General features: G+C 37.2%; 1 protein-coding gene across 1 annotated transcript; it reads right to left on the reverse strand.

The window, feature by feature from the left end:
• Window positions 1-11343: 11343 nt before the first annotated feature.
• EMB140 (EMBRYO DEFECTIVE 140) lies at window positions 11344-36950 on the reverse strand. Its single transcript, XM_028234529.2, has 16 exons — window positions 36569-36950; window positions 36323-36456; window positions 30933-30990; window positions 27728-27943; window positions 26807-27082; window positions 25903-26037; window positions 25699-25824; window positions 24690-24734; window positions 23788-23895; window positions 22557-22699; window positions 22349-22472; window positions 21399-21473; window positions 15530-15901; window positions 15311-15403; window positions 13475-13634; window positions 11344-11807 (listed from the first exon to the last, which is right to left on the reverse strand). The coding sequence occupies exons 1-16, from the start codon at window positions 36794-36796 to the stop codon at window positions 11515-11517; spliced, it is 2586 nt and encodes an 861-aa protein (XP_028090330.2). The 5' UTR covers window positions 36797-36950; the 3' UTR covers window positions 11344-11514.
• Window positions 36951-72089: the final 35139 nt, after the last annotated feature.

Below are 72089 nucleotides of genomic sequence, written 5' to 3' on the forward strand. Positions count from 1 at the left end.
TTAATTAGTTCGATTTTAATCCTGAATTTATAATTTTGTTTCAATTTAGTTCAATTAATTACAACTTTTAATATTTTTTTTATAAAAAATATGTATATAAGTGGCATGCGTTATATTTTTTAGTGTAAAATTATAAATTTAGTAATCTCAATAAGTTAACCTCAACCAATTCAGTAATTATTTTCAATCAAAAATACTAACGGTATTATTAATTAGATCAAATTGACATAGAATTTAAAATTAATGATTAAAATTGTGTCAATTGAAAATATAAAGGCCAAAATGACATAAGAGATAAAATATAAGAACTACCGGTATAATCTTTTATACTATTTATAGTGAAAATGAGCTCAAATGCCAGGAGTACCCCCCCAAAAAAAAAATGGCATAGAAAAATACACATAAAATGTACTATATAACAGAGATTCATCAGAGTGCGTGGATTTCCTTTCAAGATACATTGGATCCCCACCTAATTAGATTATATTGGATCATTTTAATATTTTTTATTTATTTATTTATATATTTTTGTTCATGAATCTTCTTTTATTTGATTCATGAATCTTATCTTGTTCATCAATGGAGGTTAATTAGAATTCATGAACTTGGTAGTGAGTTATTATTTGGAGTCTCCCCATTTTCTCTTTATTATTTAGTGTCTCTCCATTTTCTCTTGTTTAATAGTCATTATTTTTTGTGTAATTTGTAAGGTCTTAGTGGCCTATAAATAGTTCCTCTCATCTATTTTTTTCTACACCAACACACCAACTATTTTCTATACAAGAGAGATTACTAGTAAAGAAGAGTATTTTTCTTGGTGGAGCTTTGGGTTCGCCATCTTATGCAGAGTTGACCTGAACCATACGACAAGTGGTCGGACTGTTGTATCCTGGAGAAGACAAGTCATAGTTTTGTGACTGCTGCATCAGTATTTGGGTTCTTCCTACCGCAGTGGGCTTGATCTCTTTAAAGAAAACGAGATATCCGTGCCTAAGCCTGATCTATTTGTATCTCATTTTTTTTACATTATTTATCAATAAAATATAATTTTTTTTAGTATTTTCTCCAACTAACCTGACGGAATGAGATGCACTACCATTCATTGTAGGACGAAAAGTAAGAACTTTGGCTTTGTCAAGAGTTCAACTAGACTCAATAAGTTACGAGCACACAATTTACTTATGTATTTTAATTCTGTGCACTTCAATTTTTTGGAAAATGAATCACAAAACTTGTTTGGATTAATTTTTTTATTTAAAAAAATTATTATGTACAGAGAAAAAATATTTAGAAAAGTATTTAAAATGTGTGAAACAAATTAGTTTTGGGTGACTCACGCAACACCAAATATATATTTACATTATATGTTCAAATTCTCGGTATTTTTTAAAGTATATATATATATATATATATATATTTAGTGCATTGCATTTTTTATAAAATAAAATGTAATAAATAAAAATAGAATCCATTAAACTTCGTCTATGCTTTTAGGTCCTTGATTCAAAAAAATAAATAAATAAATTGTTGAGAACTCCAGCTAATGAAAGTAAGGGTACTCATAATAAGAATTACAAAGTAAATTTTCTTTTGTCAGAGAGAGAGAGAGACATGAGATTATAGGAGTTGCATAACAAAAGCTGCTCTAGTACGTTTGTTTGGCAAATACTCATCATTCATTCATTCATCAATGTTTTCTTCTATCTGCAAATAAATACACACTGAAAAAACATTGTATCACTTGTTAAGAGTGACCACCACCATATGTGTATGGAATCCATGGATATCATGCTTGCTAACTTCATACTCATGCATCCACTCCCTCTCTCTCTCTCTCTCTCTCTCTCTCTCTCATAAGAAGTGGGAACAAGTTTATAGCAACTTTGAATTCTTTGGTTACTTGGACTTGAATTTGCAGTTTGTATCATTATCTTTCCTTACACTGTCAAGGGTTTTGAAAGCTGCCACACTATCATTTTAGCTCGTCTCACAATCATGGCATTGTATCATTGTGTTGTTCTACTTTCACTGTTTTTTTCTCTCTTCAGACTTTCACATTCTCAAATTTATTTGACAATAATTTTTCTATTCAGGACTAACTAATTTAGTAGTTAAAACTCGACCTAATTATTTTGAAGTTGTGGATTTGATTTTGAGAATCCAATTTGCATATCCTTAAAAATCCCCATTCAATAGGAACTAAATTAAGCCTATATTATTTTTTAATGCATTCAGTTCACCTTTTCTCATAAAATAATCGCATGTAATGCACATAAGGCATTCAAGACTAGTACAATTTATTTGGTAGCTTAGAAGTCAGGGTAGTTCATGGGCCACTAGAAGGTGACATGTTGGAATTGGTTCTCTAGCAACAAGAAATTATCTAATAGGTTTGATTTATAACACACATGATATGTCTTTTTAATAGTAAGAAATATATAAGATCATGTTGTCTCGTATTTATAAAAAGTTATTTATCTTTTTATTATTGGATGGGTACAACCACATAATAGATTGGACTTACAAATAACTTCTAGCGATCAACAACTCAATTTGATTACATGTAAAATTAAAAGAGGGATCAATTGAATTATCATCAGCTTGAGTTTATAATGTGTGGCTTCAAACTTGTTTAGTCTTTAATCACTTACTTTCTCCAGATAAGTTGTTTCAAAAAGGGTATTATAATCATTCAATTTGTTTCACCCGACAAAAGTATCTCATATATGCAGAATAAAAAGACTACTAGACAATTTTTCGGGATTGTGAATTAATGAAAAATTTAATTTTATTCCAAAATAAAATAACATTATATCACTTCATTATGTGAAAATTAAACATGGCACGAGTAGATTTGAACCTTACAATTAAGCTTATCACTAAGTTAATAATGAAGATTAGATGTCATCACTTGGCTATTCTTAAAAAATGACAATTATATACTACTATTGTAGATATAATCGTGTGATTTTTGAGACTATTGAAACATTATGTCGTAAACAGTTATATGCACACTCATAAGTTTGGAAATTTTTGTTTTTGGAGTCATCCTCCATGGAAAAATAAAAATTTACTCCCCTCTTTTTTTTTTCTTTTTCTTTTTTTTTTTTTTTTTAAGGTGAATAAGTCATAATTTTTTTGCTCCCTCACTTTTGATAAAATTTTAAAACAACAAAAAGCAAAGACATTGGGAACATTCCCATCACTACTCAATTTTTGTCCGGACTACAGACTCAAAATGCCCACCAACCCAACATTCTTCCCAACAACAACAACAAGGCATGAGATTCAAAGCAATTTTTGAGGACATAAAACACACATATGTACTACATAAAAAGACTACGTTTCCTTTTACAATTCGTTACTCTCTCTCTCTCTCTTACTACCCCACCAATGGCCACCACCACCTTCCAATGAATGACTTGACAACGTGATCCATAAATTATACATAAAAGCATAAAAAAGTAATTTGCTTTCAATTCCTTCCCACTCACAACTTTATTATTTTGTCCCATGTATTGGATACTCGTTGCTTATCTATTTTTGACATTCAATACCTAAAACAAAATATTCTGAAAATAAAAATATGTGAAGATGATTGATTTCAAGTGTGACATACATTATACAAGTATATTTTATTTTTTAAATATTGTTTTTGGGTGGATAGTATTTCCCCGGGAAAACTATTCAAATTCTTGATGCTTTTTTAGATATATTTTTGAGTACATAGAGCCTGTTTTGTATAGGTTTTTTGAAGTTGATGATTAGAAGGCATGAGTTAAAAATATCCATCCCAACTTTTAAATAGTGGTAAATTACACTCACCTTTTTGAGGTTTGAAATAATAGTCAGCGTCACATTTTTTACACAATTATTGTGATTATCTTTTTAATAAACGTAAAGAGACTGAAAAATGTAGATTATGAATAGAATTGAAATAAACAAAGATAAACATATATTTTAGTAAAAAAGATTTTTACACAATTATGGTGATTATCTTTTTAATAAAGGTAAAGAGACTGAAAAATGCAGATTATAAATAGAATTGAAATAAACAAATAACAACATTTTTTTCATTTATATGACTGACGAAATTACTGATGAAAAATGGTCTAACTGTTATATATGAATTAAAAATTCAAAAATGACCAATATAATTATATCAAAAGTATACAACTAACTATATTTTCTTTAAACCTCAAGTAAGATGAGTGTAATTTACACTATAAAATAATTAGTTTTTGTCAACCTATCAAAACTATTTTTAGCTCGTAAGCTCGGCTCTACCAAATACACTTATGTAAGTTTTAAAAATTTTAAATTAAAAAAAAAAAAAAAAAAAAAACCTTATAAACTGTGTCAATAAATTACACCAAATAAGACTATGATATTCTATTGGAGATTACAACACAATTAAAAATTTATTTTTCTCTTTCCCTTTGTTTTGGGCTAAGATAATCAGTTCCCAAGCAATTGTCATATTGACAACATTAAGAATTATTGAAGTAGTGGTTTATGAGTTTTCTTATAATAATCCTCTTTTACAATCAAAGTGGCTTCAATGTTCTCATTGTTTGTACGTAAGTGATCATTCATGAGAACACACAACCTTATCATTTAACATAAATATAAGAATATTTTTTATCAAATCTATATATGTTTTTAATATTCTCGTGAAGCTGAAAAACTGATCATATGTTAATACATATGACATGCTTCTCGTGAAGACATTATTTGTGTGTGTGTCCCTCTCTCTCACTCACACTAACATTACAAGACACTGAGAGAGAGAGAGAGAGATAGATGGGACCTCACAACTGCTAGCTTTGTTCTTTGCTTTTCTTGAAACCAGTTTTTTACATTCTCTTTGCTCTTTATTCTCTCACTGGTACATCTCCTCTAATGGGCCATGGTGAAAGAGAAATATGGACTACATAATAGAGAAAAAAATTTGTAACTTACCACGGTATTATTGATACACAATATTTTTATTCAAAATAAATAGCTTTATAAATATACTGACATGAGAATGAGAATGAGATAGTTAAAAAAGATATAGGGTTCATTTGGGAAGCGGATTGACTTTTTAACTTTTTAATTTTTTAACTATTTTAGTCAGGAGCTAAAAAGTTTCGTTTAGGAATAGCTTTTTAATTTTTTTGACTTTTTGTGACAGAAAGAATATAACGATTTTGAATTAGATATGATATTTTATCTTAAGTTAAAAAATCTATTTTGTCTTTTTGTGATTAAAATAATCTCAAATCCAACCCAATCCATTTTCCCAAACACTAGCATATATACCGTAAAAAACTTGATATGACTTGAAATGCAGTAATAAAAAAATAATAATAATAATTTATTTTATGAAGCATGTGCTCTCATTGTTCTTCTCCTCTTTTGTTGTAATATCTTTGTTCTTCAATGAAATTTCTTTCTTTTGCTGATAAAAATAAAAAATATGGTAGAACAAAAAAAAAAACCTACCTCACTTGTTTAGGGCATGGTGCTCGCCAATCTACTTGGTTTCATTTTTCAAGTCTTTCTCTCCCTTTTTTTTTAAAAAAAAAAATTGAAAATCAAAATTGGGCCTTTAACTTTTGCTGATTAAGTTGGGCTTGCATGAACTTCATAGACTTCACACCCAAAAAAGGGGTTAAATTATACTAAGATTTTTTTTTTATAATATACATATATATATATAATAAATTTTACAAATTTAATATAATTATATTAATTTTCTTATAAATAAGATTAAGGTGATCGAAATTAATACAAATAGTATGAAGATAAAAAAATATAAATAAAATAAAATAGTATAAAAGAGATGACAATATCATTTGTTCATATATAAGATTAACAAATTATTTATAAAAATAGAATTAAATGTTATTTAAATTAAAACGTTATGAGAATCTAATATTATGTTAAACATGAATGCATTATCTTCAAACTTTAAGGGAGCTTATTTTTTTTATATATATATAAAAAAAATACGCTTTTCCCATTTTCGAATGATCTTGTCATTGCTGAAATGGCAGGAGTTGTCTTGTGGTTTTTCGTTTTTATTTATTATTTTCTTGACATAGCTATGTTAAGAGATAGGAAAATGAGTGAGAGTATTAATTAGTACCATCATTAACGATGTGGTAGTAGGTCTCACCCATGCCACCATGTTGTTGTGTCTGTTGTTGTTGTTTTTTTTTTTTTTTTTTTTTTTTTTGAAAAAATGAATGTCACATCATTAGTGGTTACTTTAGAGTACCACTTTTAGTGGTCTCTAGCATTGTTTGTCAAAGATAACCTATTTATCACAGTATTTATTTTATGATCTTATTTCATTTTTTACTGTATTTATACTATAAAAATTATGTGTATGTGTGAGATTACTATATTTAAAATATGAAAAATTATGTAAATAGTCTCTGTAGTTTACACGATGTGTCAATTTAGTCCTTATAGTTTCAATTTGCTCGATTTTGTCCCTTAATTTAACGGATTGTGTCATTTTAGTCCAATAAATAACGGTTGTTAAGTTAATTTAATGTAACGAAAAGTCAAACAATGTGTCAATTTGGTCCCTGAATTTTTCACAATGTGTCAATTTAGTCCTTGTCAAAATCGAGAAAATTGAAATTACAGGAACCAAATTGACACATCGTGTAAAGTACAATGACTAAATTGACACATTATTTGACCTTCTGTTAAATTAACTAAACAACCGTTATTTATTGGACTAAAATGACACAATCCGTTAAATTAAGAGACAAAATCGAGCAAATTAAAATTATATGAACCAAATTGACACATCATGTAAATTACAACAATTATTTACATAATTTACCCTTTAAAATAAAAGATATTATTTATTATCAGATTTATTTTATTATTTTATACCACTTTCATTCCCGTAATAAAAAAAATTTGTGTATACATACACAAAACTCATCATATTTAAAAATAATAAAACTTATCATGTCGCATAAGTTTGCAAAATAATCTTCATTTGCAAAATAATAAAATTTACCATATTATATAAAATACCCTGATAATACATAACAATAATAATGAGAGAGATATTGTGTTTGGTTAGAGAATTTAGAAAGAGATTTAGAAAAGGAATAGAAAGAGATGTGTAAAATTAAATAAAATTGATGTATATTTTATTTATATTTCACCTATCTTTTTATTTTTTCTTTCTTAATTTCTTTTTAAATTTTCTAACCAAACACAACTAATACACAACTAATGTGGGATTAATAGGAGGAATGTGGCATTAAATAGGAGGGGGAAATGTAAATAGGTGTTTGTTTGTATTAAAGTTGGGTTGAAGAAAGAAATAAAGGAAGAAATGTTACTTGTGTGATCCAAGGAAATGAGAGATGTTATAGAGTTTTGTTAGAAAAGTGATGTTTTGAGAGACGCTAATGCTGTGTTTGGTTGGAGTTTTTGAGGTGGGATTTGGAAAAGGAATGAGAAATGTAATCCTATTTATGTTTGGTTATAATAAAAAATATATGGGAAAAGAAAGGGGGTGAGAAATAAATAAAGAAATAGGATACCTTTTAGGACATCAATTCTATTTTATAACCAACACAATCAAACATAGTTGGGATTTGGAATTCTATTAATTCTTTCTCCTTTTCCTTTCATTTCCATTTCCCTTTCTATTTCTCTTCCTAAATTCCCCAACCAAACGCAGCGTAAAAGAAAGAGAGAGAAAGAGAGGGAGGCGCATGCTAATAATATGCTTTGCTTTGCCTCGCATGACAGCCTTCTTTCTTGTTTTTGTTTTTGTTTTTATTTTTTTTCACATAACCTATTTTTGCGTGGCTTTTGCCCCTTGTTTGGTGAGGGTCCCACCCACTCCCCCTTCACAGCTTCTTTTATATAGTTTCTCCAATAATTGATTCCAAGCCCACAATTAGTAAATGGTATTTTGTATCAACTATGGATGAAAAACATGTTAAGAGAATCATCTTCCTCTCTTAGCCTTGTCATTATATTATTAGTTGTGATTTTTGGATTAACTGTTAAATGATGGTTGGCTAAAAAAAGTGTAAACATGATCATCATCCTCTCCTAGTCTTAGTCATTATCACTAACTATTTTTGGATCAACTATTAGATGATGGTTGATTGAAAAAAAGTGTTGGAGATGCTCATCTTCCTCTCTTGTTGCTCATATATATCTTGTGAGGTTGTTTGATATAATTTATTTGATTTGTTTATAAAAATTTTTTTTTTTTTTTTTTTTGAATCTTTACAAAAAGTTTGTTAGAACTTCTATTTATAGTTTATTAAAGAGAAATAGTTTAAATAAGATAAAAAAAATTAAAAAAAATTGATTTTCTAAGAGATAGAGGAGAAATATTTTTTAATTATTAATTTTTAACTTATAATAAACTGCATCAAACAAACACTTTCTGGTCATGTTTGTTTATCAACGTGGATGGTCGGATTGGATCATTATGGTTGTGGGTCCCACCCACAGCGTGTTTGATGATGATTTGGGAGGGAGAGATTGATAGTGGGAGGGACTTAATAATCCCCCTTAATAGGAGAATTAGCTTGGTTGGGTTTCAGATGAAATTAGAAAAATATTGTGCGAATTGAGTCTCTTATCAAGTGCACCTGTTTTTTTTTTTGCTTTAGTTTTTTTTTTAATAGAAAAAATATTTATTTATTTATTTTATATAAAAATAATTTAACAATCCAATTACTAATTATGTTCTACACTATCATCGAAACAAATATACTTTTACTTAATTTCCTCACTAATAATCTCTTTACTAATCCTCCTTTTACTAATAATTGCACCTAACTTAATCTGCCAAACGTAATACAGCTGAGACACCTGTGTATACTACGATTTCATAGGTCAAGAAACCCCACTTTTGACAACGGTGCTGTGCTGTGTGACATATGGCTGAATTTTTTCTTTTCTATTTTCAAATTATTTTCAATTTTATGAGGTCATGCTTATACATGTTTACATAATATATATAGCAATAAACGTCAAATGGTTGTACCGTGTAAGAAAACCCAATGCAGTTGGAGCTGCATTTTCTGCGCTCTCTCTCTCTCTCTGCACTTCGTTTTCGTTTTGACATGGGTGTTTGAAAGTTATTATTTTAGGGGTATTTTGTAAAATTAGTAAAAAGTTAATTTTTTAAATTTATTTTATTTTTTTGTGAGTAAATTATGTGAGAGGTGATGTGACTCAAAATGAATAAAAAGCTGAAAGTTGACTTTTTATCAACTTTTCAAAAAACTCCTTAGTAAGTTATTTTAATTTTTGATTATTTTAATAGATTAAAATTTTTATATTTACGAAGATGATTGAATTTTTGAGAAAAAATAAAATATTTATGAATTTGATATAACATTTTATCTTATTAACTATTTTATCTTATTTTATATTTTAGCCTAAAACAGGCTAAAATAGCCCTCGCCAAACACCACCTATATATAACATCTCTTCACTTCACTTGCATGAGTATGTTGTAAATTTTTCTCAGTAATATAATTATGTGTTGAAGATTGAATTGATACAATGTGTCTATTTCAACAGTGCTGGGGACCCCAGTGCGGGGTTGACCCCAGCACCCCCACCTCCACGTAAGGGTCTGTGAGAACAAGACTTAAAAAAAAAAAAAAAAATAATTTGAACCAATCAAAAAAAAGTGGGAATGGTGGAGTCACCCCAGCTGGGGTTGAAGGCATTTTTGTTACTGCATTTAGCAGTGTTTTCTCCCAACCCCTCACTCCTTATTGATGGAGGCCTAAGTCCTGGCCAAGGCCTATGAAGGCTTGACACGACCAGGGGTGTAGGAAATTGGCCTGACAAGGCCTAAGCCCGGGCTTTGGCCCAAATCGCCCCTAGTGACATGGGCTGGGCCTGTGCTGTGATTTCAGGAATTGGCCTGCCTGAAATTCGAGCCTCTTGTACCTTCAACTTCTGTTGATATTTCCATCATCAACTCGTCACATACCAGGAAAAAATTACCCATAATTTTACCTAGAATTCAAATATATAAACAACATTCATTTTGTATTTAACAAGGCACTCATTTTAAATCTATATCATAAAATTCACTTTTAAATTCTGGATAACTTTTCAATGGTACCTAGAAAATCACATAAAAGGTCACAACTTCTAATTGCTCAGTTACTCAACAAAGCCTGTGTATATTCCAACCATTCTGGATAAATTGATATGCAACTTCCAGCTCTCAACGAAAAAGAGGGTGCAGAATGATGTTCAGTGATGCTTTCACAAGTCGGTTCATATTTCACATAAAATGCCGACAAATATATGACGAAAGGCAGCATGACTACTGATCAATATAGTTAACCTAACAAAATCTTGACATCTGTGGATAATAACATTCACTTTTCCTACATGGACGGCCACATCATCTCCACATCAATATCTCTTATTGATATCTCATGTTGTGTCAATATCATTAGGTAACATTTAGGTCAATAACAGCTAAGAGTATAAACGATTCGATTCAATCCGTATTAAGAGCATATTAGTATTGAACCGATCGTTTCAATTTTTATGATTGAGAAACTAATACAAACCATATGCTGCGGTTCAATTTTATCAATTTTGTCAATTTGATGTAGAAGAAAAATTTACATTAAGTTTTAAAAAAATTTATAGTATATTATAGAATTTTACATTGAAAATAAATAAAAAGTGCTCTATAAATATTTTTCTCCCTAATTTTTATCAAAAAAGTATATTTTCTTAGTTACTTCTCATATAATGTTCAAGAAATTATAATATAAAAATATTTAAATATAATATTCGATTAATTCGGTTTACATTTTATAAAAAGTTTCAAAATCGAAACAAACTGTATGTTATAAAAAACAGACCGAAAATTAAAATTTTGGTCAATTGCGATCGGTTGGCTTGGTTTTATCAATTTTTCTTGCATCCCTACATCTCTCCAAATATACCCACATGTAAAACGCCCAAGACTAAAAATCAAGATTGCCTCACTCGGCTCGGCCAAAATCTCCCCAAGCAAGCGATTGCCTAATCTCCAAAATGGTTATCACCATGGACCTTTCCAAAATTATCAAAGTGACATCGATCAAACCTTGGGATCAGCTAGTCTCCTAGACCTTTCAACTGCTATCTTCTCTATATCTGAAAGACTGCCTTTGGTTTCTCCGCTGCCTCTGATAGTCCCTTTGCCTACCATCCTCCCAGATCACCTTGTCCTAGCCACCCCCGACTCAATCATCCCCGATATCTACAACTAATCTGAAAGGATGGATTCAGAGACTTCTAAATCTAATCGTTGAAGTAATCAGTGACAACAAATTGGATTAAATGATATGGGAAAATTAAATAAAATTTTCAACACGATAAAAGTATTCTGCTATCATTTGCAATTACTGTATATGCATGTAAGACATCTGCAAACTTACAGTTGGGAAACTCTATACAAGCCTTGTGTGGGAGGCATATATAGTATAGTCTTTCTTAACAGTATTAACTTTTGAGGAACATCTTTCTGAACTCATCATTGGATTTTGGCGTCTGGTCTTCCCCTTCCGGAGCTTCTTCGGTTTTTTGTTTATTCTTGTCAGTCCAACCAAGGGGTCTGACATTTCTTGGCACTGCAAATGTGTTCTTCCCCTTGAGCTGGACATTTTCAACTGCATGCCGACGATAAGCCGACTGTGGCTGAGCCGCCAAGGTCGCATTAGATACATCAGATGAATCCTTAGAATCAGATTCGCCAACTGTATTTGTTTGTCCATTTGTATGCCCCGACATTTCACCTTCCAAAGCGAAGAAGAATTAAAAGTGTGGTTGAAAGGGCAAGATGAACCACCATAACAAAGAAAAGCAGAAAACACCCAAAATGAAATAACATTCTACAGTTGAACAAGAAAAGAAGACTCCGTTATGAATGACAGGACCAATGAACACAATTATGAATTTAACTTCCAATGGTATTAGTCACTAGTCAGCATCTGTAAATATGATATACCATATGCTTCACAGGTAATCGATAGGTATACCTGATATGATCCCAACTAAAGTACATCTCATGATCAAACCAAAATACGTGGAGAAAAAAACTTTGGTTGTTTCTTGGTATTTGTAAGAAAAATAAATGTTACGGATATTTCTAATGAAAATCTTTTCAGATGTTAGTCCTCTCTAATTTTAAGAGAGATGTATTCTAGCATTTTTTGTTTTTTGGTACAAGAAAATCTCACATCCTCCCGTAGATCCAAGGCAACGCCCATAGAGGCCCCCCTCCTAACCAACTGCGTTGCGCCCAGGGGGTTGTACTATTATACTCTTTTTCCAAAAAATTTGGAAGGCACACAGAAACTTGCTACTGGAGGCAAAAATCTAAAAACCCAAAATCAATCAATCAACCATTAAATGTAAATGAAGGTACCACATAACTCAGCAGTTTGTATATGTTCCCAATTATTTCTTTTCCGTTCTTAATTCTTTTCTTTTTCTACAGTTAACTTTTTTCTCTTTTTATTTATTTTATTTTCCTCATTCACCATTTTTTATATTATCTACAGTTACCTTTGACTGTCATTTCATATTTTGCTTACATTTCTTTGTTTCTGAATTTGCTGAGATATTTAAATGTTGATATGGTATACGATAAAATTTTAGGATTTGATTTAGGATAACACTCATGATTCAACAATGCCTATAATTCAATTGTTAAATTTGAGAATAAAACATTCATCATTGGCTTATATGACCAAAGGGAGAACCTTTGCAAGAAAAACTACAAAAAAATGGAGACGAAAGACAATGTGATAGCAAATACAGACATGAGTAAGCTTTCTGGAACTTTAAACTTGATAATAAATTGCAATGATTAGCATATCTAACGGACTTCTTTAATACAAAACATAATTTGTTAGGTGCAACAGTATAGAGTAATATTAGGACTATCTTTCACCAATAGGCACTTCAGAAAATTAATTAAACAATTTCAAATCTAAGTCAGATTTCTTAATAAAGAAGCCAAATAAACTAACTTCTTGTCTAGGAAACCTTCATTATATGGTGCCTACCCCATAGAATGGCATGTATTACACACAATATTATATTCTAAATCCACTAATTGAAGGATTGAGAGACTGAACACGATTGGAATTATGAGATTGCCTTGCTACTTGACATGAGCAGGTTGGGAAATGGTTTTGGCTACATATAATCATAGCTCTTTCTCATTTTGATTGTTTTGAATATTCCCATTTTACATTTTTTTTTACCCCCTAAATTTTTAAAACATATACAGCAAATAGTTTTCAATCTTCCATATACACATACCTCAACCCTGCTAAAAAATTTCTTCGTAAGCCAATTGTTTGGCAAGCAATGTGCATAGGCACATGGCAACACTGAGTGGAGGAGAGAACATTTATTAAAAGAAAATAAAAGGAAGAAAAAAAGACAAGCATACCATGTTCCATTGGGGTGTTACGTCCAACAGATTCTCTCATTCTCCGCTGCTTCGGATCTGACCGTGCAATACTCAATTTCTTATTGAGAAACATTTGCTTGTTCTTTGCCAGAGCTGCAGTAAGGTGTACATCATCGGAGAAATCAACATAAGCCAATCCCTACAGAATTGAGAAAATAAGATTAGAACTAATTTGAATGCATTAAACTACAACTCCTTCAAAATTAATACACATAAAGATGCATGGAATTCAGAACTTTGCCACAAAACACGAGTATGGTGACCTTTTTTTGCCTTTTTCATCACAAGGATTACTACTATTTGTACAGTTCATTACCTGATCTGACCACAGTACCAGTGGTATTATAAAATTGACAAAATCATCAATATTACAGCTCACTCAGACATACAAAACATGAATCATGCAGAGACTAAACCCTCTATGATAACAATTAATGCCATATCTCAAAGGAAAATATTAAATGAAAAATAAAACCTTTTGCTGGATAACCAATATCACTGGATTTCATTAACCAGCATCCAACTCAAAATTGGATGTCATTTCACACCCATGGCCAAACAAGGAATTAAAAACTTCAAATCAACTATGCCAACTAACAAAATGAACCTGGTTTAATTCATTTGTGGAGCAGGATTTCCAGGATAACATAAAGAACCAGGCTGCACATCTAAGATAATGCTTGCATTTAATGCTTTGTGGAACGATAGCAGTACTACGAGATGGGTATGAGACGGGACTTACAGAATAGTAGCAAATAAAGGCATTAAACCAAGACGAGGGTGTAGAACAAAGGTGATAAGGAGTGCCTACAAATGCTTCATGTGTGCTTTACAGAAAGTTTAGACAAATAACAATGGAGAGGAAGGCGGATGAGCATAAACAAAAGAAAAGAAATGCATCTTTGAAAAAACAGTTATGAAGTAAAATTAAAATTTCCAGTTTTTTAATTAATTGACTTCAAAAGGAGCGACTTGAAACCTCCATGCCGTTAAACTAACCCCCAACAACTCCCAAGTAAAGGACACTGAAAAGACTAGAGAACATTACCAGTTACCTGCCAAAATAAAAGGAACATTTGAAGTGCCAAAACAGTTACACTAGTAACTCCTACTAGGTCAGAGTTCCTGATGTGTAGTGTGTTCACCAACCAGTCAGAACACAGGATAATAGAGCTTTTTTTTTAGTTAGCCTTTCAGAAGAGAAGTGCCAAGCACAGGGGGGCTTTAAGCTGAGAACCAGCTATGTAACCAATCTAGCGCCGAGGCCAATGCAACCTTGTAGATGGACTCATCTCCACTGTAACCTCTCCCTGCAATTCTATCCCCAAAGCCCTAGTCCATTCTAGGGCCTAGGCCATTGCAGCAAATAATTTGGGAAGTTAAATCTTATTTTGAGTCCAAAAATCAGATCCACCAAAATTAAGATATGCAAGATAACAAAACATGGATGAAGTATGCTCCTTTTAGAACCTCACAACTATAACTACAACATAAACTGAATTGCATTTGTCAGCAGACATCATTTTGCTGCATTTTGACCATGGAAGAACCTCACCAAAATTGCATGTTCATTATGTCCCACACAACAAATATTTGTCAAGACTCCTGTCTCCAATCTAAATCTCAGTTATAACGTTTGAATATGAAACTACCAACTTGAAACACCAAAACAAATTGCTACTGATAGCGAACTTGGAGATTGCCAGTTCTCTCATTTAACATTTGAGAATACACAACACATGGATAGGGCAGAGGAGGATAAAATTAAGGCCTTTGGATGTATATGGAGAGCGAGAGAGAGAGAGAAACTTGTACCCTTGATTTTCCAGTGTACTTGTCCTTTAATATGCGAATAGCAACTACTCCACCCACATCACTGAAAAAAGCTCGCAGATCCTCATAAGTTGCCTGTACAAGTTATCATTAGATGAATTAATTATGATATAAACGACAATTGATTCTCATGATCATTTGTGCATGTGGGTGCATAAGAGTGAGGCTCAAAAGAAGATGAATTGGCAGCAAACAACTTGCCTGAAGGCCAAGGTTTGATACAAAGGCAGTGCACTGGTCATTGTATTTGGGCTTTTCAGGGATAAAATCTTTTTTTCCTTTTCCATGTGCATTACTAGTTTTGCCTTCATGGACTTGGACATTTTCATCTTTATTTTTTTGAAGAGAGTTTTTCTCCTCAGCTTTATCCACTCCACGTACTTTCGTTATGTTTGGATCTATATCTTTTTTCCGTTTTGTTGTTCGCTGTTCATCAGCTATGTTGGGTCGCTGCTTTCTCTTTTCACGTGCAATTTTCTTTGATAAGGTCTCTCTCTGATTTGCCATTGTGCCAATACTTTTGCTCTCCTGCTGCAACCTGAACATTTGCAGCTCTTCCAAACGGGGGGTAACCTGTTAAGGAACGAAAAATATTAGCATCAATATAACTAGTTAACAGCTGTCATCCAAACTTACACTAAAACATCATACAGAATTACTTAAGTTGAAATCTGTAAAGGTACTCCATGGTTTACCAATTTCTTTATAGGCAAGGAAGCAAAAAATCAGAACCAGTAAGAATGAGAAATGGCTTCAAAATAAAGCCTACGTATGACACTATTAATGTGGACCATCTTTCAATCCTCAAATTTCTGAAAAACAAGATTCAATATCAACAGCAACTGAAATCTCAAACTATGCTGTCAAGTTAACATGATTTGTGAGTCAAACCCATAAACCAAGTTCAAATCATCAATATTGGATGTTAAAAAATGACATGAGAGTAAGGAAATGCAATGTTGCTCTACCAAGTCTTCAAAGAAACACAGGTTCATTTTTTTACCCCATTTTCTCAAGTCATCAAGCTGCATGTCCTCTGTTTCTCACGTTGTCACAGGCCGTAAGGGTAAATTCATTTAGTCTAAGTTGACATACACTAAAAATGTAGTTTACGCAATACACAGAATAAGCAGCAACAACAAAATACTTCCAACCGTAACTAGCACAGGTCAGGTTTGATCAGTAATACAATTGAAATAGTATAGAAAGGCAAGGTTAGAACACATCAAATAACTTTTCCAAAGGCATGGCCAAAATATCAAGGTAAGCATAAAGGAACAGACACGTGATAAAGGATAGAAAATATACACACTCTAGTCACGACCATCAAAGTGCATTCAACACACCAATGGCTCAATTCTTAAAGCATGTATTATTGAGTCAAAAGCTGCTTAATCGAAACCATGCAAAATGATACACATGTTTATAAATGAAATATTCATCATTATTTTAAACAAAACAATAGAAAAAAAATTGCAGAGGAATTTTTTCTGATTCAAGAAGATTCAATCACACAGCAATGAGGATAATGGATAAAATTCAAGGTACCCTGAGGACATTCAGGACAGGAGAAAACCAGAAACAATGTGTTTAAATAATCTTAAGAAAAATAGTATCCGAATAATATAACTCAGCATGGTCCACAGATAAGTGCAAGGCCCAATCCAAACACAATCCAAGCTCTTCAGCAATCAGGTTGAATGCAATTTGACAAAAGTTTAATATATTTTTAACAGTAATCAATACACATCAACTTATTTCAGGAAAGTTGAAGTGTATAACCCTCCCCTCATTTTGCTAATGCGAAATCTTCAAAACATGAGACCCATAAACCTGATGCTGATATTAAGGAGAAAATTTGTTTGAGTTCTCTGACGAGGAGGCAAACGCACATGATGCGACAGCCACTACAATGAAAATGCAAAATTAAAGGAGTATGCTATTCTCAGTCACTCCAAAATTATTAACCACAACTTATATTGAGCCATGAAACATAATTCCCCAATGAATATGTAACAACTGGAAGTCTGTCAGACAACCACATGATGATCCAGCCAGATGGGCACCCGCTCAGAAGAATCCTCTATGGCTCAACGATCCAAGGAGGACAAGAAGGGCTGTTAATCACACACCGATCACACTGTATTGGTTTGTAAAAATATATGTATTATTGATTGATATTTGATGATTGATATTTATTATTACAAATCAGAGTGGCTCATTATATAGGAGAGGGTTTGGGTAGTAGGTGAGGAGTAGGTGAGGGTAAATTGGTGGTAGGTGTAGTAGGTGTGGTAGTAGGTGGTGGTAGGTGTAGGTAAATTCTAACAGCCCCCGCAAACTCAAGGAGGATAGAAACTAACCAACTTGAGTTTGGAGAGAGGAACAAAACAGGAAAATACATAAAAATAAAAGAGGATAGGAGACACTGTATGGTCGTGTCAGACCATTGGTGAAGACACTGGATGGTGGTGTCATAACGTTGTAGAGGACACTGTATGGGGGTGTCATAACGGTGTAGAGGACACTGGATGGTGGTGTCGGACCGTTGTAGAAGACAGTTTATGGGGTCATGTCGGACCGTTGTAGAAGACAGTTTACGGAGTCTTGTCGGACCCTTGTAGAAACTAACCGGAATCTATGTCGGGACAGTTTACAGAGTCTTGCCGGACCCATAAGGGAGCTAACCGGAATCAATGTCGGGACAGTTTACAGAGTCTTGTCGGACCCATAAAGGAGCTAACCGGAATCAATGTCGGGACAGTTTACAGAGTCTTGTCGGACCCATAAAGGAGCTAACCGGAATCAATGTCGGGACAGTTTATGGGGTCTTGTCGGACCGTTGGTGATGCTAACCGGAATCAAATGTCGGGACAGTTTATAGGGTCATGTCGGACCGTTGTAAAAGTTGCACCCTCAAAAGGTGTGCCCAATTTTTCAAAAGGCGTGCCATCAAAAGGCGTGCCCAATTCATCAAAAGGTGTGCCGGACATGATGGCGAGGCACGTGGGCGCCTTGGCTTGCGTGCCCGTTTGTCGGCTGGTGGCAAGAGGCGCGCGATGCGCGTGGCTGCCTCGGCTATAAGACGGAGGCTTAGGCTGAGGTAGAGGCGGAGACAAAAAACTTGCGAGAGAGAGTTTCTGAGAGAGATTTCTGAGAGAGGTATTTTGTAACACTCTGTTGTCTGAGAAAATGGCCTCTTCGTCCCGCCCTCTGCTTACTCTCTTTCCCGACCTGAACGAGTCAACAAGAGAGATAACTGGTGCGGTGGCCAGTGAACCTCAACCAAACACCGCTGGTTTTGCTCCGTTGAACTTTCCGATACGGTCTGTGGAGCAAAAAATGGCAGGGCAAACAGATATTGAAGCCAATCAATATACACTGAAGGCATGTGTGGAAAGCATGACGGCGGTCACAAACTTGTCGAACCGGCTGCAGAGTAGGACAAATGAGGTGCAGCATTTAAACGCCCAACTGGCTCTGCTCCAACGCATGTATAAGGATGCGCGAGCAGAGATAAGTGTGCTGAAAGCAGAAAATAAGGAGCTGAAGCGGAAGGCCACCGTGATGTTCCGATTTGGAGGTCCACCAGATGCGGGAGTGGAGGAGTATGGGGGAGTGATCATGCCCAGTGGAGTGGGAAACACGGAGGCAACACCGGCAAGGACTGCCCAGGACGGAGGCAAAAAGAAGAGACCTGCAGTAGAGTAGAGGAGAAAAAATTCCGCCTGTGGATGAGGTTGTTGTTGTTTTTGTTTTTTTTTTTTTTGTTTTTTTTTTTTTTTTTTTTTGTTTTTTTTGTGTAAAATGGTGATCGGAGTTGATCCTGATATGAATAAAATGAGTCGATTGTGCAAGTTCGTCGTCTGCCTGTTTGTTTTTTTGTTTTTTTTTTTTTTTTTTAATAATAATAATAATAATAATAAGAGGGGACAAGCTCACATGGGTGGAACCAGCAGAGGGGTTTGATGTTATGATTGATTATTTTAATATATATATATATAATAAAAGAAAAGAAAAGATGGGTATAAAGAAAGTGGGGGATATGGGCGGTGGATGTGTGATAATGGTTTTGGATGGAGAATGGAAAAGAGGATAGAATAATAAGGAGAAAAGGGAATGGGAAGATTAAAATAAAAAGAAAGGAAAGAGAGGGATACTGTGAGAGAGAGAGAAATTGAAACTAAGAAGACAGTCATTTTAGCAGAAACCCAAACTGGAGAAGAAAGAAAAACCAGAGCGATCTCTCTGACCAGCCTCTGAAATGGGAGCTTTCGGATCAGAAGCTCAGTGCTCTGAGAGAATGGCAAACCCCAAGGTGTTCTTCGATATGGCCGTCGGAGGTCAACCGGCCGGGAGGATCGTAATGGAGCTCTACGCCGACACCACTCCCCGCACGGCGGAGAACTTCCGTGCACTTTGCACCGGCGAGAAAGGAGTTGGAAAGAGCGGCAAGCCTTTGCACTACAAGGGCTCGTCGTTTCATCGCGTGATTCCTGGATTCATGTGCCAAGGAGGCGATTTCACCGCCGGAAATGGCACAGGAGGCGAATCCATCTACGGATCAAAGTTCGCCGACGAGAACTTCGTCAAGAAGCATACCGGAACCTGTGAGGCTTCTTCACTCCTCCGGTCGCCGGAGCTGACTTCCGGGCAGCTTTGGTCGCCAGCTGCTTCCTGGGTGCCTTGCCGCCGGTGGATTTTCGGGCAGTTTGCTTGGTACGTGCTATTGTAGAGAGAGAAAGTGATAAAGAATAGGGTTTCTGGTGTTTGGTTTGGTGATGTTGTTGAAAAACTCCCGCGGGCAGTGAAGGCAAGGTTGCCGGCCGGCTGCCCGCCGGAAAGAAAAGAGTATAGGCCTAAATCTTATAGCTCTGATACCATGTAAAAATATATGTATTATTGATTGATATTTGATGATTGATATTTATTATTACAAATCAGAGTGGCTCATTATATAGGAGAGGGTTTGGGTAGTAGGTGAGGAGTAGGTGAGGGTAAATTGGTGGTAGGTGTAGTAGGTGTGGTAGTAGGTGGTGGTAGGTGTAGGTAAATTCTAACATGGTTTATTCACCAGGCTTAGGTTCCTGTCCCCTTGGAACTTGACGACACAGAAATACGAGCCCATAGAACAGTTTTTGATCAAGTAAGGTCATGAACATATACTGGTTGATGGGAAATCCAAGTTACCAGTCTATTATTGGTTCACTTAGTTTATTACCAGATGTGCCTATTTCAATTTGGCCCACTAACTGATTCCCCAAATTATGGTTAAACCACCTCACCATTTCCTGATAAACACAACTGTCTTTGTCCTACAAATCCACCACAGAGGATTAATCTTGCTACCTCAGGTTTTTCTTCTAAACATAATTATTTCTCGTGGCAATTTAATCTAATTAGGGGCCCTGAAAATCTAATGGATATTAGTCACTGGATGGAAGCTATGACCAAGGAAGCTATGATTAAGACCTGTTCCTTTTGTCAAAGGTAAAGTTCCTAAAAGATGCAACAGGTTTATAAAATTAAGACTCCATATTTTATCATCTGTGATAAGTTTGATGAGTGACATGTGAACATAAAATTGTCGTGGATTTGCTTGTACCTAAACTTAATCTGCTGATTTGATGGTTGTGATATACTAAAAGGAAGTAATAACAGTTGAAAGCATACAGGGCGGTGGTGTTTGCGGAGTTATAACCTATAGATGGGAAGTGAAAGTCAAGGTCATAACATAAAATCGATACTCTTTTTTTTTTGGTAAATAGAATATCGGGGGGGAGGGGGAAGAAAAAGAAAAAAAAGAAAGTCAATATTCTTTTTAATGTAGATATCACACACTAGATTAACGCAATAATGGTAACTTTCAAGGGCATAGGATGCTTGTAAGATAGATTATAGATATTGACAATCTACTGTCACTCATGGCCAATATTGCTCTCTACATCTAATCTAAACATCAGAAACCCAGTTTAACCATTGCATTGCAATAATTTCATGAAACAAAAACAGCACAGCTGCTAAATTGATATTTGAAGAATAAAAAAGGAGCTGCAACAGGAAATAGTACCTTTTGTATAGCATGATCAAGATCTTCGAGTGTGCCGAATTCCCTCTCAAAGCGTAGCCACGAATGGCATATGTCCTGAATGATTCTGTTGTTTAGGAAAGGAAGATATCATCTAATCCAAAATGCCATATATGTAATTAAGTAAACCTTTGTTCAAAAGCCAAAATCACTAGTTATTGTATTGAACAATGCCTATACAGCATCATGTGGAGGGATTGATGAATAAATTATGCAAAATATACATATAGAAATTGACAGCCCACAATCTTCAAATTAAAACATCAGACAAAAATGATGACAAAGGAAAACAACTACTCCAACTCCCCCTATCCCTCTTCCAGGTGCAATGATGTGATCACTAATGTTCATTTTCCAGCCACTACTAACTATGACTGTTATCATTGTAATTACAGTTGCAGAAGGTGATAATTTATACCAATTACACAATAATTAAAGTAGAACCTTTCTTGGTAATTTGGTGTGTTGGATGTATACCGTTGCATCCATATACTTGGTAACGTCATGTTGTGGATGTCATCATGTGCATGATTTGATGATGATTAGTTGGAAGATAACAAATATATTTTTGTTTAAAATAAAATACCTGAAACACATTACACATACTTCTATTTTTTTTATAACGATGCTTTTATTTATTTATTTACAATTTAACAAAATATTTTCCAATAAATTGATTTTACGTATTTGATAGATAGCAACACTGCAGGATGCTTGTAATACCCAATTATTTATTTATTTACAATTTAACAAAATATTTTCCAATAAATTGATTAACTTATGTATATGATAGATAACAACACTGCAGGATGCTTGTAATACCCAATTGTTAAGCTAGGGACTATATGATCAAGCTATTCATACAGAAGAAAACTACAAAAAGAAAAAGATAGCAGGATTAAAAAAGGTTTAGAAAGCAACAAGAAACATACCTCTGAACCCGTCCCAGGAAATCTTTTACTGTAGCATCTCCTATAGAGGGATCTAGCTTCATTTATGTAACCCGTTTCAATCTCCATTACTATATAACCTTGCCAGGCCTCCAACATAGATCCACTTTATAATAAACAGACCATAACAATAAAGCACTGAGGTTAAGAAATGGTACTTTTTGCAAAATGCAAAGAGGGATGATCAAACCTAATTTTAAGCAAGCTCTCCCAAACTCCACGAGCTGCAACTAGATCTTTTCCCAGATTTGACTCTAATCGCGCCCAGTAAGAATGCATTCGCAACAAACCATCTGTGCCCTTAAGGTGTGGTGATAAGTAATCAGATGCACGCTGAAATATAAACAATTAACATGTAAGAAAATGTATTGGGAAAAAAAACAGCATACTTGCCCCAACAAGTACAAATCAAAGAAGATCATTCTGTATATTTTGCAACGTAAGCTTCGCGGCATATTAAGGACAACCAGAAAACTGCCACCACATAAAATGCATAACAGGTGAAACGAATCGAATTTCCCTAGACCACAACTATACGGTACAATTTAAAATTATCAAACAATTCAAAACTCAGATCAGCAAACTAATTGTTATACAATTGGCACCAGGATTCCTCAATATCCTCTTCTAAGTGCAGCAGTCAAGATGAACAGCTAAGATAATTGTAGTACAAAATGCCACTACTCCACGGTTGTTTTTTGATGTAATAAGAGTAGTGATAGCTATGTTTAGGTTGCTTTAGTTGGCATTAGCCCATTTGGGTTTTTAGTAGTCATATTTATGATATTTGAGGATGTATTTTGTGAGCTTGAGAGCTCTTGTATCTCTAATTGAGATTTTTCTCTCCAATGAAGTTTCTTCCTAAATTTGGTCTCATCAGTTTTTTTCCCGCTGTTAACTAAAAAACATAAAAGTTGATTTTAGTCAAACCACAAAAAATACTTTTTCCAAGTTTACCTGTTATAAGCACCAACTCAGGCCTGCATGAATCCATGTCCAAGGTGCTTTCAGGACAAGATGAAGACCGAAAAGAATGTGGGTTAAGGCTGTGATCAAAGATATGCTTCACAAAGAGCCTACCAGAGAAGACGAATGTAGCCAATCCCAAGTACATGGAATGAGAGTTTGTCAAGGTGTGTTGACTTGGCATGCTAATTACTAAGGTGTAGTAGACAGCCATATATGCTATCCTAAAGAAGATCATGATAATGCATGACAAAGTTCATTGCGAAGCAAGAAACACAATAATAATAATAATAATAATTTAAAACATTATAATAAAAAAAATCAAAAGAAAAAAACAATTTCTAATAGATCATTAGGAAAACATGCCCACTTGACGAACTCTAATTCTACCAACAATGAAAAGATTACTAGTCTAGGAACCAGCTATAACATGAAGTTGCATATTAAGAACAAACCTGAAATGTCTCCCTTATAAGAGCATAATCCAAAGCATCCCCTACTTCACCAGCTCGCGCAATTCTCCGCCTTAAGCCATCAACCCTAGTGAGAAATATATCCAAGTACTGAAATAAAATAAAATAAAAAGTTCCACTGTCACATTAGCATTGTCACTAGCTTCCAAAAAAAGATTCAAAAGTATTTTGCAAACAACATTGAGGCTAAGACAACTCTACTCATTTTATATTACAAGGAACTTCAGATGAAATCAACATTACATAATAGAAACATACAAGGTGCCTCCCTCTGTGTGCAAATGGATGCCTGTATGGTGTGCATCAAACAAGAAAATAGAACACTTGAACAGCTACACAGTTAAACAGATAACCCAAAATAAGACTGGTCTTGTGCCAAGTGTGCTACGTGCTGTGTTCTTTTCTTTCTATAAATGAGATACAACAGAAAAGGCCAGAATAAAAAAATTGAATATTTTTCCTGGTTTATACACCATTTTTCCTTTTATTAATAAAGTAACTAACAACCATACAAAGGTTCATTTGAACATTAAATTTTTTCTCCATTGCTAAAGAAACAATGAAATGGTAGAATATATTTAATCCACTTGAACTTATTACTCTTCTCTTTAAAGATTTTGATATCCCTCAGCAGCTCCCATCAGTCACGCCCAAGTTACTAGAGGCCAAGAAAGTCTGAAACATGTCCACGTGAAGGCCAAATCTAACATGACTTAAATGGCACATCCACGTATTAACTCTTACCATAATACTATCTCACAAACAAAATGTTGCTACCTTAAAAATGTGATGTGATAAGAAAACAAACGAACCTACATAAGCTGGAAACCTGTGATTAACAATGTTATAAACTATGTAATGAAGTAACAGAATTATATTCATACCTCATCAAAGCTTGAAAATGTGCACAGCAGAGACTTCTCAAATGCCTAAAAAGATTGAAAATTAAATTGCATCAATTTACAGTGGCCAGACAATATGGAAAAGAAAATCTAAACAATATCATGGGGGGAAAAAACTGGACATGAAACCATATAATCACATTTTTATGAAGCTAACATAAAGTAACACTGAGTGAGAAACGAAGAGAAGGGGGGTAAAGTTGAATTTTCTGTAGTTTTCTTCTTTTTTTCTTTTTCTTTTTTTTCTTTTTTTGAATTCTGGGGAAGAGGGGTTGGCCCAGGTGGGTGAGTCCATGACACTCACGGAAATATAGTACGACTTCATAAACCAAATGTAGAATGACAGCAAAAATACAAGCAAGAATTGTTGTGTTGGATTTAGTGTACAAATAGTTGAGGTTTTGAGGGAACCCCGAGTTGACAAAATGCACCTAACCCAACAATTTGTTATTTGTTTCTCCCCTCAGCCACCAGTGTTAAAATTTCAAAGCGACATTAAAGGCAGCTCTTACAACATAATATAGTGTTTTTGAATGATTTTGAGCAACATTTTTTTATTGAAAAAACAGATAAAATATTTTTATACTAAAGACAAAATCCAAGGGCTTGGAAGGATGAGTCGTCCTTCAAGAAGGACAAATGGTTTCGCAAAGCACAACCCAATATACAAGGAGGGAAAAACATTTTGAAGATCCCAAGAGGAAACAAACCCAAAGTCCCAACATGGAAGAAGCGCCATATGATAAAACTATAGTCATGCATTACACTGCATTTGTCCCCACACCAGCAAATAATTGAATTTGTTTGTCAGCCAAATAACTAAATTGTCATTGTTAGAGCAAAGTCAAATATCCAAATAACCAAGATACAGAGTTCAGTCAAGTTTCAGACAAGTTTCGGTCACATATAATTGTTTATCCTTTCTGGGAGAATCAAATTGAATCTCATTCAGCAAACAGGCATTGTGGAGAAAGGGTAACACGTCACATACAGCAGCTATCTCCTTCTCAGGAGCACGGCCACGTTCAAGGCAGAGCAAGTACCGAACCCACAATTCACCAATCCAAGGACAGTTCTTCGTGGCCCTCGAATAAGCTTCCCTTACGATACTAGAAGCCTGGAATGAAGAGATTGATAATCACCAAAATTGAACTGCTAGAACCAAGCACAAAAGAGAAACAAGTCAAATGTCAACCTTTAAGGTTTTGTCCAGGTAGCGGGTATAATCAAGCCAGAGATCATTTGATATAGGGAATTCTGTTACAGCACGTTCATAAAGAATTTGAACCCGAGCAGGGTCTCCAAAAGACTGTTCAAATTTCAGATAGGCCTGCAACAACATGACACCAACATTATTTCTAGTATATTGTTGATAAAACAAACATAACATCAATCAAATAGATGGTCCATATGCTATTACCAAAAGCAAGGTTTAGACAGAAAGTATATTCTGACAACAGGAGCATAGTCAACGAATTTTTGCAAGCATATACATACATAGCCTCTAGAAACAAAGACCATAGACTAAACAAAGAAGGATTATGGCTCTAGATGGAGCTTAACAGAACAGAAAGTTTCACATAACAGACCCTGGGAAGTTGCAATAAGGCTTTGTTGAGTTACAAAGACACATTTAGCCTTTATTAGGAATTTCAGATCCCAAGGTGTCCACATCGTATGGCAAAGGGCTTCGGTAGGTTATTAGGAATATTTGGGATGATTTTTTTGGGGAATATGCATTTATCTATGAGCATGATGGTGAAATGTTGGAGTAAATAGTGGCATGGGGAGGAGACGTTACAGATAGCTTTCCCGACTTCATTTAATCTCGCAATCGGCAAGTATGCATCTGTGGCAAAGTGCCTTCAAAGCAAGAGTTATCACATGTATTAAAATTTGCAGGATTGGAAGAATGATGGCTTTTGCTACTCCTCATTTGATGTTTGGTGAAAGTATCAGCTGGCAGATTATAAGTGTTAGGCCATCACTGTATTCTCTTTTTTCAAGCAATTTTCCATTATTTCTTTTAAATATCATTAAAAACTATTGCCGCATTTTACCCATCTCGCACCAATGCAATGGCATAAACAGATACAAACCATGTATTCTTGAAGCCTTTCCATGTCAGGTATATCCTTCTTAGAAATTTGTTCTTCAAAATGAACGCGAGCATTTAACATCTCCAATGCCTTTTGGTACGCAGAGGCAACATGAGCTGAAATTCCATCCAAGTCACTAGAGCTGGCGTCGAGAACATTCCCTTGTTCCGCCTCCCAAGCCTTGTAGGCAAGTAGTGTCGGCCTTAAGTCACTATGTGGAACAGACAATTGACGGTGGAATATGCTTCGAATGCGCTGAACCTGCTTTTCTCTTCCCTGCAAAACCCAAGGTACTATTTAATATACATCATACAAGAAACAAAATAGGGATACAGCCAATTATAGGAAATCCCATTGGGTTAACTCTGCCATGACCCTACTTGGAATCTATCTCTTAGAAGAAATGTCCAATTATAGGAAACCCTATTTCCGTCAATATTTCATGCATCAACACCTTTCTTTTGATAGATTGGTGTAGGTTATCATCATTGAACCTTTTGTATATGAGCAACATTCCCTTTTGATGCTTTTTTTTTAATTTTCCTTCCTTACAAAAAGAAGAATATAGTTAAAAAGTAACCATAAAAAATGAAGAAAAGCACTGACCACTTTGGATATAATCCCTCAATCACATGTGTATATATATGTATTATTATCAACAATTTCGGGTAAAGAAAAACACAAATAGTAACATTATAATATCAATTATACTTTTAGTGCAGTTCAAAAGAACTTGCATCGCATGATCCACCTGAAGTGGAAATTCCACTCGCATCCTATAGAACCTATACATTAAACAATTGAATTGTTTGCAAATGGAATACAACTTATGCTACCATACTATATACGAATTTGGTAAATGAATTGTATACAGGAAAATTGCCATAGAAAAGACAACATATTACTGAACTACGTTCTGACCTCAACATCAGTCTCATCAATAGCGAAAAAGATAGCTTGCTCAAACTCCCTGTATGCTTCCCATATCTTATGACCTTCAGCAACATGCAAACCAGCACCAGGAAGAGCACGCTCAAATAAGTTCCTTGCCTTCAAAATACCCACAGCTGAACATTCACGAACTGACGGATCATGTTCTTGTACAAAATTTAGATAGTCACACCACAAAGAGACAGACTGCAAAAAAACAAAAGACACCAGTCATTTCCTTCCAATCTAACACATCAGCAAGAGATACATTGCCTCTTTATTGGCCGTAATACTGTAGAGTTCTGAGAAACATCAATATGAAGTTTGGTCGAAAGCACTAAAAAAAATTATTACAAAAGCTACAGGAGTGAAGCTTCACACACAGTTTCAATTTTTGCCAAAAATTAGTCCATTTTCAATTAAATCAGGTTGAATATGGTTGAAAAGCATGGTACCTATAAAGATATAGAAATCATTTCTCTTTTTTGGAAGTTAAAAATCCATTGACAAGCATCTCAGGGTTGGGAAGGGAAAGAAGGGGGATAGTATGCACAAAGTATAAAAGAGAGATGATGACTATATCTACAACTTACATAGTTGTCAAATCGGGATTCGTATCGTGAATCAAAATGGCCTCATACCGAATCGCAAATCGAATTGAATTGTGAATTGTAAAGATTCGGTCACTTTTCTAAATTACTTAAAAACATATATCTACACATTTAAATGTTAAATATATCTTATGAATATGAAATATTTCAACTTAAATCAATAAAAATGTCATTTTGAATGATAATCACGTAGTTTAATTGGTAAGCAGTTCACAAAAGTTCCTATGTAAGATCACCATCTTACCTTTTTTTCTTTTTTAGATATTTCTTATCAACCATTCTTAATAAAGATAATAACCAAATAGACAAACTATCAATTTCCAAAATAACAATAATTAACAACGATATTGATATTTGAACAATAAGTATACATACTTGTCTAAGTAACAATGAGCAAATGATAATTATTTAGAATCTTTTATTTTAAAACTTAAAACATTTTAAAAAGTATAATTGACCTTACACATGTAATATTCAATTATATTCAATTTAATAAAATAACAATAGATAATTCATAGTGTAAACTTTAATCTTAGACATCTTTAGAAGATATATTATGATTTTTTAAAGGAAAAAAAATGAGAAGAAAGGTTAAAAATATGTTGGGTCTAACTAAATCTGATTGGATCTTATTAAAAATTATATAATCACTAAAATAACAACAAATCATACATATATGTTGATTATTTTGGTATTAAACGCTATTTGAAGTTGTATTATGTCATTTTCACCAAAAAGATGGAGAAAAAAAGAATTGAAAATATGTCGACACAATAATTTAAAAAATAACATGAATCGTAAAAAGTGAATCGAATCGTGAATCGATTGTGAATCGTGCAATTCACTAAAAATTCACTTCCAAAATAACTTCACCCATAGGTTCATATCAATTTTGCAAAAATTGCAAATCAAATCATGAATCAAATCGCAAATCGTAAGATTCTAATAACAGAGACAACTTGTATTCCCCTAAATAATAAGTGAGATAAAAATTGGAACTATATACACTCCTAAAACCCATTAACAAATAATTAAGCATCACTGGTTCAAGTTACGAACTAGACACTCTTTACCATCCTAAGTTTCCAACCCTTACCAACAAAACATCCATGTAGGCAAAGGAGCACCACATCCAACTAAGCTTAGCCCTTTTTCTTCTGTCACCCATGACAAACTTTGTCATTACATCGCAATAACAAAAAGAACCAGGAATAATGGTACAAAGTTTTACCAAAGCTCAAAAGCCACCAATCAATGCATTAAGAGCACCTTACAAAAAGAGCTTATGTCATATCTACCACTAGGTTCACTACTTAACTCCTTCAAGGTATATGTTACTAACAACAATGATAGCTCAAAGAATCTCCCCATTACTTCAATATCCCAATCAATCAATGCCTAAAAAAACTAGAAATCCCGAAACATTTTCAAGGAACAAAGAGCTTGCAAGGCAACATCCTTGTTTATTGCCAATGGAAAGAGCTCAAACCTCTTTCAAGGCATGCTCCACAAATGAAATATCATCCAAAAGCTCATCATATTCACATGCCCCCCAACACAAAGGGCTATTTTGGGAGGATGGTTATAATCAGCTTTTTGGTTAAAAGCTGATTAAAAATTGATTATAATCAGCTTCTTGTGAGAGAGGGAAGTGGATTATAATCTGGGAAGTGGATTATAACCCACTTTCCAAAAGACCCCAAAATCTAATGTAATAAAAATTCAACCAACCCCTTCATATAGCCTTCCCTCAAACTCAACAATTACCTTTTCCATTTCACTTCAAGTGATATCCATTCCCAACAAGTTACATCCATACTTAACCCCTCCCCTCACTACCCTACATCACAAGTTTATCTATTCATTCCCCATCTCACGATCCACCTACCAAAAACGCATAATGGAAAAGCCCAAAATTCACTATACACACCAGATCCCAATCCACTTAACTATTACCTTTATTGTACCCAAGTTAACGAGTGTTAGGGACTCAATTGAATCCAAAAGCTTTTCTACTCCAATTAGGCATAGAACAGCAAGTTATAGAATTTATCAACTTCAGAATAACAGGTGACAGATGTATGATAAACTTGTGCACGAAGAATAGATTAAAAGATCTTGTCAGATATTTGCACTAATGCAAAGATACAACCCACTCCAACTTTCTAGATCAAAGTTGGTTAAGAACTCACAGACCTCGTTATCCATACAATGAAGTTTCTAAGTCAAGAAAGGGGCTTCTATTATGAGACAATTATAAAAAGCCATCTTCTTTCTTAGATAGCTCTAGTTTGTTCCTTCTTTCGTTGTGGTTCCTCTTTCTTACAATGATGGAAGATCTTCACCTTACTCTTCTTATTTGTTCTTTTTTAAGAAATTCTAATCTTTTTTCCCCATCACGTAATATCATTTCATGGAGAATAAACATACAATGGAGAAACTGCATTTTTAAATGCATACTTTCATTCTTGTAACGTCTCTTACCCTATACTTTTCTTTTTTTATGTATTTTCTTTAACCTTCTCTTTTTTACTTTTCACATTGAAGGAACCAAAAATTTGTTTATAATAAGAACTAGAACCAACCAGATAATTGTAGACACCACGCTCATAAAGCTTCTCAATAGCAGGAAAAGACTCCGGTCTGCAAAACAGAAGAAAATAAATAATGTGTGATTACCTTATAAACAATAAATAGAGTAATGATTACCTCCTAAACAATAAAGAGAGTAAGCCAATCACCACCTAAATCATGAACAAAATAACAAGCCATGAAAAGCCTGAGATCTAGACAATTAGATGAATTACAAAAAAAATAATTATCACAAAAGCTAGACTCAACTTCATTAAAAAAATCATTCGAAGAAACTAGAGACTCCATGGTAATGACCTGCATAAAAGAGATCAACATTTTGAGCAGGAGAAATTTAGATGGGAAGATAGGCAGGTAAACAAACAAACAAATAGCTAAGTAGCATGACACTTGCACATCCTGAATGTGAGGACACTGCAGATTCAAGTAAAGGGGGGCAGGAAAACTAACAATATAGAAATATTTTTCAGATATATAAACTTTAATAGTTTCTTGACTTTCTAATTAACATTTGCATAAAGTAGAAGATGAAACTAGAGATATCAAAATATGAAACAATATAAAGTATGTTGGTAGTCTCTTAAAATATATATTTCTCTCCTTTTACAGTGAAAAGCATCTATGCTTGCATTGCGGCAGCAATTTGCGCATACCAAATTTTCATGTTTTAAAAAGCACTAATTAATTGTAAGCCAAGTGTCTAAAAATATGAAAGTTATTCATGGACTTGTCTAAGAAATGTCAAAGAGATGTCCATGGGCTTCCAAGAAGTGCAATCCAACACAGACACAACAAATTCATATAAGTGTTTGTGCTAATCTAGGTACATATAGACATGCAAATTTAAAAGAAAAATGGTGAATTACACTAACAGTCCCTATAGCTTGGGACTTGTGTCCCTATAGCTTGGGACTTGTGTCACTTCGGTCCCTAACCTTTCAATTGTGATATATTTGACCCTAAATTTTGAATTCGTTCCAAATAAGGACAATTGAAGACACTATTTCCTTTGCAAATAGAAAATACTCCACTTCAAGGGCAAAGTTGTCAATTGGATAAAATATAAACTAGTTTGAGAAAAATAAATGTCAAAAAGTTATTTTTAAATTTTTTAAATTTATTTCTACTCACCAAAGATAAAATTATATAAAAATGATAAATCTTTTACATTTTTATATTTTTATTTGTTTACCAAATTAATTTTTTAGTACGTGTTTGGATGACGATCACGTAATGGATGATTGTTTTTGTTGATGTTTTTGGATGGTTATCATGTAATAGATGGTTGTTTTTGTTATTAACAAGTATTTTTGGATGGTTATCATGTAATAGATAGTTATTAGGCTTTTAATGTGTAATCGATATATTTAATATATGAAATATTTTTAGTTTTGGATTTTTTGATTTAATGGATTGGTTTAATAAAAACATCAAAGTTGTCACCATGTTTGACTTTTGAAAAAAATAGAAACTAATTTAACGAAAATAGATATCAAAAAAAATTATTTCTCCCTACCAAAAGAAAAAATTATATAAAATGATGTGTTTTTTATTTTTTTCACCAATTTAATTTTTAGATTAGAAAAAATTTCTGAAAACTAAACCAAACAGAATTTTATAACCAAGAAAGTGGCAACATTATTCATTAAAAAAAAAAGACCGTTACATTTCAAACAACATACAAGTTAACCAACACAAAATAAGTTATATGACGACTTTGCCCTTGAAATGGGCCATTTGCAAAGAAAACATCTTTGATTGTCCTTGTTTGGAACAGGATTCAAAATTCAAAGTCAAATGTATCACAATTGAACAGTCAATGATAAAAGCGACACAAACCCCAAACTACGGAGACTGTTAGTGTAATTCGCCCAAAGAAAAAAGGAAAATTAAAAAATTAAAAAAATAAAAGAAAGACGGAAAGATATATGAAAGAGAAGTAAATAAAGTCCTAGCAACTCTTGGCCATCTAGCCAAATCCTAGAATCCATCTAAAGCAAACAAATCAATCTTGAATTCCCTAGACCTTGCAGGAATCGTGCAACCAGGTGACGAATCTTCGTAAGAAACGCGATTCCGCGTTTCTTAGAAAGAAACGTGTAAGAATCGCGTCTCTGTAGAGAGAGAAACGCGACTCTGTCAAAGATGGGATCGTTGGTGGAAATAAAACAACTTAGAAACCCAGACAGAGAGAAGCCCTAACCCATTGAAGACAGAGAAAGAGAAAACAGACAGAAACCATAACCCATTGAAGACAGAGAAAGAGAAAAGAAAAGGAGAAAAACCTGTTGAAATCCTAATCGAGACTAGATCAAGGTATGCTCTTCCAATCTATGTGTGTTCGACTATCTCTCTCCCTCTGTTCATCGTCGAAGTCAAACCTATTTATCTTCTTTGACTCTCTCCCTCTGTTCGATGCTCTTCGTCGTCGTCTCCTTCATCCTTCGTATCTCTCTCTCTCTCTGTGTTCATCTTCGTCTTTGTCTCGTCTCTCTCTCTATTCGTCTCTCTTGTTCCTCCCCTCTATTCGACTCCTCTCTCTTCCCTCTTCGTTGTTGTCTCTCTCTTCCTCTTTTATTCTTTATTTTTATTTTTTTTACCTTTTTTTGTTTTTAGTAATAAAAAAAATCATTTTACATCTTTTATTTATTTTTTTATACTTTTAATATTCTCAATATCCTAAACATTAACATATAGAATAAAAAAATTATAAAATAAAATCATATATAATAAAAAAAATTATAAAATAAAATATCTAATTTTTCTTTTTGTTTATTTTATCATAATTTATTATTCCTTATTTATTATAATTTTTTATTTATAATATAGATCAATTAAAAATAAAAAAATAAATTAACTATCTATAATACATTATTTAAAAAATATAATAAATAAATAAAATATTTAATGTGTATTAAAATAAAAATATTTATAAAAAAACTTCTAATGTGTATTAAAATATATATATATATATATATATTACCGCTCCCCGAGGCGCTCCCAACCTAAGAAACTTCTATCGACTCACGCTTCCTCGCTCCCGCCTCCGCCCCCGCTTCGTGCAACTAAGCCCTAGACTCAACCAAACAAAAAGATTCCACATGCATCTTTGGCCTCAGTTGCATGAATCCCTATTTACTATTACTCATACAAAAAAAATATTTAAAAAAAGAAAAAAATGAATTACTATTCTCCACATATGAAGCACATCTATAGAGCCAATTTTTGCCAAATAGAGCAAGCAAAATGAGCATTCCAGATTTAAATTTTTAACATGTTTCATGGTAATACAAACGGGAAGGGGGCATGATAATCTAATAGCAATCTATTCTTTCATCATCTTTTACCATTCAGCTTTGTGGTTCTACAAATGTGGATCTACAATTTGCCCTACAATAGTTTTACTTCTTTTAGTGTCATTGTTGTTTATGTTTGGATACAAAGGATGGCACACTAGCCTAGATCCTACCCAAAACAAGAAGAAGCTCATAGCCTAGGTGTGAGCGTCATGCTGTGTTGGGTTAGGTTCATGTCGTGTTATTTCAGGTTCGTGTTAAAATTACCTCAACATTAACTCAACCCGTTTATTATTTCATATTATCGTGTGGTGTCATTTTTAGTCCATGTCCAACTCATGTCATGTTAACATGTCATGTCAAAAAAATTCGACATTAGATAAAAATATAAAGTGCTTGAAAAAAATGAAAATTTTTCTTCGCAAGTTCAATTTAATGAAACTAATCTTTATAGAATGAAATTACTTATAAGAATATTTTATTTCAACTCAATTTTATTTTCTTAATTTACAAAAACTATATCCTATTATTATATTTATGTCATTACATTAACTCAAATAGTAAACCAAAAATATAATATCTTCAAATAAAAACAAAAATAAGACTTATATTAGTTTTAAAATCCTATTTTACATACTTTTTAATAAGTTGGATGGACTTACATAAGAGATTCAAAAATGTCATAGAACGCCTTAGTAGAAATAATATTAAAATTTGTAACTAGTTTTTTATTATATGGGTTATCCATATAAACTTTGTGTTGCGCATGTTCGACGCTCACTAACCCAACATGTTTAATATTGGTGTTATTAGGTCATGTCATATAAATGTTTGTGTTGGGAAATGGTCATCCCTAACCCGCTAACTTCGTGTACGGTTTGAGTCATATTATTGTGTCATGTAGAAAATTCTAGTAGAAAAAAATAAAAACCACAAAAAAAAAAAAAAAAAAAATGTGATCCTAGTTTTTGGCCTAAAAACGAATGGGACAACAAAGGAAATTACAAATCTAACTTGGAGGCTTTATTATTTTTCTCAGTATTTTGTCAATCTAGGACTCCCACCAAGTATATATACACAAGTTCCTTTTCTCTCGACCAAGTAATTGCATGATGACTCATGAGGAGAGATTTGTTTGTCATAGATAAAGACCAAATGCTTGACAGCCTAAGCCTTCCTCTAGCATAAAGTATCCTATATTCTCCCAATCTATGTATATATGCTTGTAGTTGTCCTTGTTATCTCCTTCCTAATTGAAATATTCAACAAAGAGAGTGATTGATAGTAGAATATCAGAGCACTGTGTACATGGATGGTATTTTATTCCAAACAAATTTTAATTTTCTGTTTTTTATGCATAACTACTCCACGCTACAACTCTTTTTTGGCACAATATACAATCCTTGTCTACACCACGGAGAAAAATATTGATGCCCATAGGCATCTTGCTATCACTCTTCCTACTATTGACAGTGTTGTACAATAAATGGCAAGAGTATGACAATTGATATGTGTATATATATATTGTCTAGAAGGCCGTCAATATGGCTTGCTCCATTAATACATTTTTGTATATAAAATGAGTTGGTGAAGTAGCACAAGATAGACATCGAGAAACTAAGTGGCATGTCGAGTATTTTGCAACAGCAAGTGCTTGTGAGGAATTGTCTTCGGCAGAAAATTCTAAAACAATTATGAAATACTCTATGGTTTTATACGATTTGGGTAGGGATTTGAAGATGGAAAGGGAAAAGACAGGAAAATGTGAATAAAATAGAACTACATTTCACATACATTTTCCCTTTACCTTTCCAAATTCCTACCCAAATCAATGAACCAAACACAACCTTAAGAAAATGTAGAAGACTTGTATTTAACATATAGGGTACTCAGGGATACAAAAATACATAAATCACACACGAAAATTCATGAGAACCATTCTTACAAATCCCTGATATCTGATAAACATAATAGCAACTAAAAAGTTATGACAGGCACATATGATATTGCATATATACACACATAAACATCCAAAATGCAATGATTACAACAAAGAAAATTAAATAAATGGGCATAAAACACAGTACCCAGAACTCAGAGAGGTTTCATCTTTAGCCCACTCCTGCCACATTGCAGGGCTGAGTGGAAACAATTCACTCATGGCCTCCCTTGCCTTTCGTAGCTTCTCAATGTCCCCCTTTTTCCTCAGAACTCTTATGTACTGTCAACCAAAAAAAAAACATATAAACCAAACAACGCCTTAGGTCCCAATAATCAATATAGAAAATCAATACAAAAAGAAAAGAAAAGAAAAATGGGGAGTAAGTGAGTACCTGAACATGAGAGTCGTAGTTGACAGGGTTGTTGGAAAGCTCGGTTTCTAGTGTTTCGATTTGGAGGGTCTGTTGGGATTCGTCACCGGAGTCGGAGTCATCGGAATCGGAATCAGTGTCGGAAGTGGGCTTAGGGTTTTGAGATTTGGATAGAGAAGGAAGGGGTTCGGCTTCGTCCATAGGATCGTCGGAGGGTTGTGGTTCCGATGAATTTAGGGTTTCATCCATGTCTGTGAAGCGCTTTTCTTCAAAACTGTGATTCTCTCTGTCGCTCTCTCTCTCTCTCTCTCTCTGTCGTGAACGCCTGCTTTCCTTTTGCTGGGTGAAGTTTATGGACTGTGGCTAAAAAAAATGGGAATTTGGTGATAGCCACTCGCTATTTAATTTGTTTTTTTAAAAGGATAAGAATTATATACGTATTTTTAAAATTTCTTAATATTTTAAAATTTATTTCTTTTACTATATTACCCTTATATTTATCAGCTTTTTTATTAAGTCATCTTCACTATATATTTCAGAGTGAAATTTTACTCTGTATGAAAGTAAAATTTTACTCTGTATTAAAGTAAAATTTTACATTCTGAAACTAAAAGTAAAATTTTACTTTGTATGAAAGTAAAATTTTACTCTGAATAAGAGTAAAATGTTACACTCTGAAACTAAAAGTAAATTTTTACTCTGTATAAAAGTAAAATTTTACTCTGAAAAACTAATAAAATGTTAGACTCTACACAAAAGTAAAATTTTACTCTGTATAAAAGTAAAATTTTACTCTGAAAAATGAGTAAAATGTTAGACTCTACACAAAAGTAAAATTTTACTCTGTATAAAAGAAAAATTTTACTCTGAAAAATGAGTAAAATATTAGACTCTACACAAAAGTAAAATTTTACTCTGTATAAAAGAAAAATTTTACTCTGATTCTGTCAAATGAAAAAAGCATAGCAATAGAACTAGAGTAAAATTTTACTCTAGTTCTGTCAAATGAAATTAGATACAAAACAACAAAAATAAATAAAAAACAAACAAACAAACAAAAACTAAACAAATTAATCAACAAATCAACATATCTAATTGAGAAGAAAAACTTCTAAAACTCGATCAACAATCACAAATCTCAATGAAAAGAATACATGTGTTCAACAACACTCAAACACACAAATATATATATATATATATACATATATTCAAAACTCAAATCTATGTTTAAAAAAATATGTATAACCTAACAACTCCACCCGCACTCTTCTCCACGTGGTCATTGCGAACTCGATGGATCTTCAAATTGCAATAGAAGTTTCAAATTGAGTCTAATTTCGATTCAAGATAGCAAACACAAGTCTGATTTCAATTCAGTTAACGAAATCGATCTGCAAATCGTTTGAACTTAGAGTTTGCAACCTTTAAGCCAGATGCAAACTAAATCGCAATTCCAATTAGAACTTGAAATCCAAAGTTCCCATCGAAGTTGACTCAAAAAACAACGAGTCACAAGAGAGAACCCAATGTCAGATCGCGAAGGACTCTAGTTCGTAATCGCGAGTTCCAGAAGCTTGAATTCGGGTTGATTGTCGAATCGGATCAATTTTGCGATGAAGTCCTTGGTTTCTTAACAAACGCAAATTAGATTAAAGTTTCAAATTAAGCTTCAATTCAAATACGCAGGTCAGATTGTGATTGCTTGAACCAGGTCACTGTTCTAGGTCAAAGATTGAATGAATCTTAGGCTTGGATGAACTCGATTTTGGCTAGCCAGAGTCATAGAGACCAAGAAGGTGGAGAGAAAGTGGGTGGAGAAGATGGGAAGATTTAGTTGAGGGTATAATAGTCTGAAAAAATATTTAAATAATAAATTTTGTCATTTATGCAAGATTTTATAATTATGAAGGGGTTTAGAAAATTTAATTTTTTTCTTAGTTCTTTTAACAATGAAAGAAAGGTAAAGGGGGTTTATAGCCAAATTTCTTCAAAAAAATTAGGATCACATTTGTTTGATTTTCATAAACTTCTTCAATAAATATTTTTATAAAATTAAAAATTAATTTGGTAGTAAAAAGATTAAAAATTAAAAATACTTATTATTTTTATATAAATTTATCTTTTAGGATACCAAAAATAATTTTAAAAAAAATTTAAATATTTTTTATATTTATTTTTATTATATTAGTTTCTTTTAAAAAAAAGTCTGACAATTTTTTTTGAAAAATAAACCAAACAATCCCTAGAACTTCCATCCATAATTTATTTTTGATATAATTATAAATAAAAAAAAACCTCGAGTCTTGTCACAAAATAAATTTTAAATTTTTTATTTTGTTATTTTAAATTCCAATCTTTTGATTTGTTTTAAATTTAAGCCATTTTCCTATTTTTGTTAAATAAAACCAATAAAAAAAAATTTAATCATTAAACTCAATACAACACATATAAAACGTCTAAAATATTACTTTTTCATTGAATATAATGACTAAACACTATTTTTTATCAATTTTATTTATCAAAAATAATCAAATAGTTTAGATTGAAAACAAATTAAAAGTGTCAGGTTTAAATTGACATAATTAAAAAATAATAATTTAATTTGTCATAAAGATCAAACCCTATAGTTTTTTTCCCGTAATTTTCCTTTTTTCATAAAAAATTAAATTGAAAATTTACTAAATCCTTCATTAAAATTAAATTAGATGAAAACTTAAAAGGATAATGTATGATAAATGATTTTGAAAAACATTTATAAAAAAATTAATAAAAAATTAAAATAATTCATATCAAATTAAATTTTTTATTCAAATTTAAAAATAAAATAAATAAAAATAATAATGAACGATTGAAGATGTTTTTATATTGGGCGTTCAACCCATAAATCTAACTTTGAATTCCGTTTAAATCCCACAATCTAAACTATCAGTTTGTATGGACATTATTAAGTTTATAAGGATAGTCCAAACATATCTGTTGAAATTCAATCATCTTTCACTTCATTCGCTCTTTTCCCTCTACAACTACTCCAATATCTTCTCTCTTTTCATATTCGTTCTCCTTTTAGCATGACTTACTGTCACGACCCAAACCCGTCCCTATGGATTTAGCACCATAACCGGCCAGTAATTCGTGATTACCGAATACCTACTTAACAGTAATAACAGTAATACAGAGTACAAGGACTGACGGAAGTCAAAACAGTAATAAAAGATGTCCAATGAGCTGTGACAGTCTGTATGCAAAAAGACTTTTCATACATATTCACATTCAGAACCAAAACAGTATATACATATATATATATATATATACAAGCATTCAGGTTAGGGACCAAATCCCAACCATAACAGTACAGTACAAGTCTATACAGTCTATACAAAACAGAGACGGGAATGGGGAATCTAAAACACCCCGAAGCAGCGTTGGCTTTGACACACTTGGAACCTCGCAGTGAGGCACGTTGGTTGGCTTGACAAAAAGGGAGTTTAACCCAACGTTCCTAGCTCCGATCCGGTGCTTGGACACCTACATATATATATATATATATATATATATAAACAGTAAGCTAAAACCCAGTGAATAACATATGCGTAAAGAGGTTAGAAATGAATGTCCTTCCAGTATTTAAAACAGTCAATTGAACAGTATATCAGTTATTCGATCATAGCAGTCATAAGTGATACATCCAATAGCAAACAGTACAGTTGGTCTTAACAGACCGAACAGTCAATTGATGGCCATCATATCAGTAAACAGTAGTGGTTCCAAACATGAGAACCGACAGAGATCTCTGTGACAGTAGTAATACAGTACAATAATAGTAAATTGCTATGGATGCCACGAATACAGTTCGCAAATAGGACAAGTATTCATTCAGTAAGAAATATCATTTCAGAAAGCAGTACAATTGATCATTCAGAAAATATTCATAATTGAATATATCTTTATAACATTGTTACTCACAGAGTTCTGGGCTACAGATAGGCTAGTGAGCGTCCTCGAATGCCAATCCTACACAGTTACAGGATGAACACACACTAAGTTACATGTTTGGGAAACAATAACTTAGTCCCTATCTTGACTCGGTGTGGTTCTATAGCATTATCCTCATTAAGATGCCTTAAACTAGGCCTAAGAATGCCTAGGATGGAATGAGGATGCAAAAATACACTTTGAAACACTTTCAAAATTTTCAGAAAACAGGGGTCTCGCTCGAGCGTGGCTTTCTACGCTCGAGCGGACATGCAGACAAAGGAGCTCCTCTCGAGCGTGACTTTCCTCGCTCGAGCGGACTGCAAAAGTACTGGATGCATAAAATTCACGCTCGATGGGGCGCTCGACCCCCGCTCGAGCGTGAGACACAAGTCCTCGCTCAAGCGTGCATTCCCTCGCTCGAACGGACTGTAAACACATGCAAAGTACTGGATACACTCATTTCACGCTCGAGCGTTACTTTATTCGCTCAAGCAGACTGCATGAACTCAGAGTGTACGCTCGAGCGTGGATTCAAAATCTAGAATTTCCAGATTTGTCTCCAAGCATGAAACTCAACATTTAAAGTATCAAATTCGATCATTTTGGGCTAATTTTCTGGAAAACACTTTAAAACTCATAATATGACATGTTTCAAAGATCAATTTGCAAAATCAAAACCCAAAGGTAGTTCAATTGAACCCATTTCCAAACAAAACTTCAATAACATGATGTACATGCAACATACATGATTTAATCAACTTCAAAGCTTCTAATACAAGAACAAATGAGCCAATCCTTTCAAAAACATGATGAATTCATGGACCAAAGCTAGAATATGGACATGCATGTGAGGATTCTATGAAAACAACCTCAAAACTCAACAACGTATACATGCATGCATGATTTAAGCTTCAATTCAACATGTTAGAACCAATTCTAGACTTAGATCACTAAAGACTCATTAACCATGCAAGGTATACCTGGAATTCATAATCAAGAAGATGAATATCCTACCTTATGTCCTCAAGTTCAAGTCTAGAAGCTCAATTATGCAATCTACTCTTCAAAATCTTCAAGTCTCCAAGCTAAATTAAGTGAACTCAATTTTTCTTCCAAGACACTCTTTCTCTCTCGATTTTGGGTCTAAAGAATGAACAAAATGATGCAACACATAAGCTCTAACAAGACTTAACAAAGTGGCCCACTTCTATGGCATTTTGGTAAATAAGCCAACTAATGTAATTTACTATTATTTAATCTAATTTAATCATTCCAAATCAATTTCAAATTAAATCTACCATAAAATCACATAAATTCTAATTAGCATAAAACACTAATCAATTTTGGATTCGGCCGCCGATAAGGCCTTCAATTTGTAGTTTAAAACATAAAACATGAACAGAGCATTTAGCAGTCAAACAGATAGATTTGCATTTAAACTAATACACTCAATTAATCGGTTCAGAATTTCAGTCAATCAGTCACTTAACATGCTTAATCATAGATTAGCACTAATCAGTGGTGAAGGTTGTCACAGTCTCCCTTCTTTACAAAGAGTTTGGTCCTCCAAACTCGAATTACCTTTATTTTGGAAAAATACTAGATTCAGTGGGAACAATTCAGGATATCTCTTCATCATATCGCCTTCCCTTTCCCAAGTGGCATATACGCCACCATGGTTTTGCCAATCAACTTTCACTAACGGAATCTCTTTGTTCCTCAACTTCTTGATCTGTCTGTTTACAATTTGAATAGGACGTTCTTCATAAGTGTAGTCATCACTTAGCACTACACGGGTAGGCTCAATCACATGGAAGGGATCCCGGAGGTAATCCCTCAACATTGAAATATGGAACACGTTATGCATATGCTCTATTTCAGGAGGAAGCGCTACTTGATACGTCATCGGATTAATCTTTTCAATAATCTCGTACGGTCCGACATATCTCGGCGCTAACTTGCCTTTAACCCCAAAACGGGTCTGCCCTTTTATCGATGTCACTTTAACAAAAACATGATCACCTACTTCATACTCTCTGTCTCGCCTTCGAACATCCGCATAACTTTTCTATCGGCTTTGTGCGGTTTTCAATCTCTGCTGAATCAGTTTCACATTTTCTGCGGTTTCTTGTACAATCTCGGGCCCAAGCAAAGGCCCATCTCCAAACTTTTGCCCAGCAAATAGGAGATCGGCATTTTCTGCCATACAAAGCCTCGAAAGGCGCCATACCAATGCTTGAATGAAAACTATTGTTGTAGGCGAATTCAGCCAACGGTAAGTGGCTTTCCCAATTTCCCTGAAAATCAAGGACACGCATTCTTAGTAAATCCTCCAGAGTCTGGATGGTTCTTTCTGACTGGCCATCTATCTGAAGATGGTACGCACTACTCAGTCTCAGTTCAGTACCCAATGCTATCTGTAGACTTTGCCAGAATCTCGACGTAAACTTCGAGTCCCTATCAGAAACAATGGACACAGGCACTCCATGCAATCTAACAATCTCATCAATATAGATTATAACCAATTTGTCCGCATTATAAATTGTTTTAACAGGTAAGAAGTGAGCAGATTTAGTCAGTCTATCTATAATAACCCAAATTGAGTCCATACCTTTACTGGAGCGAGGTAAACCAACAATGAAATCCATAGTGATATGTTCTCATTTCCACTCCAATATCGATAAGGGTTGCAGTAAACCTGTAGGTCGTTAATGTTCAGCTTTAACTTGTTGGCAATGAAGGCATTTCGATACAAAGTCAGCAACCTCTTTCTTCATTCCTGGCCACCAGAAATTCAGTTTCAAGTCTTGGTACATATTCGTATTTCCTGGATGGATAGACAGTTTCGAATTGTGGCCCTCTAGCAGAATTTTTCTTTTCAGTTCAGAATCACTCGGTACACATAATCTTCCCTGGAATTTCAACACATTGTTCTCAAATTTGAAACCCGGCCTCGGTTTAGATTCTCGTTCATCGATGAGCTTCTTCAAGAAGTCATCCTATTACTGTTTCTCTTTAATCTCTTTAATAATTGCCGGTTGAGCAGAAATAGCAGCCACTATTCCACCTTGTTCACGCAAAATAATCTCAACTTCAAATTTTTCAAGGCCACATAGCAATTCTTTTTGCCTGGTGAGTAAACAGGCTAAATTTTCAACTGATTTCCGACTCAATGCATCGGTAACGGTGTTAGCTTTCCCCGGATGGTACAAAATTTGCAAATTATAATCCTTTATCAGTTCTAACCATTTTCGCTGCCTCATGTTCAGTTCTTTCTGTGTGAAGAAATACTTCAAACTCTTGTAGTCTCAGTTGTCGGGAAGCATACGCAATAACTTTACCATTCTGCATTAAAACACATCCCAAACCCTTATAAGAAAACATTACTAAATATAGTATAGCCATCCGTACCTGAGGGTAGGGTAAGAATCGGTGCAGTCACAAGTTGAGTCTTTAACTCTTGAAAGGTTGATCATCTCTGATCGGTCCAGTCAAATGATATCCCCTTTTGAGTCAATTGAGTCAGTGGTAAGGCAATTTTTGAGAAGTCTTTGACAAACCTTCTGTAATACCCGGCTAAGCCTAGAAAACTTCGGACTTCGGTAACATTTGTCGGTCTAGGCCAATTCACTACCGCTTCAATTTTCTGCAGATCAATTGAAATTCCATCCTTATTGATTACATGTCCCAAAAACATAACATTGTCAAGCCAAAATTCACATTTTGTCAGTTTAGCATACAGTTTCTGTTCTCTTAGGGTCTGTAGGGCAATTCTCAAATGATGTTCATGTTCTTCCGTACTTTTGGAATAAATCAAAATGTCATCTATGAAAACAACAACAAATTCATCTAGGAATGGTTTGAAAATTCTGTTCATAAGGTCCATAAATGCAGCAGGTGCATTAGTAACTCCGAAAGGCATAACTAAGAATTCATAATGTTCGTACCTCGTTCGAAAGGCAGTCTTTTCAATGTCCCCTGTCTTGACTTTCAACTGGTGGTATCCAGATCTAAGGTCAATTTTAGAGAAAACTTGGGCACCCTGTAACTGGTCAAATAAATCATCAATACGAGGCAATGGATATTTATTTTTCACTGTTACCTTGTTTAGGTCACGGTAGTCAATGCAGAGTCTCAATGAGCCGTCTTTTTTCTTTACAAACAAAACTGGAGTGCCCCATGGCGAAGTACTGGGCCTAATGAACTTCTTATCTAATAACTCTTGTAGCTAAACTTTCAGTTCTTTTAATTCAGTCGGTGCTATTCTGTAAGGGGCTTTAGATACCAGCTGTGTACCCGGAATCATATCAATGGTGAACTCAATCTCCCTATCGATCAAATCCCCTAGCAAATCATCTGGAAAAACATCTGGGAATTCTCTGACTATAGGAATACTGTTCACATCAGTCTTAGTATCAGTAGGTACAGTCAATACACAACACAGATACCCTTTACATCCTTTTTTAATCAGTTTAAAAGCTATCATGGATGAAATTAGGTATGGGGGAGGTACTACTCTAACTCCGTTAAACACAAATTCAGGCAATCCAGGTGGACGGAAAATAACTTGTTTTGTTACACAGTCTATGGTAGCATGATATTTTGTTAACTAGTCTATTCCCAATATCACATCAAAATGATCAATATTCAATGGCAGTAAATCAATATACAAATGCGCATCTCCAACAATAATCTCACATGCAGGGTACATATAAGCACAAGTCATGGATCCCCCAACAGGTGAAGATACAGCTAACAGATAGTTCATAGGTTCCAGTGGTCTATTTCATTTTCGCAAAAAAACATGCGATACATATGAATGTGTAGACCCCGAATCAATCAGAACATATGCATTTTGAGCACAAATTGATAGTATACCTGACACAACGGTCTCGGTATTCTGTACATCTCCCGGTACGAGTGCGAACACTTGGCCTTGCCTCATAGGCTCTTTTCCAGTCGCTTTGGGGTTGGGTTTCGGTGGAGCAGTTGATGTTGCGGCGCTGGCTGCAGTTTTACTATTGCCCTGAGGAGCAGAAGGGTAATCTTTGACCATGTGGCCCACCTTGCCACACCTGTAACTAGCACTAGATATTTTATAGCAAACCCCTTTATGTTTTTTACCACATTCAGAACAGGGCGGTATAAAACCACTTTCCTGACTGGGACTGGTTGTTAACCCTGTATTTTGCTTTTTATTCAATGAACTGTTCCGGCTTTTCTTAAACTTGAAGCCTCGTCTCTTACCACGCCACTTGGTCGCTGGTATTTCAGTCTGTTTCAGTGCCTCGATGTTCGACTCAGCCATTATTGCTCAGTCAAGAACATCTACATATTTCAGTAATTTCAGAACATTGATTCTGTCAAGGATTTCAACATTAAGGCCGCCTTCAAACTTCCTGGCCATTTTGTAATCGGTATCCACCATGTGTGGTGCATATCTGGCGAGTTCAGTGAATTTCGATTTGTACTCAGCTACGGACATAGTGTCTTGTTTCAATTGTTCAAATTCAGTCACTTTTTGGTCCCTGACACACTGTAGAAAGTATTTTTCAAAGAAGGCTCCCTTAAACTGAGCCCAAGTCATAGCAGTATTGGTGTCACGGACAAGCATCCACCACCTTCTGGCATCTTCTTGTAAGGTGAAGGTAGCCAGTAGCACTTTGTGTGCTTCAGAACACGAAAAGACTTCAAACAATTTCTCGATCTCTAAGAACCATGCTTCGGCCTTTAATGGTTCAAGGCCTCCTTGGAATGATGGCGGTTTCATTTTACTAACCTTCTGTGTCAGAGCAATTATATCATCATTCACATTCGGTTCCGGCTGTATCGGAGGAGGTGGGGGCTGTTGGTACTGTTGTTGCCTTAAGGCCTTAGTCAGCAGTTCAACTGTTCTTTCTAATCTCACCATTCTGGCGTTAGATGATTCAGTTTTATCAGTAGTTCTTGCATTCTCCATTTCACTATACGCAATTATGGCAATAATAAACATAGGCAGTTGCATACTTTAAACATATTAACACATTAGCACATATATTCATGTCATGGCCACACACACTGTTTCAATGCTTATGCAATGCCCTATTTACTTTTCTAGGACATCCTATAGCTCGATTGGACATGTGTGTACAGTATTACTCGTGGTTTAATAACGCTTTGATACCACTCTGTCACGACCCAAACCCGCCCCTGTGGGTTTAGCACCGTAACCAACCAGTAATTCGTGATTACCGAAGGCCTACTTAACAGTAATAACAGTAATACAGAGTACAGCGGCTCACGGAAGCCAAAACAGTAATGAAAGATGTCCAATGAGCTGTGACAGTCTGTATGCAAAAAGACTTTTCATATATATTAACATTCAGAACCAAAATAGTATATACATATATATATACAAGCATTCAGGTTAGGGACCAAATCCCTACCATAACAGTACAGTACAAGTCTATACAGTCTACACAAAACAGAGACAGGAAGGGGGAATCTAAAACACCCTGAAGTGGCCTTGGCTTTGACACACTTAGAACCTCGCAGTGAGGCACGTTGGTTGGCTTGACAAAAAAAGAGTTTAACCCAACGCTCCTAGCTCCGATCCGGTGCTTGGACACCTACATATATATATATATATATATATAAACAGTAAGCTAAAACCGAGTAAATAACATATGCGTAAAGAGGTTAGGAATGAATGTCCTTCCAGTATTTAAAACAGTCAATTGAACAGTATATCAGTTATTCGATCATAGCAGTCATAAGTGGTACATCCAATAGCAAACAATACAGTAGGTCTTAACAGACCGAACAGTCAATTGATGGCCATCATATCAGTAAACAGTAGTGGTTCCAACATGGGAACCGACAGAGATCTCTGTGACAGTAGCAGTACAGTACAATAATAGTAAATTGCTATGGATGCCACGAATATAGTTCGCAAATAGGACAAGCATTCATTCAGTAAGAAATATCATTTCAGAAAACAGTACAGTTGTGTAGACGCGCCCGTGGGCCCCATGCTACAGTTCGGACTCTCGAATTGTCACGGTTCTTAATCTGAACCAAAGAGTCCAAATCCGGCAAATCGTTTTGAGAAAACAGATTTTTAGAAAAGAAGTGTCAAACATGGACTGCTTTGCCAGATACAAAGTCGCCACCTAAATATTTTATTTTGGAAAATTTAGGAAACCTTGACTCGGTGCCAAAGGCCACGTGTCTGTCATCACCAAAGTTGCCTCGGCTCGGGAACTTGGATACGATTGGAGAAAGTCAACTATGAGCACCCCCTCTCGCCCGATCCGAAGATCGGCCTCTACTAACCATGATATTCGATTTTGAAAACGTTACGTGTTCCTATTCCGGTTATTAGCCTAATCTTACTATGTGATGCGCACAGCACAAAAGTATAGACTAGATCGCCTAATTTGGAACAAAGCATTGCATATCCGTTTGTTTGGGAAATGGTTTGAAATTTGCTACTCGTAAGTAGGTTAAAGCACGGATTTCAACGAGTTGTTCCAACTCAAACAATCCAACCTTCACCCATAGGTATTCAAGCAGTTTATATCACATAAGCATCTAACCACATGGTAAGCATGCTGTCATGTTGACATTCGCACCCATGCGAGATAGTAAAGCATGAAAATACTTACAATGTACTCCGAGCCAAGACAAGAAACTAGTTAGTAATCATGCATGATCCTAGTCCATGTTAAGTGGCTAATGCATCACATACAGAATGCAATCTAGAATAGGCTCGGCTAATCTAAGGATGACATGTGAAAATGCACAGATAGCATGTATTTAAGTTAGATTTGAAATACTTTATGCAGTTAGAATGATGCGCCGAGCCCGGTGCGTGCAAGACTAATGAATGATGCACGCATGCATAGCATAAGGTATGCTAAAGTAAACATGTCCTAATACTAACCATCAAAAGCAGGTAAGTAAAAGGGAGAAAGAAGTGGGGGTTGGAAGACATGCACACACGCACCCACACTTATTACAAATTTGCCCTCGCTTGGAGGGACCGAAAGAATAATACAAATTAATTAACCTACAAGCTAATTAAATAGTACAGACCAATTAATTAATTAACAAATTAACTAATCTAATGAAAGCAGTAAACAGCCTCGGGAAGAGGACCCAATGCAATGCGCACTCGGCTTCGCTCGGAAAGCCACTGCCATGCGCAAGTTGCCTCTGCTTTGACTGTTATCCTTCTCTGAAGACTGCACAAATCTTAAGGAACAATCTCTGGACATTGTGGATCACCACCGGCTAAGATAAATCATCACCGGCCATATCAAGATGGTCATTGACCATTTGTTAGGCTCTCGACCATCCATATTTGGTCAGTCGGCAGTATAGATGGCCGGCCGGCCAAAACTTCTTGCAGAATCCTGTTTCGACAGCAGCAGAGGACAAAACAGGGCATGACAATGCATTTCAAGCAAATGTGTGCACCAACACATCCCCTGTCATGTTTATGACTCAAAGGGACATGGTTCTCGATTCTCCGACCACCAATCGCGCATTTCAATGCGTGATGGCTCAAGAAACCAAGTATGTACTTTGATATCAAATGAAATGCAATGCACATAATCAAACAGAGAAGCCCAACCTCTATCACTTGATCAAGAGGCAAGGCATGCATGCCAATGCAATGCAACCTAGATATGTGGACTAAGTATGCAACATGAGCATAGGCAATGTAATGTGTAATGTAGGTTAGGCACACAACCTAAGTGAAGAAGCATGTAAGGCATGGAGCAATGCAACCTACAAGTATGCAAGACACAATATGGATGTTCAAGCATGCAAGCAAGCATGTGACTTCATTCAATCATGCAACAACGCACTAGTATGCAACAATACACAAGGTGAGCATGCAACAACATGCAAAGGGGTGGATTTAAACTAATTTAGGCAGCCCCCAAACAAGCCTAAAACAGTGGCCAATGCTATGGAAATGAGGGCCTACACACACACACACATGTACATGTTGATGGGCCAACACTTAAGCATCAACACAAGCAATCTTTAAGCACACTTAAAAGAGCCTAAACATGGACAATTAGCATGCAATGTAAACTCTGGAAATCATGTTAATAATGGTGCCAAGCCAATTTAAACAAGACAAACATGGCATGCAATTGGTCCAAGTACTTGAGGCAAGCCAAGGAGACTTAAACCATGGCTAAGTCAACCAAGCCTCACAAGGCTAAGAGAACTTAAAACAAGTTCGAGGCAGACCTAGACAATGCTAAGAGAACACCTAGATGGCATCTAAGTGGCTTAAACATGCAAGCATACAAAGGAGCACATTCATGGAGCATGAGGCAACAACCTTTTAAAGCAACAAAGGAGTATCAAATGCAAGTATGCAAGCATGTTATAAGGACTGAAATAACATGGTAAGTGGTTCCAAACCACCGAAATAGTGCAAGTAATGCATGCTACACACTCACACACCTAAGGCTAACAAGCCAAAATACAAGGTGACTATACTAAGCATGCTATGGTCGACCACAACAACCAAAAACAGAACTTAAGCATGCTAAAACAAACACAAAAGCTTCACAAAGCTTGGCCAAAATCATGCTAGAACAAGGATCAAAACCCAAATATGTTAAGGCCAAAACATGGCATTACAAGGCATGTATGCTAAACAAGCATGGTGTACCTAAACCAACTTAACACAATGCTATATCATGGCAATATAAGCACAAAAATCAGTTAAGGCATGATCAACATGAACCTAAACTAGATGCTCCCTCAAGAGGCAAAAATGACCCTTTTCAGGGACAACAAGGAGAGGGGGTGACCCTCTCATTCTTAGAACCTCATGGCACCATCCTCACCACTGAAATCCCTCAAGATTTCAGTGGTGAGGAGGCCCAAACACAATGGTCCCGGAGCTCACCAAAAATGCACAAAAATGGAGCCTAACAAGGCTTGAGAGGGGTCAAACAACCCTAAAGCTCAAAACAATCTTAAACAACTATTTAAAGGACTCAAAAATAGAACTTTTATATATTATATGCAAAGCCTAAAAACAGTTTCAAGATAGGTAAAAAAGCTATGCAAAAATGGGGTATTTAAAGGTGAAGTCCTTACTCTTGAAGACCTCTTTTAAGAACAGCACTCCAGCTGCTTCTTTGGCTCCAAACCAATCTAAAAACTTCAAGAAAAGACTTTTAGCCCCTCAGCAACCAAGAAAAGGTGTAAGACTAGGTGTTTGTGTGCAATAGTAAGACTAAAACACACACAAAAACACAAAGAGAGAGATATAGAGATAGGATATATGCAAACCCTAACCCTAGAACTCAAAGCTCTGAAAAAAAGTTGTCTAACCTAAAAGAGGGAGAAAAGACCTCCTCTTATAGAGGATTCAATCTTGTAAAGCTTCCAAGGCAAGCTAACAAGAGGGAGATCCCTCCATACAGATGAACAGTGGTCGGTCAGCAAAAAATGCAATTTGGCCAAAATAGATGGCCGGTCGACCATATATAGTGCGTGCCGGCCAAAAATTTAGCCGGTGGAAACAACACACAGCCGGTGGCCTCAAGCCATGGCCGGTGATGTGTGGGAATGGCTCACAAGCCATTCCCTGCCCCTCCAAGGCAAAACACAAGTGTTTGGTGCAAAACTAGACACAAAATAGTCGAGTCGAGAGATCCTGAGGCAAGGCGCGTAGCCGAGGTCTCTAGGAACTCAAGGCAAACACAAACAACGATGATCACCGGGTGTTCAAGCGGTGACGTCCAAGTCTTGAAGACGGTCAAAAATGGGGTGTCTACAGTTGCCCCTCTTTGACAGAACTCGAAAGTCATAACAATGACGGGAGTGACTGTCAAAGCCCAGAGACGACCCATTTTTGACAAGTCCGAAGACTTAGACAAACATGCAAGACAATAAAGATATGGTATGCGCCCAAAGGCGGGGGCAAAATGCAACTGATAATGCAAGAAGCCGAACATAACTTATGATCATGCAAAGAAAGCTGTAACGAAGCATAACATGCAACAGTTTTAAGCAAGCAAACGCAAATCCAACTACACTACAATGCAGAAAGGATGTAAGAGAATCGTGTAATTCTCGCTACGTTTCACGCGGAGAATACAATACCTGTGCGGTTCGTCTGGTTGCACCAACTTCAAATGAACCGTACATACAATATCGTGCCTGCAAAAGAAAGCAACTTAACAGGTATGATATCGTTAGTAACATGCATAACATGCAAAATGAATGCAAAATGATATGCAATATATACAAAACTATGTATAATAATGTAAAAGAAAATGCAATGCAATTGAATCATGATTCAATCATGAGCAGTTCAAAACCACATAGATGTCAAATAGATTGATGGAGGTGCAAAGTCCGTCTACCATAGAAAAGGTGCCGCAACCCTCAAAGCGCGTACACATGCAGAATTATGAGTGATGTAGACGGACACAAGAACAAATAATTTGGTGGAATGACATAAGTGGGGAATGACCCGCTAACGAAAGAACATGATCCTAATGTAGGATGCAAAAATTATACTACAATGTAATATATACAACGAATATGGCGCGCGGGCCAAACCAAATCTTGCCTAAGAAAGGCATGGACACATACAAATCACGTCTAACATAGAACGGTCATACAGAACTATGAGTGTATAGACGTGAAAAGTATGGGCACATACCAGACCAAGCTCAACAAGGAAAGACGCAAGCCATAAATGGAGGTGATGCAGTGGATGCATGCAAGCTATAATGCAATATATGCACTAGAATGGAATATATATAATGGATAAGGCACGCGGGCCAAACCAAATCTTGCTTAGGAAAAGCATGGACACAAACAAACCACGTCTAACACAGAAAAGGTGCCGCAACCCTCAAACCAACATACCAGCGTGGAATAGGCGCGTACACATGCAGAACTGTGCTTTAACATGAAAAGTATGGGCACATACCAGACCAAGCTCAACAAGGAAAGGCCCAAGCCATAGATGGAGGTGATGCAGTGGATGCACGCAAGCTACAATGCAATATATACAATGTGCAGTGGATGGGAAGGATACAATGAAATGCATGACATATGCACTATATATAAGGGAATGCATGACATATGCACTATGTACAATGATGCATGACATATGCACTATTTATAGTGATGCCTGACATATGCACTATTTACAATGAAATGCATGACATATGCACTATATACAATGAAATGCATGACATATGCACTATTTACAGTGAAATGCATGACATATGCACTATTTACACTGAAATGCATGACATATACACTATATACAATGAAATGCATGACATATGCACTATTTACAGTGAAATGCATGACATATGCACTATTTACAATGAAATGCATGACATATGCATGTTGTTTTTGTTTTGGTTTTGTTTGAAATGCAAATAATGCATGTTGATGCATGTTGATGTAAACGCGTGACAACGCACGTCTTGTGATATGCATGACAATGCAAATGATCTTGAATGTGCGACCACGCGTGTCGCTCGAAATGCTTATGAACTCGAATGCGCGACGACGCGCATCGCTTGAAATGCGTGATAATGCATGTGAACTAGAATATGCGACGACGCGAGTTGCTTGAAATACATGTACAATGCAACTTACCAAAAGTTGTTCGGGCACAGCAAACACCAAAGGACTTGCACCTTCGGAGGATTTAAGGTCTCCTAGACTGAGCGTATTTAAGGTCTCGCCAGACCATGGCGAATGCATAACAATGCAAGCATAATGACGTATAACTCAACACGTGTTTGCAAAACAACGTATGTGGGGCAACTTTCGAATCTTAAAAGAGACAAAAGGATACAAAAAGGATACACCTTGCACATATTCGAGTGTCACGCACAGAAGACACGGTCCGAGGTCAAAACGGAGGCCAGTTGAGCTTCGGAAATGCACTGTCTTGCACTATCTTGAGCAATAAATGCCCCAAACTATACATATGCCCCAAACAAGGTTGTAGGAGGCTCACCGGCCATCAGGGGAGGTCACCGGCCATCCACCGGCCATCAAAACATCTCACCGGCCAAATGTTTGGCCGACCGGCCAAAAATGTAGCCAACCGGACAAATCTTGCTGAATCGGGGTAGTTTTGTCCTTTCGCCTTGGGTCTTTTTAAATAGGGTTTCAAACCCTATTCCTTTCATTTTCCTTGGCCGAAATTTCCTCCCTCTCTCTAGAGTATTTTCTCCCCCTCGATCCTCCATTTTCTTGCGTTTCGCGCCCGTTTCATCATTTGATTCGTGAAGTTCTTCGCGTTTCGAACATTTTGAACCAAACATTTCTTCGTTTCGGTGTTTCTTTTGCTATTTCCACCTTTTAGGGTTTGTTCCCCTCGAGTTTCTCTTAATTCCCGTGCCTTTTTCATTTTTCACCTTTTTCGGCCATTTTCCACCCTCTCAGGGTTGACTTTTTTAGTTGACCTTTCGCATTCTCACCCGATTTCCACTTTCCCGGTCATTTTCGCACCACCTTTGACATGGCGGATGATATTTCACGGGGCGGGACTCCTTCAAATCACGAGGTGGACCCAAAGGCCGAGCTCCTTCATTTGAGCGTCCGCCCGTTCGACCCGGCGACCTATAGGCCGGCGATTCACGTGCTTCCTCCCGACGGACTTCGTCAGTTCCGGAGTTTTGCGAGAGGCGTGCTATCAGAGCTCCTTCTGTGCGAGCCGGAGTCACACCTATCATACGGCGCTTCCGAGGTATATTCTTCCCCGTTTCATTTTCCACAATGTAGAACACTTAACTGCCATAGTTGATTTTGTTCTTTAACTGCTTAACTCGGATACATCGATACACTGTATGTTGTAGTTGACTGTGAACACACTCGCACTTGATGTCTGTTTGAATTTGAACACGTGCACACATGTTGCATTGTCACCAAACCACCCAAACATACTAGCACATCGCATGTCGTAGTTCACTATAAGCACACCGGCACCCGATGTTTGCTTGAACCTGAAAACGCGTACTCACGCTGTATCTATACTGGACCACTTGGAAACACTGACACGTCATATGCTGTAATTCACTTCGAGTACACCGACACCTAATATCTATTTGAATCTTAAAACGTGCGCACACGCTATATTTGCATCAATTTTTGACTGTTCTTCAAAACTGTACATTGAATATTGCTTCGCAACTATTTGCTTTTGAACAGGGAGATTCCCATACTGCCCGCGGGTATGGGAATGTCGCCGCCAGGGATTGGTACATGGAGCTACCTGACGCAGTTTGCCACATCGTGGATCAGGCCGGCTTCGGCGCTCTGCATGGGACTCTCCCGGCTTACTGCGAGTAGGCCTCTCCTCGCCGCTCTGGTTGAGAGGTAGTGGGACACCACTGACTCATTCCATTTCTCTGCCATGGGAGACATGACGATGACTCCTTATGATTTCTCGATGCTCACCGGCATCGGGGTAGGGGTGATCCGACCTTTCGACACAGACATGGATGAGTGGGAGGCCGCTCAGATCTACTTACTTGGCGAGGTGCCGCCTTTCGCGCGTCCTGGCTTCGTCAGGTATTCATGGTTTGAGGTCCAGTTCAGAGTTCAGCCGGCCTTAGTTGAGGAGGCTCCGATGACCCAGGAGGCGGTGGAGCGATATGCACGCGGCTTCCTCATGTTTCTATTGGGGACGACTATCTTCGTCGATCGGGCAAACACCGTGCCCCTCTGTTTGTTTAGCGCACTGGTGTACGTCACACGGATTCTGCGCTTCGACTGGGATGGCGCTGCTCTAGCCACTCTATACGGATACATGAGCTCAGCCTCCCATTGCAGCGAGCAGTTACTCGGGGGTAACTGGCGAGCTTGGGAGGTGCACCTCTTTCTCTGTTTTACATTTCTGCCTTTCATTTTCTGTACTCTGTACACTGCACACACTGCGGTTTGCTTCACATTACATGTACACTGCACACACGGCGCACATATACCCTGCTTTACACTGACTGTACACTGCACACACTGTACACTCTGCACAATACACTGCACAATACACGGTTCTGCAATTTTTGCTTTATTTTGTATTCTGCTTTATCTGATAATCTTACTGGTATTTGCTCTGCAGTTGTGGGTCTACGCCTACTTTCCGAGACTCGCCCCAGTGCCAGATGTGGAGACCTCTCTCGTCATTCCGTTCTCGCGCCACTTTGACGTGAGGTGCGTGCGGAGTCCCGAGAGACGTTTATCTTTTTCTGCCGCTACTTCGACACCATCACCCCCGCAGAGGTATGTTTAACTTTTAGAGTTTTATTTGGCTTGGCTTTACACTGTATTTTCAATAACAGTAGATAACAAATTGCATGTCATTTATAGATCACTTGGCAGCATTGGGCTCCATTGCCTGCGATGATTCGAGATCGATTTGCTGGTGCAGAGGAGACTGCACGTTTCAAGATTTTGCTGGAGGGCCCGATCTGTCGGGCTTAGTACCTGGGTGAGCGTTTCTTACGCCAGACCTGGGTTTGCCGGAGCAGATAGTTCCGGGTCTGCCTCCTACCCACATGAGGGACACCGAGAGGTGCACTGCCGAGGAGATGGCTGATTACACGATCGGCTGGGACGCAGAGGGCTTTAGGGGCGAGGGTGACTACTCAGAGTACGTTTGGACGTACATTATGCGGCCTCTGAGCGGTGGCCGTCGAGCTGAGAGGGAGAAGCCTGTGGCGCAGGTAGTTGGAGTAGGAGTAGAGGCATGGACGTCGAGGACAGCTCGTGTCCGTGGCAGGAGCGGAACTCGGAGGGGTCGGGGGGTTAGCTGGCCAGCGCTACCCACAATGATGACATGCAGAGGACGGGCCGGGGCGACTTACTAGATTCCCATTGCTCCCCCTCCGGCTGATCATGAGTTGGTCGGGTTCTATGACTTACCTTCGGTATGTACTACTTCATCTTGCATCTTGCATTGTCATTTTATTTCAGTTTATTGATATTCCGCAGAATACTGATACATCTAATACTTTCGCAGGCCTCTTCTGAGTACACTCGCCAGTCCCTAGAGCTTACCGCCTCTGTAATGGGGATGCTCCAGCAGAGCCTCGACCTTCTGGCGATTTACAGCATTCCGGTATGTTCCTCTGACCGCGGTCTCAAACCATACATAAACTGTTTCACATATCTGATGCACAACAGGACACTGGATTGTCACGACCCAAACCCGGCCCTATGGGTTTAGCACCGTAACCGGCCAGTAATCCGAGATTACCGAAGGCCTGTAGAACAGTAATCCAGTAAAACAGAGTACAGGGCCTGGCGGAAGCCAATACAGTAAATAAACAATGCCCAATGAGCTGTGACAGTCTGTATGCCAAAAAGATTTTTCATGCATTCATATAATCACAACAGTACAGGTTATACAAGCATTTACAGACATTCAGTACAGGGATCTAATCCCTTGATAACAGTACAGTACAGTAATACAAACAGTAACAGGGACTAGCGGGGGAAAAGACACCCCAAGCCATAGCATGGCGAACTCGGAACCTCGCAGTGAGGCACGGTGGTTGGCTTGACAAAACTGGAAAACCCTGACGCCTCTAGCTTTGATCCGGTGCCTGTACACCTACATATATATATGAGCAGTGAGCTAAAGCCTAGTGAATAACATAAAGCGTAAAGGGGTTTAGAATGAATGTCCTTACAGTAATGAAAACAGTTCATTTCAATCAGTATTTCAGTTGCTCAGTACAGTAAACAGTCATATGTGGTACATCCATTAGCATATCAGTAACAGTAGGTCTTAAAAGACCGAACAGTAATGATGGCCATCAGTCAGTAAACAGTAGTGGCTCCACGAGGGAACCGACAGAGATCTCTGTAACAGTAACAGTAAACAGTATGTGCTAGGATGCCACAGTACAGTTCAGAAATAAAGGACATACATTCATTCAGTAATACCAGTTCAGTAAACAGTTCAATTCAGTATTCAAAGATAATCAGTTGAACATATCTTTACACAATTGTTACTCACAGAGTTCGGGCTACGGTGTGCTAGAGTGTGTCTCCCCAGTCGCCAACCCTACACAGTTCACAGGTTGAACACACACTAAGCTACATAGTTGGGAAATATCATAATTTAATCCCTAATTGCCTCGGTGTGTTCTACATCTATATCCTCAACAAGATGTCTTAAACTAGGTCTAAGAATGCCTAGAATGAGATGAGGATGCAAAGATGCACTTTTAAAAGTAGTTTCAGATTTTTCAGAAAACAGAGTCCCGCTCGAGCGTAGGTAACTCCGCTCGAGCGGACATGCAGACAAAGGCACCCGCTCGAGCGTAGAATTACCCGCTCGAGCGTTCTGCAAAACAGTCAAAAGTGCTGGATGGGTGAAATCTCCACTCGACGGACGCTCGACGCTCGCTCGAGCTTGAGACACGTGATTCCGCTCGAGCGCCCAATCCTCCGCTCGAGCGGACTGTAAAATAGTGCAGAGATACAGGATGCTCGGATTCCACGCTCGAGCGTCTCTATCTCCGCTCGAGCGGGAGTGCGAAATCTGGAAATCCCACATTGCACCTCCAAGCTCAAACTCAAGTTCAAAAGCATCAAAACCGATCCTCTTGGGCTAATTTCTGGAAAAACACTTGTAAACACATAAAATAACATGGTTCAAAGCTCGATTTGAGAAACCAAAGCCCAAGGGTGTTTAATTCAAACCCAATTTCAAACCAATTTGGAAATACGATGAACATGCAAACATGCATGAACTCAAATCATTTCAAAGCTTCAAAACATGCTCTAGTGAGCCAATTGATCCAAAAACAAGTTGAAAACATGGACCAATACAAAGTTATGGACATGCATGCACCCTTTTACCATGAAACCAACTCTCAACTTAACAATTCAAACATGCAAGCATGAATTATGCTCTATATCAACATGCATGAACTAAAACATGACTTAGCTCTACAATTTAACATGGACCATGCAAGAATTAGTTCAAACACAAGAATGAGAAGATGAAATCCTTACCTAGGTTCCTTGAATGCAAGTCTAGAGGTTCAATTATGCACTTAAGCTTTCAATTCCTCTAATTCCAAGCAATTCTAAAGATGAATCAAGTTGGATCACTCTTATCCTCTTACTCTCTCTCTCTAGTCGGCAATGACAAGGGAAATGGCTGAGGAGATGGTTTTTGATTCAAGTGTAATGAGTTCAAAGGTGTATGAGGTAGTGGGCACTTAAGGCTAGTTTGGTAAATAAGGCCAACTTAAGCAATTGATCAAGATTTAATCTAATTTAATCACACCTAATCAGTTTTCAGATAAATATACCATAAAATCACATTAATTATGATGATCATAAAATATCAATCACTTCCGGATTCGGCCGCCGATAAGGCCTTCAATTAGCAGTTTAAACATAAGACATGAACAGATCAACACAAACAATCAACAGATAACATGCAATTTAAACAGATGTATTCATTCAATTCAGTTTCAATTTCGGTCAGTCAGTTCAGTACTTTTAATCAGTTCAATTATCAGTCATGATCAATTCAGTTTAACGGTAATCAGTGTTTATCGGTAGGCAGTGGTGAGGGTTATTACATGAATACACTACCTTCACGGCATTTTGACATACTGCAGCTCACAGACTGTTCACAGCACTATCTACGGCATTTATACACTGTACTCGTACACTGCATTCTGCACTGACACACTGCTCGCAGTATTCACACACTGTATTCATACACTGCACTGTGTAGCATACTGATACACTGCTCACAGTATCCACACACTGTATTCAGACACTGCATTCTGGACTGATAAACTACTCACAGTATACTGATGCGTTTGCCTTTTGTGTTTTTCAGCCTCCCTTCCAGATCCCTACCATGGGAGGTGCTCCAGCTGGACCTTCTGTTCCTGCTGGAGGAGATGGCAGAGTATACCCCCGCACCAAGGCGGGGCGCACCCATATTGAGAGTAGCTCACGGGCACCCGTCCCTGATAATGATGATGAGCCCGAGGCTGAGGCAGAGGTGAAGGTAGAGTCATTCAAGGAGGAGACCGGAGATGTCACAGACTCGGACTCAGATGACGATGCTGATGACGGTGCTCTTGGACCTTCGTCCAGGAAGAGGACCAGGACGGACCCCTAGGCCGGAGCCCTTTTGACATTGATCCAGATTTTTGCTGTTTTTCTTTTCCTCTTTCTTTTTGTACTTTTTGCTAGTAGCTAGAGTACCTTTGTACTGCCGTAGGCAGGTTTTTGTTTCCAAAACTATGTACTTGAAAAAGATGATGAAATGAAACAAACTTTTTATCTAAAAAAAGTGTTGCATTTGTACATTTCATATATTGCATCGCATTGTATCATGTTGCACCTCAATGTAAATGAAATTGATCTATTGTCTGAAAATTGAACATTTGCATTGTAATAATCAGATAATGAACCAGCCAACAGCAAAACAACCCATACCAACCACTGCTCATTCCGAATACTCGGCCCATACTCTACTGGGGATTAGTCTGCGTACAGCTCATAACACAGCGCTTGGTTCATTTTGCACACAGCGGATCCTGAACAAACAGCCCGATTCTAACAAGACGGACCATGAAGGTCGAATCTACTGAAGTTGAAGCACACTCGGATGCGATCTGAAACCCAGAAGCTTCAAAGAGGCCTAGGTTTTCCTGTTCACACTTATCGGGGGTGGACCCTGCAGTTGTATGAAAGAACCAAATCATGTTTTTGCACAAATGTGGAGAATGACACAACATTCTGAGCACAAAATGATTAATCTTTGAAATTGAAGAAGGGTTTTTTTTTTTTAAACCGGGGTAGTGAGCCTACAACTGGACATAGCGAGAACGACTCAACAGCGGAGACAAAAAGGTAAACAACCTAAACACAACTAGACACACTCGGAAAAGACTTAAAACAAAGGTTGAAGTAAACAAAACAAAAGACACGACATACAAACGCGTTAACGAAGATGGGGGACCTCAGATCACGAGGAGCCAGTTTCTCTGGGTATTGTTTCCCACCCTTTCTTATTTGTGGTTCTTACATCACTCGACTCTCAGGCTCGGTTCTTCTCTCAAAACCCTTTGGCTCGCTTTCTCTCTCAACTTACACCTCTCTATTCTTTATTCTCTCATTTTTATCCCTCCCCGGGGTGTTCAATGGATGAATAGGAAGTTGTGGGTTCACGCCCGACATGGTTAGCCCACGACTGTTTCTTCTGGTGGCGTTTGGTCGATGCCCCAGGTAAGGGAATGGAGTACCTTGATCCCTTTGGGTTCGTGCTTCGTACTTGGTTTGATACCTCGTTGCTCGGAGGTTGAGAGAGCTTTCAGCCCTTAAATGACAGCTTCAGTTGTGCCCTTCTTGGCAAGTATGTTGGCGATGGGGGAAAGATAGGAAGCCTAACTCAGCTGTTCCCCTAGTTCATCATTTTGACCATTTTTTGTTCTGATTTTTTACTAAAACAATTTTAACCAAAATGAGAGTCAGATTAGCATGCTTGTTCGATTTTTGATTTGAAAATCATGCAAGTCAAGCCATGAGCACTGAAAATTTTCCTTTTTGGGTCCAAAATGGTCTAAGTTTTGGAGAAATGAAATAGTTTTTGAGAAAATAGTCAACCTCAGTAAAAAATTTTAAAAACTATTTTTGCAAATAGTCAATGCTCAAAGAGCACGGAACCTACTCTCGAGATGCACAACCTCGGATCGGAGGCAATGAAAAATTGCCCTTTGCTTGAAGGACGCTGCATGGCAACGGAAAGTTGCCCCTAGTTTGAACGGTGACTCATGGTAACAGAAAGTTGCCCCTTGTCTGGATAACGCCGCAGCATTCTGTAGTCAGTCCTCATTAGTGATAATCACGACCGAACTCTCGGACACGGAGAAGATGAAGATGGTCAAAACCAATATATGGACACAGTCATTTTGAAAGTGCGTGGTACAGGACTTCAGGACGAAGCTGCCTACGTATCCCAAACATGGGAATCAAGGATGATTAAAACCATTACATGGACTCAGTCACTATGAAAGCGTTGGGGGCTGGACTTCAGGACGAAGTTGCCTACGTATCCCAAACATGGGAATCAAGCCTTACGTAGTTCCGGTTAAGGTACACTCGGATATTAACCTTCACTTTTTAGGCTCTAACTTTTGCCAAGGCGCCTGTTGCGGGTTTTCGACCTTGCGAGCTATGTTTTTCTTCTTTTCTTTTCACATCTTTTTTGTATCTTTTCATTTATTTTCTTTTCTTTTGCATTTTTTTGTTGTTTTTTTTTTCATTGTTTTTTTTTCATTGTTTTTTTTTCTCTTTATGTATTTTTCTCTTGCTCTAACTTTTGCCTAGGTCGCCCTTCCGGGTTTTCGGCCCAGCGAGCCTCTCAAAGGGTAAAAGTGTAACAAGTCCATGCCAAATGGTTTTAGGGTTTCGAAGCCATCCGTGTCCAGGAGAGTGGCTGTTGTATCAATTTGCTGAAGGACCCCTCTTCGGCTCTTCAAGTACATCGGACATTTTTGTCCCTAGTTCAAGGGGCGCTTCTGATTTAGCTCCGTGAGCTTCTTCTGATGAGGTCTGATCTTCTTGATCTGACTTTGGGGCCTCTTGTTCGAGGGCTGCTTCAAATTTGGCCACACGGGCCTTACATCGCGGTTGATCGTTGAACAGTCTGAACCCAAGGTCCAGGGTTTGAAAGTAAGGGCTCAAGTCTCGAGGCTGAGAGCGATCCTAAGCTGCACAATCTCAAGAGCGATTCCACGCAGGTCTTCGCAGGACTACGCAAAATATTTTTTTTTTTGAAAGTTTTTAAGAAAGTGACAAATCGCTCGCGCCGAAGATAGCGTGGAACCAGTCTGGATCAAGCCAGGGCCTTTCTCAGTACTTATGCTGACAAGCATGATTTCAATCATTAAGGGCTTAGCACGCCTCTCTTTCTCTCAAATTGATCAAAGTTTTGCAAAACCCGAGGAATTCCTTCCTCTTCGTTTTCACCGTAGTGTTCAAAAAGGTTTTGAAAAACTTAGGTCAATGCAATGATTTTCAGGGCACAAGAGAGCAGGTGGAATGTACTGCTGTTCCATTCAAATCCTCTGGCATAACTAGCTCAAAATAGCAATAAGCACGGAAACATGATAGCCGTAGCTGTTTCATTCAGATTCCCTAGTTGCAACTGACTCCACAGCAGAGACATACTCAAAAGAAAACGAAAGGGTAATTACAAAACAAAACGGTGTTTGAGGCAACAGCCCTGGAATCACCTGATATTCTATATAGTGGGACTGACTCGACACAATAAGACAGACCCTTTAAGCAAAAAGGACTGACTCAAGACAACGGGACAGACTCAAAACAAGACCACCGAACTGACTCCATACCTAAGTCAGAAACCACAAAAATTGGCATTCGCAGATGCTCAAAAGTGCGTGCCAGACGCCACATCCAAAATGCACCGAGCGCCGCCCGCAGGTGGTCCAACCCCTGATCACAAACTTGCAGTATCTTCAAAGTCCAACAGCTCAGTGGTAACGGACTTTGCTGAGGTAGGCGGGAGGATGACCTCATTATCGATCAAATCTTGCACTTCATGACGAAGGCGGAAACAACCATCGGTACTGTGACCGGACTATTGGTGGTACGTGCAGTGCAAGGTAACATCATGTGAGAGAGAGAGATTCTTCGAGAGGGGTCGAGGCTCGAGGGGTTTAAGATGCCTCTTTTTAGCCAATATTTGAAATGCCCTAGACAAAGGCATGTAGAGGGCATGAAAGACTCTGCGCCCTCGAGGCAGATACTTCGAAGTCTGAGGGTTCTTGTTAGACGCACTAGCGAAAGGGTCGGCAGGCACCGCCTTGGCTTTCTGATCTTTTCCTGGTACAGGGTTAGGAATGACTGGAACTGTCTTGGCATGACGGGGCCCATCCCGATTTTTCGCCCGGCTTGAACTGCTTTCGGTTGGAGTGAGGAAAGCATCATCCACAGCTTTAGTCATGACTGCGAATACTTGTTACTTATTCATCCCCCTGGCTTTTAAAGCCTCGGCTGCCCACAACAGTTGCTTAACAGGATCAGCATCTGCTCTCACTTTATCTTTACCTCTAGCCTCAGCCTGATCAAGGGTTTGGGTTATTACATCAGAGCGAAACCCGGTTGTCGCTGATACGTCGTTGTTGTAGCTGGAGGCGACATCTGGTTGGCTGAGCTCAATCACAATCCGCCCTAGTAGCGGGGGCTCCTGTGGTATGAAATTCCCGACATACGGTGCAGCTGGTGGCAAAGCCGATATTTCATAGGCCAGATCGGCCACGGATCTCTAGAGATCGCTGATCATTCCCATTAACTCAGATGTGGTAGGTTCACGAACTTGAAACATCTGGGGTTCCCAGATCGGGCGCGCAACAGGCGACTTGGGCGGATGCGGTACATCAACATTGGTCTCATCCTGCAAGATGATCCCTTAGTCTAACGCGGCAGTCATAACCACAATTTCCTCTGAACTCTGCGTCATCATAAGTCCGCTGAATTGAACGGTGACTGATGGATCAGATATCTGTCTTGCCTCAGCAAAGGAGAACACCAAATCTCTGAACCTTGAAAGGGAAAACAAGCAGCATTTCAGCCCAAATGAACAGACACAAGCGTAGCTGACCAACTGTACTCTACTACTGATCACTTTTCCGCAAAATCACTGCCCCAAAAAAAAAAATGAACCTGATACCCGCAGATATAATCGATTCCCCAAAACACTGATACTGATGCCCGCAAACCTGGTGCCCAAACTTGCAAACTGATACACGCATTCCCTGTAGAGATACACTCTAAAAGCACATAGCAAGTAAAGTGAGAGCCAAAACACCCCTACGTCGGGGTAGGGTTTCCCTGTCCTATTTTGTCAGGAGCTAGGGTTTCACTACGCACGCAGCGGTTTCAAACAACCTATGATCGGGTAAGCAACCTGTTCTAGCTTGGAATGGTCACTATGGATTCCGAATATGCACTAGGTCGAATGGTCAAAAAGGGTGCCCGGTAAAATCGGGGTTTGTGTTCCCATCGTGGAAGGGCCCGTAACCGATCAGCCTTATGGCCGTGCCTTGACAAGGCCAGCCTTTGGCAAACCGCTCAGGAATAGCAGATGGCAAACACGATGTCCTAGGCGCACCAATGCAAATACAATGCAAAGAAACACATAAGTGTAGTCAAGACAAGATATCATGAGTTTGAGTTAAGTTCTCTAAACTCCCCAGCAAAGTCGCCAAAAATTGTAGACGCGCCCGTGGGCCCCATGCTACAGTTCGAACTCTCGAATTGTCACGGTTCTTAATCTGAACCAAAGAGTCCAAATCCGGCAAATCGTTTTGAGAAAATAGATTTTTAGAAAAGAAGTGCCAAACATGGACTGCTTTGCCAGATACAGAGTCGCCACCTAAATATTTTATTTTGGGAAATTTAGGAAACCCTGACTCGGTGCCAAAGGCCACGTGTCCGTCATCACCAAAGTTACCTCGGCTCGGGAACTTGGGTACGATTGGGGAAGGTCAGCTATGAGCACCCCTTCTCGCCCGATCCGAAGATCGGTCTCTGCTAACCATGATATCCGATTTTGAAAATGTTATGTGTTCTTATTCCGGTTATTAGCCTAATCTTACTATGTGATGCGCACAACACAAAAGTATAGACTAGATCGCCTAATTTGGAACAAAACATTGCATATCCATTTGTTTGGGAAATGGTTTGAAATTTGCTACTCGTAAGTAGGCTAAAGCACAGATTTCAATGAGTTGTTCCAACTCAAACAATCCAACCTTCACCCATAGGCATTCAAGCAGTTTATATCACATAAGCATCTAGCCACATGGTAAGCGTGCTGTCATTTTGACATTCGCACCCATGTGAGATGCTAAAGCATGAAAATACTTACAATGTACTCCGAGCCAAGACAATAAACTAGTTAGTAATCATGCATGATCCTAGTCCATGTTAAGTGGCTAATGCATCACATACAGAATGCAATCTAGAATAGGCTCGGCTAATCTAAGGATGACATGTGAAAATGCACAGATAGCATGTATTCAAGTTAGATTTGAAATACTTTATGCAGTTAGAATGATGCGCCGAGCCCGGTGCGTGCAAGACTAATGAATGATGCACGTATGCATAGCATAAAGTATGCTAAAGTAAACATGTCCTAATACTAACCATCAAAAGCAGGTAAGTAAAATGGAGAAAAAAGTGGGGGTTGGAAGACATACACACACGCACCCACACTTATTACAAATTTGCCCTCGCTCGGAGGGACCGAAAGAATAATACAAATTAATTAACCTACAAGCTAATTAAATAGTACAGACCAATTAATTAATTAACAAATTAACTAATTTAATGAAAGCAGTAAACAGCCTCGGGAAGAGGGCCCAATGGAATGCGCGCTCGGCTTCGCTCGGAAAGCCACTGCCATGCACAAGTTGCCTCTGCTTTGACTGTTATCTTTCTCTGAAGACTGCACAAATCTTAAAGAACACTCTCTAGACATTGTGGATCACCACCGGCTAAGATAAATCATCACCGGCCATATCAAGATGGTCATCGACCATTTGTTAGGCTCTCGGCCATCCATATTTGGTCGGTCGGCAGTATAGATGGCCGGCCGGCCAAAACTTCTTGCAGAATCCTGTTTCGACAGCAGCAGAGGACAAAACAGGGCATGGCAATGCATTTCAAGCAAATGTGTGCACCAACACATCCCCTGTCATGTTTATGACTCAAAGGGACATGGTTCTCGATTCTCGGACCACCAATCGCGCATTTCAATGCGTGATGGCTCAAGAAACCAAGTATGCACTTTGATATCAAATGAAATGCAATGCACATAATCAAACAAAGAGGCCCAACCTCTATCACTTGATCAAGAGGCAAGGCATGCATGCCAATGCAATGCAACCTAGATATGTGGACTAAGTATGCAACATGAGCATAGGCAATGTAATGTGTAATGTAGGTTAGGCACACAACCTAAGTGAAGAAGCATGTAAGGCATGGAGCAATGCAACCTACAAGTATGCAAGACACAATATGGATGTTCAAGCATGCAAGCAAGCATGTGACTTCATTCAATCATGCAACAACGCACTAGTATGCAACAATACACAAGGTGAGCATGCAACAACATGCAAAGGGGTGGATTTAAACTAATTTAGGCAACCCCCAAACAAGCCTAAAATAGTGGCCAATGCTATGGAAATGAGGGCCTACACACACACACACATGTACATGTTGATGGGCCAACACTTAAGCATCAAACAAGCAATCTTTAAGCACACTTAAAAGAGCCTAAACATGGACAATTAGCATGCAATGTAAACTCTAGAAATCATGTTAATAATGGTGCCAAGCCAATTTAAACAAGACAAACATGGCATGCAATTGGTCCAAGTACTTAAGGCAAGCCAAGGAGACTTAAACCATGGCTAAGTCAACCAAGCCTCACAAGGCTAAGAGAACTTAAAACAGGTTCGAGGTAGACCTAGACATGCTAAGGGAACATCTAGATGGCGTCTAAGTGGCTTAAACATGTAAGCATACAAAGAAGCACACTCATGGAACATGAGGCAACAACCTTTTAAAGCAACAAAGGAGTATCAAATGCAAGTATGCAAGCATGTTATAAGGACTGAAATAACATGGTAAGTGGTTCCAAACCACCGAAATAGTGCAAGTAATGCATGCTACACACTCACACACCTAAGGCTAACAAGCCAAAATGCAAGGTGGCTATACTAAGCATGCTATGGTCAACCAAAACAACCAAGAACAGAACTTAAGCATGCTAAAACAAACACAAAAGCTTCACAAAGCTTGGCCAAAATCATGCTAGAATAAGGATCAAAACCCAAAGCATGTTAAGGCCAAAACATGGCATTACAAGGCATGTATGCTAAACAAGCATGGTGTATCTAAACCAACTTAACACAATGCTATATCATGGCAATATAAGCACAAAAATCAGTTAAGGCATGATCAACATGAACCTAAACTAGATGCTCCCTCAAGAGGCAAAAATGGCCCTTTTCAAGGACAACAAGGAGAGGGGGTGGCCCTCTCCTTCTTAGGACCTCAAGGCACCATTCTCACCACTGAAATCCCTCAAGATTTCAGTGGTGAGGAGGCCCAAACACAATGGTCCCGGAGCTCACCAAAAATGCACAAAAATGGAGCCTAACAAGGCTTGAGAGGGGTCAAACAACCCCAAAGCTCAAAACAATCTTAAACAACTATTTAAAGGACTCAAAAACAGAACTTTTATATATTATATGCAAAGCCTAAAAATAGTTGCAAGATAGGTAAAAAAGCTATGCAAAAATGGGATATTTAAAGGTAAAGTCCTTACCCTTGAAGACCTCTTTCAAGAACAGCACTCTAGCTGCTTCTTTGGCTCCAAACCAGTCTAAAAACTTCAAGAAAAGACCTCTAGCCCCTCAAAAACCAAGAAAAGGTGTAAGACTAGGTGTTTGTGTGCAATAGTAAGACTGAAACACACACAAAAACACAAAAAGAGAGAGATATAGAGATAGGATATATGCAAACCCTAACCCTAGAACTCAAAGCTCTAAAAAAAAGTTGTCTAACCTAAAAGAGAGAGAAAAGACCTCCTCTTATAGGGGATTCAATCTTATAAAGCTTCCAAGGCAAGCTAACAAGAGGGAGATCCCTCCATACACGCGTATGGAGGGGAGAAAAGTGTATGCCAGCTAGCATAAAATATCTGCAAAAGCAGATGAACAGTGGTCGGCCAACCAAAAATGTAATTTGGCCAAAATAGATGGCCGGTCGACCATATATAGTGCCGGCCGGCCAAAAATTTAGCCGGTGGAAACAAAACACAGCCGGTGGCCTCAAGCCATAGCCGATGATGTGTGGGGATGGCTCACAAGCCATTCTCTGCCCCTCCAAGGCAAAACACAAGTGTTTGATGCAAAACCAGACACAAAACAGTCGAGTCGAGAGATCCTGAGGCAAGGCGCGTAGCCGAGGCCTCCGGGAACTCAAGGCAAACACAAACAAGGATGATCACCGGGTGTTCAAGCGGTGACGTCCAAGTCTTGAGGACGGTCAAAAATGGGGTGTCTACAAGTTGATCATTCAGAAAATATTCATGATTGAATATATCTTTACAACATTGCTACTCACAGAGTTCTGGGCTACAGATAGGCTAGTAAGTGTCCTCGGATGTCAACCCTACACAGTTATAGGATGAACACACAGGGAAACAATAACTGTGTCCCTATCTTGACTCGGTGTGGTTCTATAGCATTATCCTCATTAAGATGCCTTAAACTAGGCCTAAGAATGCCTAGGATGGAATGAGGATGCAAAGATGCACTTTGAAACACTTTCAAAATTTTCAGAAAACAAGGGTCTCGCTCGAGCGGACATGCAGATAAAGGAGCTCCGCTCGAGCGTGACTTTCCTCGCTCGAGCGGACTGCAAAAGTACTGGATGCATGAAATTCACGCTCGATGGGCGCTCGACCCCCGCTCGAGCGTGAGACACAAGTCCTCGCCCGAGCGTGCATTTCCTCGCTCGAGCAGACTGTAAACACATGCAAAGTACTGGATACACGCATTTCACGCTCGAGCGTTACTTTACTTGCTCGAGCGGACTACATGAACTTAGAGTGTACGCTCGAGCATGAAGTTCCTCGCTCGAGCGTGGATCCAAAATCTAGAATTTCCAGATTTGTCTCCAAGCATGAAACTCAACATTTAAAGCATCAAATTCGATCCTTTTGGGCTAATTTTCTGGAAAACACTTTAAAACTCATAATATGACATGTTTCAAAGATCAATTTGCAAAATCAAAGCCCAAAGGTAGTTCAATTGAACCCATTTCCAAACAAAACTTCAAGAACATGATGTACATGCAACATGCATGAATTTAATCAACTTCAAAGCTTCTAATACAAGAACAAATGAGCCAATCCTTTAAAAAACATGATAAATTCATGGACCAAAGCTAGAATATGGACATGCATGTGAGGATTCTATGAAAACAACCTCAAAACTCAACAATGTATACATGCATGTATGATTTAAGCTTCAATTCAACATGTTAGAACCAATTCTAGACTTAGATCACTAAAGACTCATTAACCATGCAAGGTACACCTAGAATTCATAATCAAGAAGATGAATATCCTACCTTATGTCCTCAATTTCAAGTCTAGAAGCTCAATTATGCAATCTACTCTTCAAAATCTTCAAGTCTCCAAGCTAAATTAAGTGAACTCAATTCTTCTTCCAAGACACTCTCTCTCTCTTTCGGTTTTGGGTCTCAAGAATGAACAAAATAATGTAACACATAAGCTTTAACAAGACTTAACAAAGTGGCCCACTTCTATGGCATTTTGGTAAATAAGCCAACTAATATAATTTACCATTATTTAATCTAATTTAGTCATTCCAAATCAATTTCAAATTAAATATACCATAAAGTCACATAAATTCTAATTAGCATAAAACACTAATCAGTTTTGGATTCGACCGCCGATAAGGCCTCAATTTACAGTTTAAAACATAAAACATGAACAGATCATTTAGCAGTCAAACAGATAGATTTGCATTTAAACTAATACACTCAATCAATCAGTTCAGAATTTCAGTCAATCAGTCACTTAACATGCTTAATCATAGATTAGCACTAATTAGTGGTGAGGGTTGTCACACTTACTGCCCTAATAACCTCGTCACTGCCAACCTCACCTTCTTCATCGTGGATAGCGTCGCCACCAAAGATATCCACATCAACTCTCTCACCTCTCTCCACATCTCCCTTTCTAACATTGCTATTTCCTCCGTCGCATCTTCTTCCACAGCTTTGAAGAAAGGGAGAAAAAGAGGAAATAATAGAAAAAAAATAGAAATTGAAGGTTGAATCGAAGTATAGATAGAGAAAGAGATAGATGAACACATTAGTAAACAAACCAAGAGATCTAGTGCAATCAACAATGATATGATTGACCTCCGATTTTTGATTAAAATTTGAATCGTCGAGCTCTACGACAAGGGCGTCGGCCGTGAGATACTCGCCGTAAGCAACAATCCTTTCCAACGGTATTCATTGGTAACAAGTTTTTGGATAGGATTAAAACTATCATGGCTTGTCACATCAATGAAACCCTAGTCTCTCTCATCAAAGACGCCAAAGCTCTCTAGCTCTGACGACAACGATCTGACCCACCACCACCACAAATATTTGTAACGCCCCAACCCTTCATACGTCATCAATATTGTCTGCTTTGGGTTATGCCCGCATGGATTTGTTCTTCCTAGTGGGTCACCCATCCCATAACTACTCCAACCTAAGCACGCTTAATTGGAGAGTTCTGCTAGGGATCTCACCACCTGGGAAAATGCCTCGATACTATATAAGGGTCTAGGTTTTTACTTTTAAAGCTCATGAACTCCCTTTTCCATTCCCGATGTGGGACACCAGGACCTTACAATATCAATTAGTTTCCAATGGAGAACACTCTCGATCAGGACTGTATGGATTAGATTCCAACGATGTCGATGATGAACTTGGCAATGACATTAACTGCCGAATGCCACTATAGGGTGACCAATGATTTGGATGATGATCGTAGTGATGAACACATAAACAATAATGTAAAGAGAAAGAACAATAGAACAAAAAAGAGAGAGAAACATTTGAACATATAGTGGGTAGAGGGATAGATAGGGAATTTCAAGGTATAAATTGATTTAACAAATAATTTCAACAAATAGATTTTTTTAACAGATAAATGTCATTTTGACTAACAAATGTCCTTATGAACTCAAAAGTTTCACCCTTATTCCTAATGACTTATAGGGGTGAAAACATGAATTTATCATCAATTTTATATTTTATATATTTGATTGGAGTAAATAAAAAATTAATAAATGATTTACAATTATAATTTTCATATAAATTTTACACAAAATAATATGATAGTGGCAAATTTGTAATTCTAAATCATAATAATGTTTGCTTCGACTTAAATTAAAAGGAGCATGAAGGGCGTATTATTCTGTATGATTGTATATAGGGGCGACGCCACGGCATAGCTTTGTGGTGTCACTTGAATCCCCTCAATAGAAGAAAAATTTTATTTTACTTTGCATATATAATTGTTGTTTTAAAAATGTGTCATCATGACTGATCCCATTAAAAAAAGTGACTTTGAACCCCCAAATTTTTAGACTTATTAATTATTTACAAATCAATTTCAACTTTTCACATTGTACCAAATACTATTAAAATGACTAATGCTATATGTACAAATTAGTATACTAACTAATGTATTAATTAATTATGTGACATAATTTAAGATATTTTTGGTCAATAATAATGTCATAACTAATATTACACTACAAGAAAATTTGTTATATAACACGGAGGCTTTTGCGACCCAAAATCATTATTATTTTGGGTCAATAATAATGATTTTTTGCGACGCAGTGTAGTTGCTGTTGCCAAAAAAGTATTTTTGCGACGGCATCTACCGTCGACGAAA

This window comes from Camellia sinensis, chromosome 2 (assembly GCF_055761805.1).
Source record: "Camellia sinensis isolate YWXY chromosome 2, ASM5576180v1, whole genome shotgun sequence".
Lineage (NCBI taxonomy): Eukaryota > Viridiplantae > Streptophyta > Magnoliopsida > Ericales > Theaceae > Camellia > Camellia sinensis.

What these genes read in the sequence shown, in the direction of transcription:
- EMB140 (XM_028234529.2), bottom strand. Translation starts at nt 36,796, where the DNA reads ATGGATGAAACCCTAAATTCATCGGAACCACAACCCTCCGACGATCCT. An exon ending in TTGATGAGACTGATGTTGAG is followed by an intron (nt 27,083 to 27,727) that starts GTCAGAACGTAG and finishes TGGGTTTTGCAG; the next exon opens with GGAAGAGAAAAGCAGGTTCA. An exon ending in TTCCTGGGACGGGTTCAGAG is followed by an intron (nt 21,474 to 22,348) that starts GTATGTTTCTTG and finishes AGAATCATTCAG; the next exon opens with GACATATGCCATTCGTGGCT.